This window comes from Silene latifolia, chromosome 7 (genome assembly GCF_048544455.1).
Source record: "Silene latifolia isolate original U9 population chromosome 7, ASM4854445v1, whole genome shotgun sequence".
In the NCBI taxonomy this organism is placed as follows: Eukaryota; Viridiplantae; Streptophyta; class Magnoliopsida; order Caryophyllales; family Caryophyllaceae; genus Silene; species Silene latifolia.
In genome coordinates this window covers 774,292-846,380 of record NC_133532.1, presented here as the reverse complement: position 1 = coordinate 846,380, position 72,089 = coordinate 774,292, and the positions used below count along the sequence as shown (strand labels likewise).

Genomic DNA, 72,089 nt, shown 5'->3' with positions numbered 1-72,089 from the left:
TCAAATACAAGGCAAAATAAAAAGCACATGAACAATTAAAAATATCCCTTTACAACTAACCTCTCTAGCCTGGGAAGCAAGTTCAGCAGCCTTTGTCACAAGAGAAGTCAGAATAGAAACCACTCTGGTAGACGACTCAAGAATACTAGCAGACAATAGCTGGCCGCTCATTTTTGCAGAAAACTCATCTATCCGTGCCCGGGCATCATCCATGTCATCAACCCTAGTAGGCACTTGCCTTATACTCCTGATTGGCTGAGCCTGGATAGGCTCTTTCTCTCCCTCCTCCTCTTCCAGGATAACATCTTCCCTCTTCCTTTTTTGAGCCTGGACGACCTCCGGTGACGCTATCCTGGGTGGATCTTGAGAAGGCTGGATATCAGAAACCAGGATATCAAGCGTTTTGTCACTCCCACTAGCCTCCTGACTCTTGGACTGTTCAGCAATCCTAGCCACCCCAGCCTTCAAATCCTTTACAAAAAAGCTGGCCAACCTAGCAGAAGACCTAAATACTGAATACATAAAAAATATATACGTAAGTATCAGACGAGAAATGACAAGAAGATAACAGTTAACATAAAGACATACAGAAGACGTACAGGAAAGAGCAGTAGAACTAGGCTTGCCTTTGGGTACTACGACCCCGATCGACTTGGTCTTCCTATACGGAGCAACAATTCCCGCCCAAACTAGCTGGCGGAGTCCTCTCTTCCTCGGGAATAGCAAGGAAAGCCTCTATCCCGGGAAACTTGACTTCCTCATCAAGAGAATCAAAGCTCCAATCAGGAGCTGCAAAAACCGTCACAATTACACAGGTAAAAATCAAAATCTATTAATTTCATGTAATGTATATTGCAAAATAAAAGTACAGGCAACCTACCACTCTCCAAGGGAGGATATCTCAGATAATCAAAGCCTGATCCCAAAGTCTCAGTCCGGACAAACAGGAAAGTCTTTGCCCAATTTTTATCATCTCCAGAGTCCAGGTTAGTAATTAATGGAGACATTTTCGATTTAATTCTCAAATTAAAACGACCATCAACAGGATTTTTCATATGATATATTGCCTTGATATCATTAATAGTAATTACAAGATTGTGTTTAGCACATAAATTTTCAATAGAATGGACAAGTTTCCAAACCATTAGCATAATCTGAAAAGGAGATACCTCCATAGCGCGAATGGTGTCAATCATTAAGGGAGTAAAAGGTAACTTACAGCCTGCTTTGAACGCCCATTCAAAAATACAGAACCAGCCAGGTGACACCCGATTAGCCCCGATCGGACAAGACTCGTGAATCCATACCTCGTTGACTCAGGAATTATTTTCTTCTCCCTTAGAATCTTGTCATAGTTTGTTTTTAGTAAGTTTTCCTCAGGAAAAGAAGAATCCAGAGATTGAAGGGCGGTGAAAACAGAATCCTGGTACTTAAAAGCCACAGCACGAGCAGGAGGTTCAACTTCCATCACCTCTTCCTCCTGAACATCTATGGGTTCAGGCTCAGCAACAGCAGCAGTTTTCTGGGATGAAGGACGTCTTTTGGCTCCCATATCTTTTATTGTTTGATTTATTGTGATGAAGTTAAATTATCGAAAATATATAAATTAGCAGAACAAGATTGCTGAGAAATAGGGGAGAATTTCAGAAGAAAACTTAGCAAAGAAAGTGGAGGAAAATTGGTGAAGAATAATCTCGCCCTAAATACCGTATTTATAGAGGATGTACAACGGCATGGAAACCCTAGGAATTGCAAAACTGTCAACATGACATCATTTAGCCGTTGCAGTGTTCAACGATAAATAGGAGTCTAAGAGTCACTGAATAAATATAATTCTTCTTATTGTTTAAACCCGGTAAAGTTGACATCTCACCCCTGGCCAGATCCAGTATGGGTAAAATGTCAAGGGGCAATTGTTAGGCCCAGTTTAGCCTGGTCTGACTCCAGCCTGGCCTGACCTTAATAGACTGACTGAAGTAACCCAGGACCTGACAAGTATGACTACTATTCAAGAATATTACAGTAAGAAGGCAACTAAACCCTAGAAGAAAAGCCTGGTGGTGAATACAGAGTAGCCTGGCACGACACCTAGGCAGGCTGGATTAAGAAGGAAAACAAGAAATACAATTATACCAACTATATGGCCACGTCCTATTCTCAAGGAATACCAAGTCCAACCACAAGACTACATCACTCCCATGAATCAAGACGTGATTAAGGAGAAAAGCTAAAAATAGTTAGAGAAGAACGGGTCAAACGGATTAATAGGAAATGTGCCCTATTAATCCGGAACTCCGACTATTGAGAGGAACGTTGGGATTAAATACAACGTTAATATTAGTAGAACTATATATAGATGATCGAGCATTTGTAAAGAGGAGGATTCATTAGTGATCAATTAATTTATCTCTTACTATTTCCTGTATACTCAATTACATATACGAGTTTATGCTCAGCTTATTAAATAAATACAAGTGATATCTTTTATACTTAGCCCTTCTTTGCTATTTTATTCATAATATTATTCCAAACTTATAGAACTAGATACCCTGATTACTCTATAATTAAGTCGGATCCTTTCAGGAAAATCCTGCTAAAACAAATGCCTTAAGTCAAATAGAAAGGGGTAGCCCCAGTGGGCGTCCTAACGGATGTGCGATATCCCCATAAGGCAAATGGTATCTTACTTGGCCAATATCGATAATTATCGATTATTTTCTTGAGGATTGTGACAACATTCTTGTTGGCTGCCTCCACTGCGCTATTAGTTTGTGGTCTTTACGGCGAGAAGTGGTGGTGCTTGATTTTGTACTTGGCTAGCACTTGTTCAGTCTCAGCATGGAAATGTAATTCGTTTTCACTAATGATCTCATGTGGGAAACCATATCGACAGATGATATTGGTTTGTATGAACTTTGCCATGTTTTTGGCTGTAAGACTAGTGTAAGATGCTGCCTCTACCCATTTGGTTAAATAGTCGATAGCCACCAAAATGAAACAGTGACCTCCTGTTCCAGCTGGAGTGTTCTTACCGATGATGTCGATTCCCCAGGCAGAAAATGGCCAAGGAGATGTCATTGTGTAGAGTAGTAAAGGAGGGACGTGTTGCACATTCCCGAAGATTTGGCAGTTATGACAATGTCTGACATATTTGATGCAATCAGATTCCATGGTGGTCCAGTAATATCCCAGGCGCGTGATTTCTTTGCCATCATTGGTCCACTCATGTGAGGGCCACATTCTCCATCATGGACCTCTTCCATCACCTTCTGTGCCTGTGAATGATCAAGGCAACGCAAAACTACACCAAGAGGTGTTCTTTTGTACAATTATCCTTGCATAAGGGCGTATTGAAAGGCGAGTAGGCATATAGCACATTGTCCTCTCTTATCCATATCCGACGGATAGGTGCCATTGAGCTTGAAGTTCAGAATGGCCTAAAACTAAGGCTCCCTTGGGTTTCCCTCTTCATCTGTGATTTGGTGCACATAGGCTGGTTCTGACCGTCGTTCGATGCATAAAGGCATTTCTACCATATCGTCTGGCATATTATTCAGATATAGAAGTTTTGTAAGAGCGTCTGCAAACTGATTTTCTTCTTGAGGTAGATGTAGGTAGGTCACTTGATCGAAGAATTGGGCAACTTGGTCTATCCTGGCCTGATAGGGTGCTAGACTTTCAGTAGGAATTTTCCAAGATCCCGTAATTTGGTTGATGATCAAGGATGAATCTCCGATAACTCGAAGATTCTTGTTGCCTAAGCCTACTGCTGCTTGTAGTCCAATGAGGCAAGCTTCGTATTCTGCTGCGTTATTTGTCACTTCGAAGTCGAGTTTGACAGAGAGTGGTGTATGCTCGCCTTCAAGAGAAATAAGCAATGTCCCTATTCCAAATCCTCTTAGGTTCGCTGCCCCATTAAAATAAAGGTCCCAAGAATCTACATCGGTTTTAAGTATATCTTCATCCATATCTACGAAAAACTCGGCGACGGCGCGCCCTTTTATAACATTCAGTGGTACGTATTTGAGATCGAACTCTGAAAGCATTAGGGTCCATCTTGCCAAGCGTCCATTGAGAACGGGTTTTTGGAAGAGGTATTTGACAGGATCCATTTTGGAGTATACTTTGACCGAATAGCTAAGCATGTAATGGCGTAGCTTCTTTGTTGCCCACATAAGAGCAAGGCATGTCTTTTCGAGCGGTGTGTACTTGCATTCATACTCCAAGAACTTCTTACTAAGGTAGTAGATAACTCTCTCTTCTATTCCGACGGTTTGCGCTAGCATAGGCCCCATGGTTGTTTCGGTCACTGTGTGATATAAACCAAGAGGTTGATCTCGTTGAGGAGGCATGAGCACTGGTGGTTTGGCTAGTATCTCCTTGATTTTGTCGAACGCCTTTTGACAGTCGTTATCCCATATGGTGTGATCTGTTTTCTTTAGCTTTTTGAAAATGGGTTCACAGATCATGGTGAGTTTTGATATGAATAGACTTATATATTGAACTTTGCCTAAAAATCCCCTAACCTCCTTCTCTGTCTAAGGTTTTGGCATTTCGACTAGAGCTTTGATTTTGGAAGGGTCAATTTCTATTCCTCGTTGACTGACGACATATCCTAGAAGCTTGCCTGACGTTACCCCAAATGCACATTTCTGAGGGTTGAGCCTCCTATTGTAATTTCATAGTCTTAAGAAGAATTTGCGAAGGTTATTAATGTGCCCCTCTCTATCCTTTGACTTGACGATCATATTATCTACATAAACCTCGACTTCTTTATGCATCATGTCATGTAGGAGCGTAGTTGCAGTGCGTTGATACGTAGCTCCAGCATTGATTTATCCGAATGCCATAACAATATAGCAATAGGTGCCCTATTAAGTAACAAAGGCGGTCTTGTGCATGTCCTCTATGGCCATCTTGATCTGATTATATCCCGCGTACCCGTCCATGAAGGATAACAACGCGTGATATGATGTATTGTCTACCAATATGTCGAAATGTGGTAGAGGAAAGTCGTCCTTGGGACTTGCTTTGTTCAAGTCTCTTAAATCAACACAAACACGGATTCTCCCATCCTTTTTGGGTACGGGTACAATGTTGGCTACCCAGTCTGAGTACTCGTATACTTTGATGAACCCAGCTTTGAATTGTTTATCGACTTCTTCTTTGATCTTAAGAGCCCATTCTGTCCTCATTGACGAAGCTTATGTTTAATAGGTTTGAAACTTGGTTTGATCGGAATTCTGTGTTCGGCAATATCCCTATCGATCCCCGGCATGTCTTTGTAGGACCAAGCAAAAATGTCTTGGAACTCGTGTAGGAGGTCTATGAAACTAGCCCTTTCGGTTGGGCTCAAGGTTGTCCCTATCCTAAGTTCTTAGGGTTCTAGTTCAGTTCCTAAGTTGATGGGTTCAATGTTCTCTATAACTGGTGCCCCTTCCCCCTCTTGTAATATTTCTTTGGCTATGTACTGAGGTAGTTCGATTGAGTCTGGGTCTGGATCATCCTCATTATCATCGTAAACAAAATTGCATTCAGAATAACACAGAAAGTAAGCGGAATCTGATTTATTCTTATTAAATTTTGAAAATAATTGAAACAAAGAAGCCATCTGTTCAGTAGTCAGTGGCGCCAAAGGGACAGCTGTTGGGACATTTCCCGAAATATTGTTACTACTTGATGCTAAGCTAGGAGAAACAAGGGGATTAGGAATGACGACAGGAGGAGACTTTCTAGGAACTTCTCTAGACTCCGACTCTGATTCCGACTCCGTATCCGACCCTGACTCGAATTCGTGGTCTTCTGGTTCTCCTTTGAACATCTATCTTTCTCCAGTGGTGAGCATGAAGAGTCTTCCTTGGTTGTTTGTCCATTTGATCGACTTTCTCCATCCTTTTTGCTGATTCGAACTGGTTTCAGTGATTAACGCAGTAAGGTTGAAGTCATCGTCCTAAAGTATCATGGTAATGATCTCGTCCTGCGCGGCTCTAACAAATCGATCTTCTCCAAATAGGAGGCTAACAGCCTGTGCGTCTAAGCAAGGTGCTTGACGAGTCTTGACGGTAGGAACCGTTTCTGAAGGAATGAAGTAGCAATCATGGAAGATGTCGATTCTAGCTAGTTTCCATCCTTTGTAGTGCCAAGGTTCGGGGAACCCATGAAAGTATTCTTAACTCCCTTCTCTAACAAAGTATCCATTTAGGGTAGGGAGGTAGGGTCGCAATTGGATTCCCACGTTCTTACGGTTTTGGAACTGTGTGAGCATCTCTAAAGCTTCTTCTTTCGTGGGTTTGTATCCCAATCCTAATGGTATCTTTTGAGAGTTTCCTTCTTTGTAAGGTGCAAAGGTATTTCTTCGGACATGATTCATTGGCATCCTCGAAAAGTATCCCTGAGATTTGAGTATGTGGTTGACCACTAAATTGGAGTAGGGATTAAAGTACAAGGGTGCCAGTTCACTCTGTACAAGGTTTATGCTATGGAAGCCCCCAAGCTCATATACTGGATCCGCAACTACTTGGTTGCTCGTCATTTTTTCTATTACTGCCTCAATAGGTGATGAAGTGATCGTCCCCACTTTGCCATCTAGTGGAATCTTGATTTTCTGGTGGAGGGTGGATGTTACCGCTTTGAAAGCGTGAATCCAAGGCCTTCCCAGAAGTATGTTGAATGATGCTTCGATGTCCACTATTTGAAAGTTAACCTTTCGCACAATCGGTCATGTGGATATGGTGAGATTGACTAGTCCTACCACTTTACCACGTGTACCGTCGTATGCTCGAACACCTTGATTGGTAGGGGTCCAATCTGACTCTTTTATGCCTAACTTATATGTTGTCTTCAATGGTATGACGTTGACGGTAGAGCCATCATCGACCAAAGTCATTGGCATGTTCTTCTTTAAACAAATGATAGTAATCTATAGAGCCAGGTTGTGACTACCGCCGAAAGGTGGCAAATCCTCATCCGAGAAAGTAACTGGGTTACTTAGCTTAGTTGAATCTTGGATGACCTAGTTGGCTACGTCATCAGGTGTAGAGTTGTGTGCCACATTTAACTTAGCCAAGGCATGCAGTAATGCTTGGCGATGAGGAAGTGAGCTTGCAACTAGTCGCCAGACTAAAAGATCAGCCTTTGTCTTCTGTAGTTGTTTTAGTAAGTGGTCAGTATATGTATCTTCGCCATCATTTGGCATGACGACGTTGGTGTTAGTAACTGGACCATTAGCTATGGGACCATTTTGAGAAATATTCTGATATGGACGCCCTGAACGAGTAAGGTGGTCTATATCTTGGTCTTCACTATTTTTGAATATGTCCTCACTAATCTTGACTAGGTAGTGCTCGGTGAGGTACTGGTCTTCATCATCATCGGCCCATGTTCCGTTAACGGTAGAAAGTTCTCTCAACCTTATGATTTCAGCTTCTAAATGGATGATTTGATCGATGAGGCCATCAACCACGATTATCACTGTTAGGATTCATTAATTCCATTTCTATAAATTTCATACAAATGTGATTATTTAGTCTTTAAATAATAACTAGATCTTATGCATGCAAACTAAAAACAAGATTTGAAAAGAAATCATCAATCTTACTTTGGGATTTCGGATCAAAAGGGCACCAACAAATTCACCTATTTGTTAGTTCTTGAGCTTCCTTATAATGGATGAACAAAGGTTCAAATTAGAACCTCTCCCAAAAGCTTATACCCAAGGTGTTACTCTTAATAATTAATAATATTATGAACTAGTAATATTTTTAATCTAGCTTAAAAATTTGACCCAAAATATTATTTTTGGTCTCTTGTTATTCGGCCAAGAGAGGAGAGAAATTGGAGTATTTTATTTCTTTAACTTCTCTAACTTTTTGTAGTGAATGAAAAATGAAAAAAAAAATACACTAGTGAAAAGTGTTGTAGGGTAGTGTAATTATAGAGCAAAACCCTTTGGCTTTCTCCTTTCTCTAAAACCGGGTGGGGTGGGTTTTTAGGGCCAATGCATGGTCTTTCCTTCTACCCATAAATTATAGGTATGTAAGACTAGGTTTTTAGTGTGATAATTGCTATTTCAAATAAAATATAAAGCACACTTCAAACCCTAAGACCACCCTATTTTTCGGTACATATCATGTAAAATGGAAAGTCCATTTTACACATTATTTTGTCAATTTGTCAAATGTCACATGTTACTTGTCATGTGAAATTGTAATGTATTTTTAACATATTAAAAATTAACATACTCATAAAATATGTCATATACAAAATCGACTAGTAATTCGTAATTACTTGTACCAAAATGGTTTATCATATTATAGATTATAACGTCTTGTATTTATAATAAATTATTCATTCAATTTCAATTGTTTCGTAAACAATAATTTAATCTAAGTAATGAAACAATTTGATTACTTAGACCGTATCTTATTTAATCGAATTACAATAAGACACGTGAGTTATACTGACAAAATCGTCCGTGAATTTTAAGCAATTTAATCAACCCGTATCGACATACGATTAATTAAATAATTAATTAAGAGCGTCACCCTTTAGGTATGACCTAAGGGGATCAACTGATCACCACCGTCGCACGACAGTAATGTCAAACTCTAGTCAGCCAATCATTACCGATATGTGTGGACCAGTTGACTGTAAAATATTACTTCCCACATGTATTCTTAAATATGAGATTTAAACATGTGATCATTATGATCGACAGTTGTGATCGCATTATTGTCGGAGAAAATTTATTCCAACAATCTCCCACTTGTCCTCGACAAGTGTGCGTCACCAATTCTCTTGTCCTATTACTATCTCCCACTCAATGCAAGGTGTCTTTCGGGTCGTACTTGCAAGTGATCATATCGAGAGTGGTTTCCTCGATCTGGAGAATAACTGATTGACCGGAATTATCTACCATAGATACCTTCAGAGCGTGGCCACGCATTTCCAGTTCATTACTCCTCGAGTGGCCCTGAGATATTATTTTAACCCTGAGAAGGGGTGGACAATTCCTATCGCACTATTCCCTTCGATTAGCCACAGCCATCATAACCGAAAATATGCCCATTTGACCCCATTTACGAAGGTCGTAGTAACATAAATCAAAGTTAATCTGAAACTGTGCCACCTTAGTCGAACAGTCTTTAGTCAAAGAATTGACTCATTAGAATACTATAGTAGCTCTCGCCACGACCAGGCTATATAAATTTGCCAGAACTCTATAAGCGGTCATTAGCCCGACAAAGTGTTCCTAACAGTCTGCCTATGTGATCGACTAGTCATCTCACATGACTCCATGGCACTTAAACTTGCCATCAATCGCATCATACTCTAGTCACTTCGAGACGTCACCTCATGTAAGTGACTATGGGCGAATACAATGTTAATCCGTGTTCACTTTAACGGGGTTCAATTGTCTCTACAACCAGTTTGGATGTAACAAAGTATAAGGTGAGTTAATAATAACTCAAACGACAAATGTGGACATCACATTCGGTTAGTCAATACCATATTACCACCTTGTGATGTATATTGTAAGTGTGTAAACACTAGTCATTTGCAACATGAGGTTAACACACCATGTGTCCATGTGTTCAAACTCTTGAATTGCATTTTCCTTTATTTTCATGTTTGTCTTACATAGCATGAATCTCACCAAGTACATATCTAGTTTCCCAAACTAGGTTTAAGTTCTTTATTTTGAGAGAACTTTCTTGTTGTTTATCACATAACAAACGAATTATGGCGGACGACATAACTTGCACTAGTCAAGTGTTCTTCCAACTCATAATGTACCAGGTATATGTTTTGTAGGATCTTGCAACAATTGTCAAGATGATTTGCCTAGCACTTCTCATAAGTCCTAGAAAATTTGAAAATACTAGTTTTGAGTAACTTCTTACTATAACCAAGTATCTTTTCAATCTTCTTATTTCTCCTTTTAGCTTAATTAGCTTAGGATTTTCATAAATCCTTACGCGTTTTCGAAACTTGAATATGTGCAACTTCTTGTCACATAATAGAGTGTTCTATCAAACACTAGAATAGCTCATTAGTTCTCCTCGAGAATTCATGACGATTCTTATATGGCTTACCAATGACTCATCATGCTCTTAAGCATATGATTCATTATAGGACATGTGCATGATTATTCTAATGGCGGAAACATGTGTAATCTTTAATCATGTAATCAACCATTCTTAGGTTCAATGAATGACCGTGACTGCTTATGGTGATTCCATTTTCATCGATATGAATAACCTACGTTTCTCGTTGATTTGATGTGCATATCTCAATGCCTATCTAACATCCCATGTTGTGATTGGATTCATCTTAGTCCATTTTCATCCAGAATTGAAAACTCAAATACTTTTTTGTGAAAGACCGTACTAGCTCGTCATTCTCAATGAGTAATGAGTTATAAATTTTACAAGATGATTGCTCCCACTAAATTTCATGTCTTCACATGATAATTTCAAACTCCCACTCAATTCCACATGTTTCGTATTTGACTACTCAATCGAAACATTTCAAGAATTGAAATCAATTTTGCTTTGCCAAGTTATTAAGATAAAACAATATATGTTTCCAACATATCTTCTCAAAATACCTATTTTGAAAAGGTTTCAATCTTAAACTTATGGAAAGAGATTTTAATCTCTAACTCATTCATTTTTATAATGATGCGTAGCAATGTCATTACTTAAATGTGAAATACCATTTAATACACGTCCTTCTCAAAATACCCTTTTCGGAAGGAGGTTTAACCATTTCATTTTCATAATGAGGTTAAGTAACGACACTAGCGTGGTTAACAATTAACTTAGCTTTTGTAGACATCGGCATATCTTTCTTTGCAACTTTTAATCATAAATCTCATTTATATTCAAGAATGCAACTTTGTTTCATTTAGGCTCTTAAGTAAATATCAATTTTGAAACTCTATTTATATCTAGGTCATAAACTAGCAAAATCTCTTGTTGAGACTTTTCTTTAGTCATTTTCTTTCAAGAACTTTCTTTTGGTCTCCTCGTGTAGTTATCTTCAGAACATATTCTATCGATTACTTCACTTGGTCTCTTTTGTTATGTAGATCTCATCTATTCATGTATACTATCTATTTTGGTATACAAATCATTCTTTCTTTCGTAGATCTCATTTACTCAAGCATACAAATTATTCTTTGTATTGTTTGTGTCTTCATTTTTCTCCCACTCTTTCTTTAGAATAAATACACTAGATATTCAAAGATAGCTTATGAGACACAAATAATGATTTTGAAGTAGAAGGTGGACTATCTCATAGATTGACTAATAGATTTTAGATTTGATGAGTGTACTTGGTAATTGACATTCCTTTAGGAGAGTTCATCAACTCAACATCACTTTATAATTGATCATATACAAGTTTGAAGCTTGTGGACATATAATGAATCCTATCATTATAATTGTATATTGGTTCACTTTAAGTAGATGTTCATACGTTTCTATGTGCAAGCATATAAAGACGAATTTTTGGAACAAACAAATACGATAAAAGGGGTGACTTGGGTTGCAAGCCAAGCCACCAAAATCCAAAATACAACCATTGTTTAAAAGCATCAGACATTTCCATGTCGAACACGGAAATCAAAATAGTTCTAAAATCCATAACATTAAAATAAAGACAATAATAAAAGCCAAGCTTCATTGGTAGCTACTCCTAGCTCCTTCATGATTTCTTAAGCTTGCTTCTCTTTTCCATTGTCTTTGCTTGGAGGAGGCCATATTTACAATAAAAAGGGGATACATTATAACAACTTATATCAAAATACCATAGTTGAATTAGAAACATAAACGAAAGGATAGTCATTTACCTACTGGAGTGATCTTTCCAGCTTTTATGTCACCAAGATACTTGGAACAATTCCTCTTCCAATGTGCAACACCATTACAAAAATGGCATTTAGCAAGAGGACCCTTCTTAGGTTTGGAAGTGCTAGCTTCAAAAGTCCTAGCCTTGGTGTTCATGGGAGCTTGCCTTTTACTCTTTTTCCCATTCTTCTTGAACTTCCCCTTGCTCTTAGTGCTTATATTTAGCACATCCTTAGGTGGGCTAACATTTAGCCCCATGTCTCTTTCGGCTTGCACAAGTAACTTGTGTAACTCCTCAAGAGACACGTCCTTGTCTTGCATATTGAAATTCATCCGGAATTGCACATATGCTTTGACTTTGGATAAGGAGTGAAGAATCATATCAACAATGAGCTCCTTGGCGATTTCAACCTTTTGAATTTTCAATGTCTCGACTAGCTCCAACAATTTGAGCACGTGAGGGCTAACCTTTTGGCCCTCCTTGAAATCGAGATCAAAGAATGCCGAGGCCGCCTCATATTGGACGATCCTCGGTGTTTGTGAGAACATGGTCACAAGTTTGGAATAAATTTCATAAGCGGTGCCCATTTTGAAAGCTCTCCTTTGGAGATCTGCCTCCATCGCAAAAACTAACACATTTTTAATTGCGGCAGATTCCTTATGGTAAGCTTCATAGGCTTCTCTTGTTGCGGCACTCGACCTAGCATTAGGTTCGGGTGGAGAGGCCTCCATAAGATAACGAACCTTATTGTCACCTTGGGAGGCTAGCTTGAGTTGGGCATCCCAATCGGAAAAGTTTGACCCATTCTTTTCAAGTTTACAACGATCCATGAAGGATCGGAGCCATGAAACATTAGTGAGAGCGTGAGCGTTGTTTGGTGCGGCCATTTGTTATGAGAAATAAAAGTGGTCTACAAAACAAAAATAGAAGGAATAAAACACTTGTCATTTTTAAAATAATAATAATACTCGTAAATTTTAATTTAAACAAGTTTTATTTCATTTATCTAGTGACCTCTACCCAACTTTGATAAATGATTCCAAGACCTAAATTCATATCAACTTGGGCACGCTTTGGCGATACATCCCTTTTCAATATAACTCGGTGGATTAACCCTTTAATCGGTTCTACTTTTAGAACTCTTGGTCGATAAAATTACATTAATTTTTATCTTTAGCCCAAAACACATCCGGCTATGGTCGAGAATACTTTTGTTGAGTACAGCCCAAATTTCGAATTAATGTGTCCATGATCCAAATTCACATTAACTTGGGCACGCTTTGGCGATACAACCCTCATCAACATGAATTCGGTGGATAGACATTTATCACCCACTTCCCCTACGTAACAAGGTTTGTACCCCGGTTTGACCGAGCGCTCTCCCTCACGAAATAGGTTTTCATGGTTTCTAATTTTTGGTAAGGCTAAGTCTCAATTGTTTATTTAGCGAGAGGTCATGTCAATTTATAATCTATTACGTTTTAAGTGAACTAAAGCGGTGAACTACGATAATTGTAATTGACACGGTCGAAAAACTCGATTTAAAAATGCATGTTTAGTTATGGCGATTTAGCGATGCATGCAACATATAAATAAAATGCAAAGCATAAAAATAAAATCCTAGTATGGCCTTTCTAAAATAGTAAATCTAATAAACTATTACAAATGCGGAAACAAACTCCTTTGGTCCCTTGAACTTCGGTCTTGGCACGCAAAACGAGGCAACACCGTCTTCTTCGGGAACTCCGGGAAATTACAAAATAAATTACATAATTTCCTATTATACATTTGTAATAAAAACTAAATAAATATTAAATTACAAATTGGTGATACGAGATCACAAAATTACAACCGAATCGATATTCCCATACATTTCGGGTAATATCGACTAAAAACTAAGGCCATACTATGTAAAATTACATAATTCAAAATTATATAAACCAAAATTCTGACAATCATAAATAAAATGCATCATTTATAATATGTATGAACATGCCAAATTTTAAGCTAAATCGCCTTTAAAGAGCCAATATCGTATATTAATCGGTTTTTACGGATTTGCGTGATTTACCTTATTAAATCACAATATGTTACATAAACTCATATTTATGTTCAAGTTAATCATCCTAACTCACTTATGACTCAAAATTAGTCTTCACTAACACTTTGACAATAATTCAACTTGATTTGATAATATTGTTCATTATGGACTTAAAATTACAATTTTATAACATAAACTTCAAATTAAATCAAAATAATTTCAATTAATTTCAAAATTTGAAATTCAAACTTATGAACATTCTGGAAAAATGCCATGACTCTCATAATGTTCAATACTTAGGCTAAATATTTCGAAAAATTATCGAGAAAAACAATGTTGCGGTTTATCGGTTTTAACAAATATGACCATTAAAATATGAGAAAATTTATTTTCATCAACTTTTCACTTTTATATCTGAAATATATGATAAAATGCAACATGGGACGTTTTTTTTAGTCATGAAGTATGTTGTAGCATTATAACTAATTATAGTCACTATTTATGTGATTTTTCATCAAAAATTCATAAATCATGCAAAAAGACTTCACTATAGCCAAAAATTTTACACACATCTTGTAAAGGTTTATGTGACAACATACTAAAATTTCATGATTTAATTCGAAATATAACTCATATTAACCTATTTACCCATTTAAATACGATTTTAACTTATAAAATTCATATTTCGAGCAAAACAACTTATTTTAACATGACAATTTACAGGCCATTAGTATGTATTACATGTGAAAATATATCCAAAAACCACTGGAAAATTCGTAGTTTAAGTAGTTTTCGTCCAAAAATGACATTTATATGTACAAAATCACATTTTTATGTCATAAATAAACAAAATGAACAATATAATCCATAAATGAACCAAAATATCCCAAATACATTTTAGGACCAGAAACTTTAACATACAAAGTGATTTCGTGATATATCATAATAAACACGAAATTACAAGTTTTGTTTGTTAATAAGATTAACTCAGAAAAACAATAAACCGATTTCCATGCAAACAACCTAAGGCTCATGATACCACTTGTTAGGATTCATTAATTCCATTTCTCTACATTTCATACAAATGTGATTATTTAGTCATAAAATAATAACTAGATCTTATGCATGCAAACTAAAAACAAGATTAGAGAAGAAATCGTCAATCTTACTTTGGGATTTCGGATCAAAAGGGCACCAACAAATTCACCTATTTGTTAGTTCTTTAGCTTCCTTATAATGGATTAACAAAGGTTCAAATTAGAACCTCTCCCAAAAGTTTATACCCAAGGTGTTACTCTTAATAAATAATAATATTATGAACTAGTAATATTATTAATCTAGCTTAACAATTTGACCCAAAATATTATTTTTGGTCTCTTGTTATTCGGCCAAGAGAGGAGAGAAATTTGAGGTTTTTCTTTCTTTAACTTCTCTAAGTTTTTGAAGTGAATGAAAAATGAAAAAAAATTACACTAGTGAAAAGTGTTGTAGTATAGTGTAATTTTAGAGCAAAACCCCTTGGCTTTCTCCTTTCTCTAAAACCGGGTGGGGTGGGTTTTTAGGGCCAATGCATGGCCTTTCCTTCTACCCATAAATTATAGGTATGTAAGACTAGGTTTTTAGTGTGATGATTGCTATTTTAAATAAAATATAAAGCACACTTCAAACCCTAAAACCACCCTATTTTTCGGTACATATCATGTAAAATGGAAAGTCCATTTTACACATTATTTTGTCAATTTGTCAAATGTCACATGTTACTTGTCATGTGAAATTGTCATGTATTTTTAACATATTAAAAATCAACGTACTCATAAAATATGTCATATACAAAATCGACTAGTAATTCGTAATTACTTGTACCAAAACGGTTTATCGTATTATAGATTACAACGTCTTGTATTTATAATAAATTATTCATTCAATTTCAATTGTTTCGTAAACAGTAATTTAATCTAAGTAATGAAACAATTTGATTACTTAGACCGTATCTTATTTAATCGAATTACAATAAGACACGTCAGTTATACTCACAAAATCGTCCGTCAATTTTAAGCAATTTAATCAACCCGTATCGACATACGATTAATTAAATAATCAATTAAGAGTGTCACCCTTTAGGTATGACCTAAGGGGATCAATTGATCACCACCGTCGCACGACAGTAATGTCAAACTCTAGTCAGCCAATCATTACCGATATGTGTGGACCATTTGACTGTAAAATATTACTTCCCACATGTATTCTTAAATTTGAGATTTAAACATGTGATCATTATGATCGACAGTTGTGATCGCATTATTGTCGGAGGACATTTATTCCAACAATCACTTCTTACATTGTAGAATTTCGAGACAGGTTTAGTGGTACACTTTCCTTAGGTGTAGTACTTGGATTACGGAGGGATGCCACTAATTTTCTAGTTCTGAGACTTGTCTATTCACACTTCTTGCCCATGCAATAAAATCAGTGATAGTAGGGGAAATGGTGGAGTAGCTCCCTTCATTTTCTAATGCATGGATCTCATCTTCGACTGAAGAAATGACGTGTGAACAATCTAAGGTAGATTCTTCATCTGTAATCACCAGAACTCCAAGAGGATTCTGAGTATTGTTAGGCTTACCTCCAGGTGGTATGGGTAGGCGACCGTCTTCGATCATGTCCTGAATGACATGTTTTAGCTTGTAACATTTCTCCGTATCGTGTCCCTTACCTCTATGATATTCAAAGTATGAATTTTCGTCCCAGAACTTGGACTTCTTTTCTGGATCAGGTGTAGGCCCTATGGGTTAGAGCTTACCCTGTTTCATCAACCTCTTCAAAGCATTGGAGTATGTATCGCCAATGTTTGTGAACTTTCTTTGTGGGCTATTCTTCTTTGATGATTCGAGAAGGTTAACCTCATTAGTCATGCTAGTAAAGCCGTAGGAACGACTTGTTGAGCCTTGATATCCACGACCTACCGTTTTGGACGAGAGTCCTTTACGGATGTCATCTTCAATTCTTGTCCCTAGTACACTCAGATCCTTGAAGGTCTTAATATTTTGGTACCTCAAGTAATTTGCATAAATGGGCCTTAAGTTGTCCACGAATTTTTCCACAAGGGTAGCTTCATCTGGACGTTCGACAAGTTGGGTACTAGTCTTCCTCCACCTACTTAAGAAGTCGGTTAATCCTTCTTTCTCATTTTGGGTAAGAACCTTTAGAGTGCGCATATTGACTTGGATTTCAGCATTATCCGCGTATTGTTTAGCGAACTCGATTGCGGCGTCGTTCCAGGTGGCAATCTTCTTGTGTTCTAGGGAGTAGAACCATTGCTTAGGAATGCTGTCGAGAGATGAAGAAAATATCCTTAAGAACATCTCGGGTTTGATGCCTTTAATAGACATGTAGTCTTTGAAAGCACGAATGTGGTTCAAGGAGTTTTCATGTCCCTTGAATTTCGAGATATCGGTCATGTTAAAGTTGGTTGGTAATTTGGCACTCACGGCCTCATACTTGCGATTTTTCTCCCTATAGATATCATCTCCTTTGAGGTACATCAATTGCTCCTCCAAGTATTGGAGTCGTTTCTCAGCTTCAGTAAGACCTACTGGAGGGTTGGTTTCTGGTTGTCCAACATAAGGTGGAAGGTTGTCATTCACACATTGGCTGGGAATGTTATCTTCTGTAGGAGGTAGTCTAGTTTCTACCGCGACAATTTGGTTCTCGATGGCATTAAGGCGTTCATAAGCTTGTTCTTGATTTGTTTGAAGACGAGCGAACACAGATAGGATTAGATCATTATCATTCGGTGGTTGTCCATTGACACTTGCGTGACTAGTTCCGGGCATCTTGGAAACTGGATAGGAGATTGAATCAAAACACGATCGACCATTCTAGAACACTTACTTAAAGAAAAGACTCGAACTGTGAAGTGGGAGTGTGCCACTTCTGTAAGTGAGGTTTGAAAATGACAATGTTTTGAAATGTTCATCCTAACCAACTGTAGTGTAGTTGTAGGAGTGTTGACTCGAAGTGAGGTTTTGAAATGGGCTTTTTGAGGCCCGATTTTTGACTCGATATTTGGACAGAGTTTCGGCTTATTTTGCGCTAATTTGGGCCTTTTTCGAAAATATTTACATTTTGAAAGGGTTTTTTGATTTTACAAAATTCGTCATGGTTTTGTTTAGAAAGTGGTGATCACATATGATACAAGCATTACAACAGGTATTATAACGGTATGCTGAGTGCATTTAAAAGGATTTTGGTTTAAAGGGTTGGTTGCCATACCAAAAAATCAAACCCGGAGTTTGTTGAGAGGCTCGTACCAAACAGGAGTAAGGTCGATTCCTAGTCTATTCCCTCGAGTACTGAAAGCCCTTGATACAAACAGGAGTAAGCATCATGGTATGGTTGACGTCAATCGCTATCCATCCTTAAGCCCAGATAAGAATTTGGACCGTCCAGATGGGACGATTGGTTGAATGGGTGGGGTTGGGCCTAGGAAGGCCGACTAAAACGATCTAGGAAGACCGAGTTATGAAAACCGACAACTGTCTCATATAAACTATTCCCTAACCTTGTTCATGTTTCACCCTTGGCAACACGTAAGTGTATTAGCCCCCAGCGGAGTCGCCAAACTGTGGCACGGGGTCGCTTGGGAAAACAAGTGTTTGCATTTGTGGAGTCTCCACCAATTTATTGTGGAAAATTGGAAATCGTTCGAATAATTCGCGTGATGTCAAGACACAAAGTAGAGACATAGACACCAAGAACTCGTTACCCCTAGCATTCTATGTCTGGAATGACTCTCGTGGATGCCAATGAACACGGATGTTCAAAGAGACATGGAGTAAGGGGTGAGGGTACGTATTATAAAGCTCTTTTTGTAATACTCCACATATTTTATGGTTATAGGACCCTTTGTTTGTGTCTAAAGTACAAGGTAGACTATGAAAGGTTAATAGGAAGCTTGCACAAATGTGCCAATTATGGAAATGTGATCACTTATTTTAGGGGTAATTTAAAACGGGAATATATAGTGTTTTGCAGCTTCTATGAGGGTGATTCGAATTTGAGGTGAAAGCTTATTGTCTTAGCTTTCCAACGCATGGTCACAAGCTTGATTCCGATGAGTAACGAAGAAATGCCAGGTGTTTGAAAATCAGTGCGCAAAGCTGAACTCGCTGAGTGATGTTACGCGCTAATTAGTTTCATAATTTCGCACCTTATTATAATATTCCTAATAATATAATATTATATCCCATTATTATTATTATTATTATGATTATGATTATGATTATTATTATTATTTTATTTATTTATTTTATTTGCCATAAATATTTTATTATAATATTATTCTATCTTACAACTTATAAACTTTCCTAAAACGATACTACCTTACTACTATATATACAATAGCAAACCACAAGTTTTATTCACTTTCACAAAACATAAAATATATATATAGAGAGAGAAGGAGACTAGAGAGATAAGGAGCTTGTTCATCTTTTTTCATCTTAAGGTTAATTGGTGACGCTTTTGTGAGACGGGTTTTGTTGCTTGGATTTATGTGCTTTGCTATTTGGATTTTGTTGAGCCGCTTTGCTATACAGGTAGGACAGCTACTCAATCACTTTAATGTTTACTTGAAGGGTATTATCTAATTTTACTGGTTGAATTATTTAGAATTGTGATGGATGATATATGATTGTTGGTTGGTTGCATTGAGATATATTCTTTAATGACTACCTCAACTTGTGACTGAAATGATTTGATTATTGACTACCTCAGCTCGTGACTGAGATGCTTATATTGATTTGGTTTCCCCAGCCTCATATCTGGGATGGTAAGTATATTGTTTGCATATCATATCATAAGCACTTGCATTGGTTTCCCCAAGCTGGTTCTGCAGGACTTGTCTCTGGGATGTTATTGAGATTACCCCGGCCAGGGATTGTCGGGATGAACGGGAGCGTCGGAGGATTGATCATGAGCATGCATTGCATTTGTATTTGATATTGTCTTGTATTCATTTATTGTTGTTGTTTAGCTATTCCTACTCAACCTCGTGGTTGACAGTGTATTCGTGAACACCTTTGGTGAACCATAATGGGGAGCAGATTTGACAGGTACTAAAGATTAGCTGACTTGGGAGCTATGGGATGCATGAGGACTTGACCAATCTACCTAGAAGTATAGACCACGTAGATTATGAGATCACTTTATTTATTTCCGCTGCGAGTTGTAAATTATTTTATATTAAGTTTTAGTTGATTAATTTGTAATTATTATGTATTCATTAAAGTTTTAATTTAAAGTACTTTGGTCAGTTGGACTTTGTTATTCACTAACTCGGGAAACCGAGATGGTAACAGTCTTATTTATTTGGGAATGTCTAGCTAAAGGCTCCTGAATAAATGGGGGTGTTACACTTTTGATCGAACACCTAATCCCGCCCGCCTCGATAGCGTCCTCTACTAATGATTAGGGAAATCATTTATACTCGATATGTTGTCGATTATATGCATGCAATGCAACCTCCAACGTTTTAATCTTAGCATGTGAAGGTTAACTAAGTCGGTAAACACGTAATTAAACATGCATTAGGGTCGAACTAGGGATTTATGGTTGATTACATGTGAAAACAAACACACGATAATAAAGACACAATAAAATATAATAATTAAAATTACAATAATTACAATGGTTAATGATTGATTTACGTCAAAAATACACTTAAAACGGATAACTTGAGAAAAGGAAGGGAAAATAAATTAAGGGTAGAAAACGAACAGATTAGTAATGATAATACGGGTAATAGTTGATTAATACGTAAGCTAATGAACTAGGTCAAAGCAGAAACGGAAGTTCAGAGGCAGAACTCAACCCGGAACAGGCGCAGCAGAGATGCGTCCTTTGGAAGAGGTGCAGTGATCAATGCGTCTGTTCCTGAGGTGAGTTCTAGCTATGAAGCCGGAACTGCATATCGTTAATATTCATTGGTAATTTAATGACCGATTAATGATATTTGACTCAAGTAGAACTGATTTAACAGATTAATTACATGCAAATTGGTCATAAAATCGATAAAGAACGGACTCAAATTAATTAGAACGTATTAATTACCAATTTTGGCTAACATAAATTAATTAGGTTTGCTAATACGACTTAATCAGGTTGATTTACACAAATACAATTAGATTAGGTTAGGTGATAATGTACAGACGAAAATATACAAAAGATGAATTTCAGAGACTTGATATGGACGAATCAAATCTCTAAAACCCGGATTTGATTTTAATGACGAAAACCTGCAAATATTGGTTATTTGGGATTTAAGTCGAAAATTAAAAGTGAGAAGTTAGTAATGATATGTGTTAGGCCTGGAAATCCGCAGAAGCCCCTGATCAATATCTCATCTCAACTTGACCATCAGGCTGTCAGGATGTCAGGCTATCAGGGCACACGAAGATAGGCGCCAGGCCATGGAGAGGACAACGGTAAAAATATCAGGACGATATTAGACCATAAACGCGTATTATAAAAGGATTATATACGTAGCATTGAATGAGAAGATCTCGCAGTAAATGCAGTAATTAAGGGAGGAATATTTAGCAATTATTACAGGCAATAATGGAGAATAATCCGCATTCAATACAGTATCAGGCAGCCGTTCAAGATTGGAGCTTATATAAGGCGCACTTTGAAGACATTGGAATCATCTCGTTCTTGCACAAGAAGAAGCATACGTTTACATACGCAATACTTAGAGAAATATAAGCATTGTCATTGTCATACAATAATTCTCCCAAATTACATAGTGAAATCCTCTCCAGGCTTGGTGCCTGTGGTTTTTTTCCCATTCAAGGGTTTTCCACGTACAAAATTCTTTGTCTCATTATTGTTATTGTTATTGTATTTACAGCTTTACGTTTGACCCTGACGACCTGACCAATAGACAATTTAGAGCTAGTTAACCTTACACAACTCTACCCTGACCTGATTTCGCCTTGCGCAAAATTCCAGACAAAATAATTGGCGCCCACCGTGGGGTATCTAGCTCTTTAAATCCTTTTTTCTTATCCTTCAAAAATTCAAAAATCCTACAAAAATGGCCCAACCTACCGTTGAACAACAATTGAATGCAACTCTATAGCAAATCGCTAAGTTGGAAAGCTTGAAAGAAAAATTAGCCCAAACTGAGGCAGAAATCCTGCAATTGAGAGAATTTGAGTTAGCTCTAAAACAAAAATTAGAAAAAAACTCAAGGAACAGGCTCCAGATTCCAACCAGGAACCCCATTTGCATCAATTATCAAAAATATCAATTTTTCCTGTTTTGGGAGCCCAAGTGTTTCTAAATCTATTGATGTTGATGGAGATGGTGAACCAAAGAATGGCAAGGAGAAACCAGATGAATCTGCAGCAGCCATCATGATAGCAATAGTTCAGGAGATCAAGAAACTCAATGAAAAATTCGATAAGATACCCGGAGTACCTGCCAGCATGGAAGAAGCTGCCCTTGATAGCTATGCTGATTTTCCTTTCATAGACGAAATAGCTAAAGTAGACCTACCAAATAAGTTCGTAGTTCCATCCATGAGGGTCTATGATGGAACCACAGATCCACAAAACCACGTGGCTCTTTATAAACAAAAAATGCTGGGTGCATCTATCCCCAGCGAATTTAGACAGGTTTGCATGTGTAAGAGATTTGGAACGGCCCTGACTGGCCCTGCTCTGCATTGGTACATCAACCAGCCAACTGGGAGCATCCATTCCTTCGCTAACCTGATCAACAGTTTCAACCAGCAGTTCGCAAGTAGCAGGGAGTTGGAGAAACGATCCAGTGACCTTTACCGAGTTACATAGAAGCCTGATGAAACTCTCAGGACATTCCTCGCAAGATTCAACAAGGAAAAAGTATCCATACCCAGGTGTGACGTTGGAACAGCAGTGGAGGCATTCAGGAAGGGGTTACTACCATATAGTGACTTATACAGCGAGCTCACTAAGTATCCCTGCCACACCTTCGAGGACGTTCAGGCTAAAACTCTTGCCTTTATCAGGCTAGAGGAAGATAAAAGCTATAAACTTGGATCACCCAGTAGACCAAAGGATCGTGAAAGGAGTAATAGGAAGAGCAACAAAGGAAACAACTATAGGCCTACTCCATATTCTAGGCCAGATCAGTCTGTAGTTAACCTGGCTCATTAGTATCAAGGTAAGGTTAAAGTTTATCCACCTATTTCCGAACATAACTTCAGTGTTGATATTGCAGGATTAATCCAGAGACTTTACAACATGGGATCAGCTGTCAGATGGCCCAGGAAGTCAGAGAATCCAAGTCCCAGGAGAGACAATTCTAAATGGTGTGAATTTCACATGGATATTGGACACACCACGGATGATTGTTTCACCCTGAGGAAAGAAGTGGCCTACCTGCTAAAATATGGATACTTAAAAGACCTGATAAAGACAAAAGGCAGGAACGCAAACCAGGGTAAAGAGAATCAGGAGCATAAGTAGGATCGTAGTCTCCCCCCACCACCACCAGTTTATGAAGTAAAATTCATATCTGGCGGTTCAGATATTTGCGGCATGACAAGTTCAGCGTCAAAGAAGATAACCAGGACACCAAGGACCATGTCACCCTGCAAGCCGGATCATATCGCAACAATCACTTTCAATGATTGTGGCCTGGTGGGCATCCCTGATGTTCATCATGATGGCCTGGTAATTTCTATGCAGATTGGAACCGTCACAGTAAGAAGGATCCTGGTAGACGGAGGCAGCTCAGTGAACTTGATCATGCTTGACGTACTGAAAACCATGAAGATCAACGAGGACCAAATCACCAAGAATTCCAGCGTCCTAATGGGATTCAGTGGTGAAACTAGGAGCACCCAAGGAGAAATCCACTTCCCAACCTACGTGGAAGGAGTCTCTTCTTATGAGAAATTTTGAGTCCTTGACTGCCTGTCATCCTACAACGCGATCTTGGGTAGGCCTTGGATTCATAATGTCAAGGCCGTACCGTCAACCTATCACCAGTGTATCAAGATACCAACAGACTGGGGCATAGCCACAATCAAAGGGGATCACAAGATAGCCCAGGAATGCTACACAACAGCATTGAAGCCTTCCAAGGCAGGTAAGTTCCTTACATAGCAATTACAGTACCCTGTTAGAAGCACTGATGTGGCACCTCCCAGAATGGAAACAGATCAGGTAATCCTAGACCCTGAGTACCCTGACAGGTATGTTTTAGTAGGATCTGAAGCACCAGATAGTGTCAGGCCTGAACTGGTAAAGTTCCTTAAAAATAAATCATCCTGGTTTTCTTGGTCACATTTTGATATGACTAGATTTAGCGCTGAATTAATTACACATAAACTCAATGTTTACCCATCTTTTAAGCCTGTACAACAGAAAAGACGGAAATTTGCAGCTGAAAGAAATACTATTATCAACGAGGAAGTAGAAAAACTCTTGGATATGGGAATGATCAGGGAAGTAATGTATCCTGAGTGGCTGGCTAACGTAGTTGTTGTGCAGAAAAAGAATGGAAAGTGGAGAGTCTGTGTAGACTACACTGACCTGAATAAAGCCTGTCCTAAAGATCTATTTCCCTTGCCACATATTGATGTCATGGTAGACGCCACAGCAGGCCATGAGATGATGACATTCATGGATGCTTCCAGTGGATTCAATCAAATAAAGATGCACTCTGCTGACCAGGAGAGTACTACATTCATTACATACCCAGGCTTATACTGTTACACTGCCATGCCTTTCGGCCTGAAGAATGCAGGGGCAACGTACCAGCGCCTGGTCAACATGATGTTTAAAGACCAAATAGATGACATCATGGAAGTATACATAGACGACATGGTGGTGAAATCCAAAAATGCAGAAGATCATGTGAAACATCTAGAAATAGCATTCGGGATATTGGAAAAATACAACATGAAGCTAAACCCTGCAAAATGCCACTTTGGAGTCTATGCAGGCAAATTCCTTGGATACATGGTCACAAAAAGGGGCATAGAAGCCAGCCCTGAACCGATAAAGGCTATCCTGGAGCTACAATCACCCAAGTCTGTCAAGGATATCCAGAAATTGACAGGCCGGGTGGCTGCCCTGAATCGTTTCATATCAAAATCCTTTGAGATATGCAAAACATTCTATAACCTCCTCAGGAAGAATAAACCGTTCCAATGGACGGATGAACACGAGAGAGCTTTTCAGGATCTAAAATCCTACCTATCATCTCCATCCTTACTGGCTAAGCCGGAGAAGGGAGAGCCTTTGTCAGTATACTTATCTGTCACTTACACAGCAGTCAACGCAGTCCTAGTGAAAGAACAGGATGGTCAGCAACATCCAGTCTACTATGTAAGTAAAAGCCTGCTAGATGCTGAGTTGAGGTATGGATTGTTTGAAAAATATGTCTTAGCTTTAATTATGTCATGTACTAAATTGCGACCTTATTTTGAAAGTCATCCCATTATAGTCAGGACTAATTTAACCATAAAATCTGTCCTACGTGAGCCTGAACTTTCAGGCAGGATGGCCAAATGGTCAGTACAGATTAGCACATACGACATCTCCTTTGAACCCAGAGCAGCGATTAAATCGCAGGCCCTAGCAGACTTTGTGGCTGACTTTTGCCCTAACTTGGAACCAGACCTGATAAAAGAGGTCAACCAACTGGAAAATAAAACCCCAGACCAAGAATGGACCCTATTCATAGATGGTGCATCCAACGCTAGGGGGACAAGGTTAGGATTAGTACTTAAATCACCACAGGGAGACGTGATGGCTCAGGCTATAAGCTGTGAGTTCAAAACTACCATCAATGAAGCAGAATATAAAACCCTGATAGCAGGCTTAAAGGTATGTTTAGACCTCGGTGTTCAAAACCTAAAGGTAAAAACTGATTCACTCCTAATTCCTAATCAAATAAAGGGAATTTATACGGCCAAGGATGCAAAAATGATTTCGTATTAAGAATATGCAAAAAATCTTACCGCTAAATTTCCTTTATTTGACATAGATCAAATATCAAGAGACCTGAACACCCTGGCTGATGCTCTGGCCAGCCTAGGTTCAAACTTTACCCCCACTGTCTTCGACAAAATACCAATTGTGCATTTACTAGAGCCAGCCATCAGCAAACCTGAACAAGTCAATCCTGTCAATCAGGACAATAACTCTTGGACTAAACCCTATTATAATTGGTTTCTCCAAGGAATACAGCCTTAGGGCAGAAATGAGGCAAGGGCTTTTAAAATTAGAGCTTAAACTTATGCTATCATCAATAACACTCTATTCAAGATATCGCGGGCTGGACCCTACCTGAGATGCTTGGAGCCTGACAAAGCCAAACTAGTACTTCAAGAAATACACGATGGACACTTTGGCAACCACAAAGGAGGAAAGAGCCTGGCAAGCAAAGTTCTCAGGACAGGCTACTACTGGCCTACACTGAGGGCTGACTGCCTGGAATACTCTTCAAAATGCGAGGCCTGCCAAATTCATGCACCAATCATACATCAGCCATCTGAACTCCTTTATTCAATTTCCGCACCCTGGCCGTTCATAAAGTAGGGCATGGATATTGTGGGAAAACTGCTCGTAGCTCCAGGACAAAAAGTATTCATGTTGGCCATGACTGATTACTTCTCCAAATGGATCGAGACTGACTCTTTCAAGCAAGTAACTGAAAAAGAAGTAATATCCTTCATCAGGACAAACATCATTTGCAGGTATGGAGTCCCATCGGATATAGTATGTGATAATGGAACTCAATTTGTGGGGAAAAGGACCCAAGCATTTTGCCAAGAATGGAATATCAACCTGTTAACATCAACCCCTGGATATCCAAAAGCCAATGGCCAGGCCGAATCAAGCATTAAGGTAGTCATAAGCTGCCTATTAAAGAAGCTAAAAAGAAGACGAGGCAGATGGGCTGAAGAGCTTCCTTTAGTACTATGGGCAGACATGACAACTCCAAAAACTGCAACAGGCCAAACACCTTACTCTCTGGTATATGGCTGTGAAGCTGTCATTCCTGCGGAAGTACGAGTACCAACATCCAGATACAGCCTGAACAATGTTGAGGCGAATAAAGACCTAATGCAAGATAACTTAGTTCTAACTGAAGAGTTATGAGACGCTGCCAAAATCAGGATGGCATCGTATCAACAAGCAGTCGCCAGGACTTACAACAAAAACGTCAGGATCAGAGTCTTTATAGAAGGAGACCTTGTCCTACGCAAGGTATTTCCAAATAAGATAGAAAAATCAGCAGGCAAACTGGCTCCCACTTGGGAAGGCCCTTACTTAATTGATTCAATTACTGGACAAGGAGCATACATGCTCCAAACGCTAGAAGGGGAAATGATCCCAAGATCCTGGAATGTAACTCATTTAAAATTATTCCATATGTAAAGATCAGATCAGGCTACAATCAAGTATAAATTCACTCATTACTCAACCTGACGTGCTACCTGATGAACTACATGCTTTACATACCTTGTCTGCAATTTACTTCTTGAATCCTGAACAATTATACATGATAAATAGTTATATGCATAAATATTCAGGATTGAGGGCTACTCTACCATATATTACTGAAACAAAATTTTGCACTTAATTGTGCCTGACGAGTTGGTAACCACCACCAGATACAGTAAATGTCAGGACCAATCAGGCATGAAATAATTGCCTGACCTGACTTGGTTTACTGCCTCGGATTACAACCGGCTGGACGCAGCAAGACAGGTGCAAGGGTGTTCTCTCCCAAACACTTAGTCTAAATGCCCTCCTGACATACCGAATACCAAGCCCTCCAGCTAGGCAGGGGACATAAGCCCTCCTGACAGGCCGGTTTTCCCACCCCTTCAACCATTATAGCAAAAAACTATACTTAGTTGAATTACTCATGAATAACAAGATAGAACAAAAATAATGTGCAAGTTATTCAAACAAAATGTTTGACAGGCCCGACAGGATGAAACTCACAAATCCAAGCAAAGTTAAAAGCAAAATCAGCCAAAAAAGGCCACCATGCCTATATTAATAAAAACTCTTACCTCCTGGGGCAAAGGCGCCAAAATATTCATGAAGGCCAGAGATAGTCTCCCTGACACAAGACAGAAAAAGAAAATAAAATATTGTTTGTCCAGGGACATCCCCCCTGGATGGGCCAAATACCAACTGAAGAAAACAAATTACTGCTTCTCCTCAGAAACAGTACCACTACTTCCACCCTTGGCCGGACCAGCATCAACGTCCTTCTCACCTGGAAAGTCCACCTCTTGTTCATTTCCCATATTGTGCAGGTCAGGATACTTTGAAGCAGCAAAGCCATCTCAGCTTCAGGATTCTATTTTGCCCTGGCCTCGATAGGCTCCGACATAGCAGCAACCCTTCCTTTAATATAGAAATAGAGGGAAGCATCATCTAACTTGAACTCCAGGTCATCCCTTTCCCGGGTGAGCTCCTCATTTCTGTCCAAAGCCTCCTGCAATAGTCGCTTGCTTGAATTGGCCTCAGCCTTGGCAGCATCTCTCTCAGCCTTCACCCTCACCAAGTCAGCAGCTTTAGCAGCCACGTCAGCTCGTGCCAAATCCAGCTCACACCTCAGCCTATCATAATCTGACCTCATCAGATCAATCCTGGCCACCAAAGAAGTTGCCTGATAGGCATTATGGAGACAGGTCGCAACATCCTGACCAAAAATAGAAAGAAAAGTATGAGTAATATACCCCAATAATAAAAATTACTCAAACAAAACACACATAAAAATTTTTCTAGCCTACCTCCCTTACAGCAGCCAAGGCACCTGCCAAGAGACTGACTGAATGATCCACCGAGGCAACTGTCTGAGTAGTAGTCTTAACAGGGTCAAGCTTGAGCATGACATCTGATCTAGAAGCAGCGTAGTCCCTGATATTCACCCTAGTAGCCTCCATATTGTCCACCCTGGCTTTCACTTCCCTGACCGGGGCAGAAATGTCAACATCTTCAATTTTCCTTTTTTGGGCTGCTGAACTTGTTTAAGTAGGGGCAGCAGGTACAGCAGTGACCTTGGCAGCATCGGACAAACATGTACCCAGCAGCCCAGCCTTTGTCATGGCACTAACAGCCCCAGAAGGTTTGGCCGCCCTGGCAGCACCGTCAGCCTTCAAACAGTGGGGAAGGTGACCAACCTCACAACAGAGAGGCCAAGACCTCTCCAAAGGAGGAATAGCAAGGAAAGCAGAAATATTGGCAGTAGGATACTCAGTTTCAGTAACCCAATACTACACACATGAGAGGTATGAATTATTATAAACTTCATTTTATTTTTCACTAACAAGTAAAACATGCAGGGCAAAGAGAAAAATTAAAAGACTCACCAGCAACGCAAGCCTCATGATTTAAATACGCCGGTCGGGACCCACAGTAATTGGTCCACGACAAACATGTACCAGAGCCTGACCTTTGTCATGGCCGCTGTCCAGGTTGCTCAAAAAAGGAGTAGTAGAAGCCCTGACCTTAAAAATTATACGGCCAGGACTATTGGTTTTAACGGCATAACAGGCCTTCAAATCGTCAACAGAAAAAGAAATATTATGCTTTTTACAGAGATTCTCAATGGAACACACAACCTTCCACACCAAGGCATCAACTGATAAGATGGAACACCAATCTCCTTAATAACCTCAACCATAAGAGAGGAAAAGGGAAGCTTACAATCTGCCCTGAAAGCCCAGTCATGGATACAGAACCAACCAGGACAAGCCCAGTTGGCCCTGATAGGAGAGTTCTCAGGGATCCAGACTTCAGTATCAGCAGGGATGATTCCCTTATCCTTCAGCACCTTCTCAAACTCAGGCTTCAAGCGGTTTGCAAGACACTGATCCTCATTTAAAGCCTTCGTAGGCTTGAATTGAAAGTCACCATGGAATATTGAGATCATCTCCAATGGAGAATCACTGGATTATTGATCGTGGAAGGTTGTGCAGCAGAAGAAGTAGGTAAATTCTTATAATAAGTCCCTTGAGTATTCTGGGAAGGAGGGGTTGTAGGAGTCGCTGCCCTGGAGGACTTCCTTTTTGCGGCCATTGTTGAAAAATTATGAAGAATTGATCGAAGATTGAAGAAACTGGTAATTAAGGGAACTAGAGAGAAAGATTAATAAGAGAGAAATAAGAAGAATTGCTTTGGTGAGTTCAACTTAATGAAGCACGTAGGTATTTATAGTAGAGAAGATTAGGGTTTCAACCGCAAAGGAAGTGGATAATCATTGAGGAGGTTGCAGTAAATCTTACACGCGTCATAAACTGCAGTAAAATAGTCGTTACAGGGAACTGACTAGGTATAACTTAACCGTTGGGTAATCTTCCTAAAAATAAAATTATCTCCTCATTTTTTCGTCCTGGCACACTGAAAATAAGGAGATAAGGGGCAATTGTTAGGCCTGGAAATCCGCAGAAGCCCCTGATCAATATCTCATCTCAACCTGACCATCAGTCTGTCAGGATGTCAGGCTATCAGGGCACACGAAGATAGGCACCAGGCCATGGAGAGGACAACGGTCAAAATATCAGGACGATATTAGACCATAAACGCGTATTATAAAAGGATTATATACGCAACATTGAATGAGAACATCTCGCAGTAAATGCAGTAATTAAGGGAGGAATATTTAGCAATTATTACAGGCAATAATGAAGAATAATCCGTATTCAAAACAGTATCAGGCAGCTGTTCAAGATTGGAGCTTATATAAGGAGCACTTTGAAGACAATGGAATCATCTCGTTCTTACACAAGACGAAGCATACGTTTACATACGCAATACTTAGAGAAATATAAGCATTGTCATTGTCATACAATAATTCTCCCAAATTACATAGTGAAATCCTCTCCTGGCTTGGTGCCCGTGGTTTTTTCCCATTCAAGGGTTTTCCACGTACAAAATTCTTTGTCTCATTATTGTTATTGTTATTGTATTTACAGCTTTACGTTTGACCCTGGCGACCTGGCCAATAGACCATTTAGAGGTAGTTAACCTTACACAACTCTACCCTGACCTGATTTCGCCTTGCGCAAAATCCACACAAAACAATATGTTAAAATTATTATACGAATGAATAATGAAGAAAAAAAATAAAGAAATCGAATAAAAAGACGAATCAACGAAGAACAAAGGAAGAAGAAGAAAAGCAGAAACAGCGGCAACCTCACGAAGAGGCACAACCGATGTTGCGACTCTTCGAAGAGGCGTAGCAGTTGCTGCGTTTCTTCTCGACGTCTGCCCTCCGTTAACCCGAAAAAAGGGTATAATAAAAGGTTTTATAAATCGATTTTAAATATGTTTTCGACATAAATCTTACAATAATTTATACAATGAAAAGGTATAATAATAAAAAATGGGATTTACACCCTCAGACTTACATGTTTGACGAAACGAGATTGACTAATTTAACGATTAGTGATTGCTCGATTCGAATGTACAACGAAAATGCCCTCTTAAGAGGAATTAAGCTAAATTTATTAAGTTGATTGAGTGGAGTTGGTCAAATTGGTCGGTCATGCAAAACGAGGCTGATACTCAGAAGGATCTTAGCTTACGTGGTTGAAAGTTCAAGCACGTAGACGCCAATAAGCAAGAGCACGGTCTTAGAATGCAAAGGGAGAAGAGAAGGGCGGACACTCGCGTGAGAAATATGTGGAACGAAGCTCCCTATTTATACTAATCACACGGAGGAACTAGGGTTTCGGTAAAACTTTGGAAACAAATCTCGAAAAGATCTTAAAATACGCAGAAATGAGCTGGGGAAGAGGCGTAGCATCCACTGCGGCTCTTGGAAGAGGCGCAACAGGTGCTGCGTCCTTTCCCCGGGAGTTTCCTTCTGCGGAAGAAAGATTTTCCGCGTTTCTGTTATGGAATTGCGGTAGATCTCAACTTCCTTATTGTTTGAAATAAAATTTCAGGATATATTTTGCCAAAAGATTAAAATATTGAAATATGGAATAGAACATTCCAGAACATTCCAGAACATTCTAACTCGGCATTTTAATGGTTTATTAAAAAATGAAGACGGTTTTTGACCCGGACACCAAATGAACTCTTAATACTGTCAAAACGACCGTAACGGCGCGTATATGACGACCAAGGGTTAGACACAAGTATTTGAGCTATCACTTGACGATAAACTTACGAATTCTCATAAATCATTCCGTGTCCCAAACATGCGGTGCAATCATCACCGGGTGGCTTGCGGGAGGTGCAGAAACGAGGTATCTACACGGTGATCGTTGTTACGCCTGAAGAGTCTAAATTCACCATGTCATTAAGTTCCGACACTCCAAATGAAAGAGACGACGACGAAGGATGGACCCTTGCGACTATGCGACGACCAAATGAGCAAAAATGTCAAGTGCCATTTTCCCAACATCGAACATCGACTCGTCCAAAAGTAAGAAGACCGTCATACAAGAAATATTCTAGAACCGACTTGAAGTCTCCGCCAAATGTGACATCGTCTGAGAAAGACAAGCCGAAGTTACGTCAAATTCTGACGTTAGGGGTCTATTTTCCCAAGTCCTACCTCCTCCAAGCTTCGGTGAACACCGTGTCTTTTGCTGTTGTCGAGGATGCTTCATCCCAATATATTGCGGCAGATCTGGCGGAAAGTGAAGGCGATAATACAAAAATGTTGCCACAAAGGTGTGTTTTTGATAGGCTTGGTCAATCAGCTTCTACTCTTCACTCTTCTATGTTTGACAGGCTGGGAGAAAGGGAAGAGAGCATCTAGGTGCAATTAGCGTCAGGTTCTGACCAACATAGGCCAAATACGTCAGTATTCACTCGCGTTGGAAGAAATGAGGTAAAGAAATCAGTCTTCAGTCGCATCGACAAATCAAAGGTGCAGAAGAGGCGTCAACGAAAGCAAAGAAGTCCTCGAAGGCAAAAGTTGTAGTCGATCTCAGCAAAGATACCCGTTGTGTAATTCCCTCTGGAATGAAACGTCATCTAGAAGTGGAAATAACTATGGGTAGGTCACTGGAAACAAAAGGGCATACCGTCATTCACGCGAATCCACAGAAAGAGTCGAGTCATAGGAAAATCGCTCGAGATATTGCCTTGTCCAACCGTGTGATGACACAAAAGTACCAAGATTCGGGTGATGAGATAGAAGTTGGCGAAACTCCAAAAACCCTCGAAGATAGTGTCCAAGCAACGTTAGGTTGATGACCTGAAGGAAATCAACCTAGGCACAAGTTGAGGTACCATCGACTTCCAACTCAAGAAAAAAATTCAAGGAGGTCTCTCATGACTGTTCATCCGCCAAGTCAGATAATGACAGGGTGACGTCAAAAAATAAAAACATTACCTTTACGACAAGTTTTGCTGTGTCTTGACTTCCAAGGCAAACATAAATTTATCCGCCAAGTCAGATAATGACAGGGTGACGTAAAAAAAAGAAGCTACTCCCTTTACGACAAAAAAGACGGATCATCCTTACGACACTTCCAAGTCAAGCCAAGTGGAGCTGTCTTCGAGACAAGTTAGGGCGCTCATCATCGACTTACAAGTTAAACCAAAATGGATCGGGACCCCGCCACGTTAAGACACTAGAAAAAGGTACACGTGACAAGGTCCCAAGGGGGCAATTAATTCCTATGCCTAAGTTGACGATTCTGCAATAAGCTCCTAAGCACGAGCCTAAACTACACACCCAAAAAAAAATGTTTTTCAAAAAAAGAAAAAAACCCGAAAAAAATTCACAAAAAAAAAACAAACAAAAAATCCCTTTAATGAACTACGTTGGCTTGATCCTGCGAAGTATTTTACTTTGTAGGTACGTAGGCAGCTTAAGTAAAATCCTTTTACTTTAGTCTAGCCACAAAAAGAAAAACATTTCACTCCTAACCCATAAGAGTGGCAAAATAAAATGAATATGCGAGATTGAGAAATAAAAAAAAAATAAAGCTCAACTTATTATTATTCATGTTTCAAAACAAAAACACGCACTCTCAAGTGTCCGAAAAAAAAATGTCTAAAAAAAAAAATACAACAAATGACATCACAGAGATCACTGCAAGTTCTTTAAAGCTTAAGATGCTTCAGTGAAGCTTCTGTAACCATGTTCAATCTTTCCAACTTATTGCTTTGCGGTCATCATACGTGATTTCAAAGAGGATTTCTCTTGAATCAAAGTCTTGACTACTGAGGCTTGATCGAGTTTCTTCTTAAGACCATCTGGTTGCTCACTAACAGAGACAAAACTTTAAAGACGCTCACTCGTATGTGGCCTAGGTCAGGAATAGGGAGAACAAATGTGCAGCGCCAACAAGAAAGGAAGGCTTCAAGATACGTTTGTCGTCTCCCTACCTCAGGAACGCCTAAAATAAGAAAGAAGTCATGAGTGGTCTCGTCCCATGGCGAAGGTTCTCCGTACGAAGAAAAATCTTGTCGAAGAATCAGAAAATATGCCTTGATGTGACCATAATTAGCGCATATTTAGCCCCCGAATTAGCCTTGTTCCCATGCTTTTTAGTGCATATTTAGGTCATTTATTGTCTTTAGTTCTTTGTTTTGCATATTCTTTGAGATTTTGATCCCTTGGTAGAAAAGGAGTGCAAATCTTGCATTTTCATGGCAAAACGAGACTAAATTGATTGAATTCAATGACCAAGCATCAAGGAGAGACAAGATTAGAAGGCCTATGTACATATTATAGTAGATGAGCAATGTCGAGGAAGGATCCTTGCATCCCCAAGGAAATCCCCAAGGATTTTATGAAGGAAAGGAAGAAAAGAAGAAAGAAATGAAGTTGTCCAGCAACCCGTGCGGATTGACTGGAAGACGCCCGTCCTCCACAGCACAATCCGTGCGTCTTCCTTCAAAGACGCCCGGATAGCAAGCCCAGAAGACGCCCGGATTCCCTTGAAGACGCCTGGGCAGAGGCTCCTGAATCCGCACGTCCCGTGCCTAAGACGCACGGATTCCAGTCCAGCACAAATCCGTTTCTTCAAGCTTCAAAGAAAGAAGCCCTTCCATCGAAAAATACCGGCGTCTCCCTACTCAATCTAAAAAGTGTAATTACTAGTTTAGCCCTTAGTACCCTAATGCATCCACCTAATTTCCACTATAAATACCTCATTAGTCTAATTAGAAGAGGATGTTCTTTTTATCAATTATTAGAGTAGTTAATATCAATCAAATCTCTCTTTAGTTTTGTAATCAACAATTAATCAAGTTTTAATACAAGTTTTATTTCCTTAATCTCTCTTTTGTTCATCCTTTATTTTGGGTAATTGAAGATTATTTGGGTTATTATTGGGAGATTGACAACCTCTGAATCAAGCATCAAGTACTTCTTTTATTCTTTGCTTTATTATTGGAATCATTAGTAGGTATAATTCTCTTAATCCCTTTTAATTATTGTTAATTACTTTCATTTATTCATCATGTTTCCTTTTGTTGGTATGATTGACAACCTTGCTAGCATGATCAACATGATAATGAGTGAGTAGTGACCTAGCTAGGGTTAATGGGTAATTAGGGGAAACCAACATGGGGAATGATTCATGCTTAAATTAATATGCTTTCATGGTTTATTTGCTTGCTTGTTTTGATCTCAACAAATGCTTATGTTATGTTTGATGAAATGTGAGCCTATGAATCTTTGCATTTTTTACCCATCACCTATCTTTTCAATGAGACTTGTAAGACATAAACCAACTCGAGTCTCATTAGACCATGCATGTTGTTGAGTAGGAAAGACTAAGTCGACTTGTAGGTGTTGTACAATCTAATCGATTCGGCTCCGGGACCCAAACTTTCCTAGGATTGTAAGATATAACCCAACTCAATCCATCACAACAATAATTTCTTGCTTATAATTTGAGAACATGTTTGTATGATCAATTCCCATGATTCCCCTATGACCCCATGATACCCTAGTGCTTTTTATCAATTGTTTACAACCCTTTCAATTCATCTTGCTTATTTACTTTCATTGCCATTTAGTTAGTGACCTTCTACATCAACCCAAATTGTGACACCCCTATGACACCACTAGTTTCAATAGAAATCTCATCTCAATTCCCGTCCCTTGGGATCCGACCTTTACTTGCCTCTTTACTAATTGTAGAGTTGTTTGTGAAGTTATAAATTGTGTTTTGGTCTAGGTGCTTCCAACGACAATTGTTCCGAAAAATAGAATATAGCTCCGAAATAGTCCCGACCAAAAATGGCGTCGTTGCCGAGGACGTTGTTAACTTGATTTAGATTTTCTTATATTGTTATTAGTTGTGTCTTTCTTTGCCTTGGGGAAGTAAAACTCCTCAAAGTTTGTTCTAATTGTTTTCAAGTTGTTTGATATTTTGCATGTCTAGAAGGTCACAAGGTGATTTGTTACCCTTTGATCGTGAAATTGAAAAAACTTTGACAAACAATAGAAGATTTGCTAGGAGGAATTTGAGAGGTATTAGTGAGGTTGTGGATATTGAACCAACTATTGAGTTCATCAACCCTTTTGCAAGAGAAGTTGAGGAGAACCCAACACAAAATACCACACAAAATCAACCCACAATGCCTAAGTTTTCATCACATTCCGTACCCACCGAGGAGAACCTACCCAATGGTACTCCCACACCACAACATTTGACCGGAAATTTTATTGCCAAATCCGCCTTTATCGAATTAGTCGAAAGGAGCCAATTTGGGGGGATGCCTAGTGAAGACCCTCATTCTCATATGGAAACCTTTTGTGACTATTGTGATGCGATTTCTCAAACTGGTGTAACTCAAGACCAAATTCGATGGGTCTTATTTCCTTTTTCTCTAATTGGCACCGCGAAACAATGGTTGAAGGGCCTTGATAAGGCCACTCTCGGAATTGATTCTTGGAAGAAGTTGGCTTTAGCTTTCTACAAAAAATGCTACCCACCGGAAAAGACTAACATGCTAAGAGCTCAAATTACGGGTTTTAAGCAAAGGGATGAAGAATCTTTGTATGAAGCTTGGGAGCGGTTCAAGGGAATTTGTCGCTCATGTCCTCACCATGGACTTAGCGAGTGGTTCTTGGTACAACAATTTTGGAACGATCTATATGAAGATTCAAGGAACATTCTCAACATGGGATCAAATGGAATGTTCACCGAAGTTGATGACAATTAAACATGGAACAAAATTGAGGAAATGGCGGTCCATAACTCACAATATAGTAGACCTCGCAAGGCTACTAGAGGAGGAAGGCATGAAGTGGACTCCGTTACTCAATTGGGTGCTCAACGTAGTGCTCACATTGACACAATCAATTTGAAGTTTGAAAAAGCTATGGCTAGACTTGAAGAAGCCTCAAAATCACCAAAGCATCATGTTAATGCCATGACGGCATCCTCATCAATCCCAAGTGGGATATGTGAGAATTGTGGAACTTTGGGATATGACCAAAGTGAATGTAGGGGAACAAATGAACAAGTGAATGCTTTTCAATCATACAAGAGTGGTACCCCTTATTCCAACTATTACAATGAAAACACCAAATTTTATTCAAATATCTCATACAAAAGCCAAAATGTACAAAACCCTCAAACAACATACACCCCACCTCCCATGAGAAACAAAAATCAAAGACCCTTTTACAACCAAAACCAAGGTTACCAAAATCAAAATCCATACAATCACCAAAATGACCAAGGTTTTGATGTTCAAAAAGCTGTCCTCCAAATGCAAAATAATCAACAAGAATTTTTCACTCAAATGCAAAAAGATAGTCAAGCAAAGGAAACCACCATCAACAACATTCTATCTCACACCAAGATGTTGGAAACCCAATTGACTCAACTAGCATCTTCAAGCTTACAAAAACAAAAGGGGCAATTACCACCTCAAAGTAATCCCCCAAGACATGAAACGGTTAGTGACATTCACTTGATAAGTGGTACAAGATATGAAGCACCGAAGAAGCAAGTTGAGGATGAAGTTGTGGAAGCTAGTGATAAGGAAGAAATTGTGCAAAACTCCAAAGATGGAGAATCATCAAAAGAAGAAATTTCAAAGAAAAATGAAGACAAGGTCAAGGAGAAGGAGCCCATTGTGATTAGACTTCCTTTTCCAAGTCGTCAAGCCAAGCCGAAATTTGATGACCAACTTGGAAAGTTTGTGGAAATTGTGAAGAATTTGGAAGTATCAATTCCTTTCACGGAATTAATCAATCACGTGCCGGCCTATGCGAAATACATGAAAGACATCCTCGCAAAGAAGAAGTCAATCCGGAAACTTGAGACTATCGCCTTCACTAAGGTGAGTAGTGCAATACTTCAAGGGAATTCACCTCCAAAGCTCAAGGATCCGGGAAGCTTCTCAAAACCGTGTACCATTGGCGACACCACGATCAACAAAGCCTTATGTGATCTAGGGGCTAGTGTGAGTGTTATGCCGTACTCGGTGAGTAAAAGGTTGGGGATGGGAGAGCTTAAATGCACCAATATCACATTCCAAATGGCCGATAGATCGACGAAGACACCATTAGGGATATGGGAAGATGTCCCCGTACGAATTGGGAAGTTTTTCATCCCGGTGGACTTTGTCATTGTTGATATGGAGGAAGATTCCAACATTCCAATCATTCTAGGAAGACCCTTCTTACACACCGCGGGTGCGGTGATTGATATGAAACATGGAGAGCTTACTCTAGAAGTGGGAGATGAGAGTATAACTTTCAATCTTGACAAGACTATGAGAGCTCCCCGTTTACATGAACCGTGTTTTATGATCGATCATTATAGTCGGAAGGATGAAAAGAAGGAGTCGGAACTCCAATGGAAGAAGAAAATTGAAGATGCTCCATTCAAAGAGCAAGTGAATTGTGACAAAGAGAGCTTGCAAAGCTCATCAAAATCAAGCAAAGAAGAAGAGGATGGCCTCATTGGCCAAGAAAAGGAAATGGTAAAGTTGTCTCCACTAAATCAAGAGATTTTCAAGGATCAACTTAATGAAGTTTGTGGTCTTTGGGACGACGAATTTGAAGGGATTTTTAATCCCTACATTGGTAATGCCATCGATCAAGACCGACAACAAGGGCCAAGGTCTATTGAAGACCTCTATCATGATAATGAACAAGCGTTTGATTACTTTTTTAAGGTGTTGAGCAACATCAACAACACCTTGAACATGCCCCCTTGACATCTCATCAAGAATGAGAGTTTGGTGGAGTCCTCCCTAAACCACCATTTGTAAATATCTCTAACTCCCTAACTTGCATTTCAATTCTTATATTGCATTTTTGTTATTTTTGGATTTTCATACTTTGATCAAGATAATTATCATGTTTGAGAGAAGTGAGGGAGGTACTAATAATTTCAATTAATGTGTAGTGCTTTAGCTTAGTGTGGGGATGGCAATTGCCTAGGCTATCCAAGCCTTAGTAGTGCCCCCACAATGAAGAACACGAGATATGAAGAAGAATGGAAAAATGACAAGGGATATGCAAAGTACACGGATGGAACTGAATCCGGGTACAATTGTACAAAGGAGTCGAATCCGAGCGGATTCGAGAGAATCCGCCCGTCTTCAGGCAATCCGGGCATATTGGGTAGAAGACGCCCGTCCAACATGAGCTGAATTTTTGAAATTTCTGACTGTCAACGAATCCGGGCGTCCTGCATTCAAATCCTCCTGTCCTGAAAGAAAGACGCCCGTCTTCTTGGCTGAGAAAAACAAGAAAAATCCCTGTAAAGGAATCCGCCCGTCTTCTCTGAAAGACGCCCGTCCCGTGTTTGAAAATCCGAGCGTCTTCACTGAAAGACGCCCGTCTTTAGGCGAGTTTTTCCCAGCCCAGAAAAGGCAGAATCCGGGCGTCCCGAGCAAAAACCGCCCGTCTTGCCTCTACTTTTCAAATTTTTCGGGTTTTATAAACCCCCTCCCACATTCATTTCTTCATTCCTTCATTCATAACACTACTTATAACTCCAAAACCCTCATCCTCTCCATCACAAAAACAAGATTCCTCACCAACCATTTCACCAAACTCGATTTTGTTCTTCTTGAGTCGGCTTTGAACATTTGAAGGGAATTCACCAAGCCTTTCAACTCTCTAAGGCTTTTGGTGGATAGATGGCTAAATATTGATTGTGGGAAGAAAGGCACTACCGTTATTGTGAATGGAGGCCTAGTCACTATCCTAGCTAAATACTTTGATCCAAACTTCAACAAAGATAACAAGTATGAGGCGAAAGAGGGTGGTCATCTCATTGATATTAATACTATGATATACAAGTACAAGTGGGTTACCCATAACCCTCTTGACACCAAGTATGGATGCCTCACTAGTGAGGCTAGATCCTTCACTTTACCTTCAAAGATTTGTCGATTGAGTGTCCACCGGACCAACTATCTACTTCCCCTTTCAAAAGAGGCCGAGTACATTATCCGACAACAAAAGGGTGAAATTGAAATGCCCCCCTCTTCCATTGTCACACCAACCTACCCTTTCGAGTACCAAGAGTTCAAGCCCGAAGGCGTTGAAGCAAGAAATGATTATTTGACTCTTCTCATGCAAGAGATGCACAAGCAAGCTTTCGAGGATCGGAAAAATGCTTACTTATCACAATATCCACCCCTCCTTCATTTAGCTAGGCAAGGACTACTTGACCCTTCATGTTCTTTGCCTAGTTGGGCGGATAGGGAAGTCTTCTTTCCGAGTGCATCTAGGGTTGTTCCGGGTGATAATGAGGTTGTCGGTAATGAAGAGGTTGATGATAACATTGATGAAGAAGCTAGTGAAGAAGGAGAAGAGGATGATGAGCAAGGTGAAGAAGAAAGTGGTGATGAGACCACTTCTAGTGAGGAAGGAGATGATAATGATGATATGATGGAAGATTAGCAAGCTTTGGAGGCTCCTACCCTCTTGAGGTTTGTCTATTTCTCTCTTTGTTCTATTTATTAATCTTGATCATTGTTGGAGTAGTCCTAGCACCATTGAGGTGTTCTCATTTTATTGTTCCCACCTTTCAACATCCAAAATGACAAAATTAGTTCCATGCATTGAAAAGTGTGTGAATGAACTACACCCAACCTTAGGACATTAGCAATAATGTCTAGATCGGTTTGGGGAAGTTAATGCATATACAACGGGAGGTAATCTAAATTATCCTCTCCGTCATAAACAAAAAAACCATGCATCATGTAGTGTAGATTAGTGTAGCTTGCATTTAGTGTAGAAATCATGCATCATGTTTGCATAATTTCCCATCATTTTGGCCATTGAGGACATTGTCCATATTAGTGTGGGGATGGGGAATTCTAACTTAACTTTTATTCAAAAATCCAAAAAATTGAAAATTTTCGAAAAACCATAAAAATTTGAAAATTGAAAAATCCAAAAACATGTTTATTTTCTTTTGTAGTGTAGTTATGTATATATTGTATATATTGTTTGTTCTATCCTTGTTCACATTGATGGACTACGCCACATCCGAGACATGAAGATCATGAAGACCGCATGGTATGATCTTTCCAATCTCCTTTTTCCTCTTTATGTTAATGACTATGTGGCTTTATTTTGATTGATGCGGTATAACAATGTGAACTTAGGACTTGCATTTAGTTTATATGTCATATTAGTTGGTAGAATCACTTGCATTAGGATGTATATATAATAGTTGCAGCATGGCATATAGTTGCATTTAGATAAAATATTTTGAAAAGTGCCTAATTGAGAACTTTGACAAGAGCAACTAAGCCATTACAAATACTTTTTCAACTTAAGACTTTGCCTACTAGAATGGTTTTAAAACACCCTAGATTGTGTCATACTAGTGTCTTTTGACCCATGACCCAAAGCCTAGTCAAGGGTTTGCATGTGAGTCACTTATTCCAACCCCGTGATGCGATGTGGACTTGGTTAACTTGTCTGGGTGACCTTGATTGACCTTGTGATAAGGCAACCCAAAAATAATTTCTATCAATAAAGTTTGAAGTGCTCATTTCGAAAATTTTGTTATGTGGAAGTAATTTATTGCTAAGGAAACCTCAAATGTTATGAAATGTTGAAATATTGAGAAATTTTAGTTGTTTTGATGGAGGCGTACCACTTCGATGTGCTTTGGAGAGGGATCCATTGAAATGGGCCCCCACACGGTTGTGAATTCAACCGCCCAGAGACAGAGCGACTATCACCCCGAAAAGCTATTGTCTAGAGGTTAACCGGTTGTCTAATAAGCGATTGGCGAAAGCAAAGGACACTAGCCCGGAAGGGACAAACCCCATCTCTAATTTTTTGTGAAAGTTAAATGAGGTAAAATTTTGAATACTAGTCATATCCACCCTTTGTTTATAACGATTTGAGCATTTCATTCCCAAAAATCCTTTTTGTCAAGCCACTTTGTCGAGCTTGGGACGATCCATGACCTTTACTTTGTAGAGAATTTGAGACTTGTCATGTCATATGCTACTAGCATCATAGGGATCATCATTCCACCACCATCTGATCGCTCTTGACGAAAGCATTTGGAAATTGAGGACGAAAGTAGTCTAGTTTAACACCATTTGGAGGTGATTTAGTGCCATCCTCTTAGCCTTAGTAATTTGTTGAACTAGTATTTGTGAAGGATTATATGCTCTTAAATTTGTTCTCTCTTAGTTGCCTCCGCCACTTGATGAGGAAGTGGCTATTCCTTTTGTAGATGCATCCATTATTTGATTTTGTGTGCTTAATGTTTGGATGTGTCGCCATTTTGGCAAGACTCACCTTGCCTTGCAAGAAGGCATCCTACCTCATGGTTGTCTTGTTGTGAGTTGAAGGGGCGGAGTGAGACCCGCTAATTGTCTCATATCGGCTATGTTATTAGGTTAGTTTAAATAATGGTCCTAGTCTTTGTCACCTCTTTACTCGGGACGAGCAAAGGTTCGGTTTGGGGATATTTGATGTGACCATAATTAGCGCATATTTAGCCCCCGAATTAGCCTTGTTCCCATGCTTTTTAGTGCATATTTGGGTCATTTATTGTCTTTAGTTCTTTGTTTTGCATATTCTTTGAGATTTTGATCCCTTGGTAGGAAAGGAGTGCAAATCTTGCATTTTCATGGCAAAATGAGACTAAATTGATTGAATTCAATGACCAAGCATCAAGGAGAGACAAGATTAGAAGGCCTTTGTACATATTATAGTAGATGAGCAATGTTGAGGAAGGATCATTGCATCCCCAAGGAAATCCCCAAGGATTTTATGAAGGAAAGGAAGAAAAGAAGAAAGAAATGAAGCTTTCCAGCAACCCGTGCGGATTGACTGGAAGACGCCCGTCCTCCACAGCACAATCCGTGCGTCTTCCTTCAAAGACGCCCGGACAGCAAGCCCAGAAGACGCCCGGATTCCCTTGAAGACGCCCGGGCAGAGGCTCCTGAATCCGCCCGTCCCGTGCCTAAGACGCACGGATTCCAGTCCAGCACAAATTCGTTTCATCAAGCTTCAAAGAAAGAAGCCCTTCCTTCGAAAAATACCGTCGTCTCCCTGCTCAATCTAAAAAGTGTAATTACTAGTTTAGCCCTTAGTTAACCCTAATGCATCCACCTAATTTCAACTATAAATACCCCATTAGTCTAATTAGAAGAGGATGTTCTTCTTATCAATTATTAGAGTAGTTAATATCAATCAAATCTCTCTTTAGTTTTGTAATCAACAATTCATCATGTTTTAATACAAGTTTTATTTCCTTAATCTCTCTTTTGTTCATCCTTTATTTTGGATAATTGAAGATTATTTGGGTTATTATTGGGAGATTGACAACCTCTCAATCAAGCATCAAGTACTTCTTTTATTTTTTGCTTTATTATTGGAATCATTAGTAGGTATAATTCTCTTAATCCCTTTTTAATTATTGTTAATTACTTTCATGTATTCATCATGTTTCCTTTTGTTGGTATGATTGACAACCTTGCTAGCATGATCAACATGATAATGAGTGAGTAGTGACCTAGCTAGGGTTAATGGGTAATTAGGGGAAACCAACATGGGGAATGATTCATGCTTAAATTAATATGCTTTCATGGTTTATTTGCTTGCTTGTTTTGATCTCAACTCATGCACATGTTATATTTGATGAAATGTGAGCCTATGAATCCTTGAATTTTTTACCCATCACCTATCTTTTCAATGAGACTTATAAGACATAAACCAACTCGAGTCTCATTATACCATGCATGTTGTTGAGCAGGAAAGACTAAGTCGACTTGTAGGTGTTGTACAATCTAATCGATTCGGCTCCGGGACCCAAACTTTCCTAGGATTGTAAGATATAACCCAACTCAATCCATCACAACAATAATTGCTTGCTTATAATTTGAGAACATGTTTGTATGCTCAATTCCCATGATTCCCCTATGACCCCATGATACCCTAGTGCTTTTTATCAATTGTTTACAACCCTTTCAATTCATCTTGCTTATTTACTTTCATTGTTATTTAGTTAGTGACCTTCTACATCAACCCAAATTGTGACACCCCTAAGACACCACTAGTTTCAATAGAAATCTCATCTCAATTCCCGTCCCTTGGGATCCGACCTTTACTTGCCTCTTTACTAATTGTAGAGTTGTTTGTGAAGTTATAAATTTTGTTTTGGTCTAGGTGCTTCCAACGACAATTGTTCCGAAAAATAGAATATAGCTCCGAAATAGTCTCGACCATGGCTTCTATGACGCATTTGACGAAGGAAAAATACTTGGAGGTGCCTTTATACCAAAAGTGACACCGGTCTTCAAAGGGTACTTTGCCGTTTTTCTTCGCCGAAAGAGAAATCCGGTGAAACGTAGAAAATAAATACTTGCAGCTTGGGGCATATAAGGTCGGTCGTTCTCATCGAAGCCTTGGATTTCTTAAACTGAAGGCACTACTTCATCATAAAATGAGCCCGTTAGAGGTAGTCCGGTGATAGAGCAAATATCCCAAAGGCTGATTAAAATTTCTCCCGCTGTTGTCAATAAAGTGTTAGTCTGTGGGCACCAAAAATCGCAAAATGACTCAACTAGTTGACTACTGCGCCGATAGAGGAAAAGTGAGGCATAAACTGCTTCATAAATGTAGACGGATCTCAGACTGTTGCGGTACTCGCAAAGAACGTCTTCTAACCATTCCCAGTAGCGCGGAATGTAAGGAAATTCATATCCAAAGTGAAAATTTGGTGTTTCGTTGAACTTCGCCTCTGGAGCATCGAGAGTGTAACAACTTTGAAAAGGACGCCATGTCGGCAATTTCTCGGTGATGTGACGAAAGGAGCACCAGCAAAGGTTTTTCACGTTTTTGCCACCAACAATCCAGGCTTGGCGGATATGTCAGCGGCAACCACAACTCAGCAAAGGAACCCGTCATAGAAGGAAAGATGGTGTGTTTTAACTCCATTATTTGCTTCATCGTCAACGCCATCGACCGTCACTAAGTACTTGCCAGCCGTCTTAGATTCACTCGTCTTGATGTGCACCTTATCGTCTCACAAGACAAAAAGACATACCAAGTTATTTCTTTTTCAAAAAAAAGAAGAAAAAAAATTAAAGAAGTGGGGTGCGTTGTGGTGTAACCCACATGTTCCAAAAAAAGGGGGTTAAATACTAACTGCAACAACAGCCATCGTCCAAACTACAATAATAAAATGTGTCCAGTAGCTTTCGAATCAAAGGGGAAGATGAAATCAGTTCCACTAAAATAAAGTGTATCCCAAATCAATTGTTCAGCATCGTCCTTCAAGTTTAGTCCATTTTCTATTGTCACCAAGGTCCCCTGCCGGAGTTCTCATGATGGAGATCACACACGCCACCAAATTTTGTTGTTTCCGATGTTGTCATCCCGGTGATAGGTTCCCTTCATCAAGCATATAGCCGTCCAGAATAAGCAAGGATCCAATGGTGACAAGCAGATAATGATTCATGCCGGCAACAAGCGGAGAAGTCGGCGGATATATAAAGATGACGCCGTCCGTGTCAGCCGCCGTAAAGGAACCAGACACGGGCCGAGTTTCATTCCAGCAGAGATGGGGTGGGACCGAGTTTTCTTTTGGAGACTCAGTGGTCTCACATCGACTTTTTTGGTTCCTGTGGGTGCGGTCTCTACCATTGTTGTGCATCGTGTCATTAATTGGTGGGGCAGGCACGGTCAATGAGGTATGCTTAATATAAATCTCACCGCCAAACTCAACGACTACCCCAATTTTGCAGTTCATACGCCAAAAGAGAGGTAAATTTTAAACTTTGAGATTCGTGGACCGCGTCGAGTTAGCGATGAGCAGTGAGCACGCGTCGAGGACAAATCAGGAATTGAAGGACGGGTTGCCGGTAAAACAAGGTATTATCAGTGCCGTTTTGTCATAGTTTTAGTCCGTTGTGAGGAAAGAGATCGCTTGTGGCGTCGGAGAAACAACATACTGCAGACATAAAAATAAAATTGGTTAGAAAATTTCAAGTATTTGCCCACCTGTAAATCCGAAGCTTTGGCTTGACGCAATATGTGAAAGGCTTCACTGGCTCGTCTCAGAACTCGATGAAGACGCCTAGTGAGTAGGGACTTCGTAGTCCGGGACTCGGGTTTCTCGTCGTCGGAAGTTGAGGCAGACTCGAGCTCTTACGTTACCAATGGTATAGAATTATGGAGCCCTTCTCCTCCTTTTATACTTAAACAAAAGACAGAGTTATGGAAACGGGATATCATCAGGGCAATAATATGGAAATTCATTTTTTTTTTTTTTGGTGTTGACCAGGTGTATCCCCTACCGACAGTTGGGGCAATCTCCTACGGGGTACTGAAGGCAATTTAATGGGTTGACCCCTCCCAAGTTTGGCTTTTTCATTCGCAAGAGTCAGGAATCGAACCCCTGACCACTTGTTTAAGAGATGAGAGCCCTTACCACTCATTCATGACAAAAGAGAATGAGGAAGAGAAATCCAGAAAAGGGAAACTTGCCAAAGAAGAATGGGAAAGCAAGGATGGATTGAATAAAATAATAAATTCTACTTTGATTAAATTCAATTCTTGCGAACAATGAGTTTGACGTACAAGAGATTTTGTGGGCTAATGCATAGCCTCATACAACCGACGCAAACTTGCAAGAAGCCTGTATTAGAATATGATCACACGATTCAAATTCAGACGGACTAGTGGTCAGGAAAATTTACTAATTCGAGACCCGATCATGCTTAAACATTAAAGTTGTGTGCATGACCAAGTCTCAAGGGGGCAATTTGTAGATACGTAAAAATTATATATGTGCCACGTCGGAAGTCAAAGGTCAAAATGTTGACCCGTGAAATGAAATGTAAACTAATATAATTAATTTGGACAAAATTTAATTAAGTTAGTCCAATTTGATTACTTTTAGTCGGTCTAACTCTTTAAAGTGATAAAATTCGCCAAATGGGTCAAACTCACTAAATGGGTCAAATACATTCAAATGGGCTGAAATGACGACCAAGTCCATTACAAGAATGCTAAGACTACCAATTCCATCTTGGGTGGAAACCAAACCCTTCAATTTTCTATAAATACAACCATTAGCTCTCGTTTTGAGACTAATCAGAAAAATAAGAAAATCACAAAGAAAATCACATTACAAACAAAACCTCTCTCCAAAAACCCTTTCTACAAAAATCCTCTTCCAAGAGAAAGCTAGAGAAAAAGAAAACTACTCTTCGATCCGACATCAAGCGTTCATCGCCGTCAACTGAAGAGACACAAATCAAACTCATACAAGGAGAATCAAGTCTTCAAATCAAGGCCCTCCTATTCATCCAAGTGCGGAAATCGAATCGGTAGAACAACTAGAAGATTGTACCCGAAATCTTTAAATTAATAAAATTATTATTTTGTTGCATTCGTTTGTGTTTTATCTTCTTGTTTGCAGCTCTAGACAAATTTGTTGCTACAATTTTGCAATTTGTAAACCATAAAAATTTATGAACCTCCAATAGTGAAGATAGAGGAACAAAAATAATATGGAGAGCAAGAGTTTTATTATTAAAAGATTGAAGGTTACAATTTCCGTAACTCTCTTGATTCCATCTTTAAAGGTTTTAGGGTTTTGATAGTGCTACGTGGGTCTTATCGACTTTATCTCGTAGGGAGATGATGCGGTCGTTTTGTGACTTATTCCATCCTACCTACAATTTGGTAGTAGGAAGACGGGGTCGTTTATCTGACTTAATCCATCTGCTCCCCCTCTAAACCTAAAGACGTGGTTAATTTATAGTTGTAGCTGGCTTAGAGGGCAAGATAAAGATTTCTAAAATATCTAAGATATTATCACAATATTTATTGATAATTATCTATAAATACTATAGATTTTATTAAAATAAATTGATAACAAAATATAAAATTGCGGTGTCTATAAATGCCCCCTCAACACTGGTTGTAGAGACTTTGGTGTCGGTTACAACTTAGTCTCGAATCTACTACTGAATTTGACCCTTGGAGAATGGAGATGAAGAGCGAAAATCGTCCCACCGGGCGTGCCAATTTGTAAACCATAAAAATTTACGAACCTGCAATAGTGAATAAAGAGGAACCAAAATAATACGGAAAACAACAGTTCTATTATTAAAAGATTGAAGGTTACAATTTCCGTAACTTTCTTGATTCCATCTCTTAGGGATTTATGGTTTTGATAGTGCTACGGGGGTCTTATCGACTTAATCCCGTAGGCAGATGATGGGGTCGTTTCGTGAGTTATTCCAACCTACCTACAATTTGGTAGTAGGAAGACGAGGTCGTTTATTTGACTTAATCTATCCGCCCTCCCTCTAAATCTAAACACGGGGTTGTATTTATAGTTGTAGCTGGCTTACAGGGAAAGATAAAGATTTCTAAAATATCAAAGATATTATCACAATATTTATTGATAATTATCTCTGAATACTAAAGATTTTATTAAAATAAATAGATACCAAAATATAAAATTTCGGTGTCTACACATGGGTCGGCCCATAAGATTTAATATATTTTTTTAATGAAAATTTATATATAATTGATATATTTTTAATACTTTTCGTTTAATAAATGATGATTAATGGTTTAAATTCGCGAAAGTGACAATTTTTCACCTGAACTCTGTTCAATGGTGAAATTAGGCCCCTTAAGTTTTGATTGTAGCAATCAAGCCCCTTAACTTTAACAAAAAGTGAAATTCAACCCTGATTTTTATTTTTCAATTAAATCTCAACAAAAATCATTTTATATTATATTATACAACTAATAATACATATAAATTACTAATTTTAACTTTATTAACCTATATAAATTTAATTATTCATCTAAGAATAAGTTTACATTCATCTATAATAAACAAAATAAAAATATGATAAATTTCTATGGATTATTCTTACATTTATAATAAATTGTCTAAAAATTGTAAAATTATAAAAAATACTCGTTATTAAAAATATATATTGTATAAAAGTTATAAGGTTATGAAAGTAAATTTTTTATTTGATTAATTGGATTATAAAAATTAATTTCGGTGGAATTTTATGAAAAATCAAATAATGAGGTTTAATTTCACATTTAGCTAAAGTTAAGGGGCTTAATTGCTACAATTGAAATTAAAGGGCCTAATTTCACCATTAAACAAAGTTAAGGGAGCAAATTGCCACTTTCGCGGGTTTCAATATATATTTTATTAAATATTAATGTACTTGATTACTTGTACATGATTAAGTTAAATAATTAAGAAACGATATTAAAAAAAAAAAGATTTTTAACTAAATAATTAAGAAATGATGAAAAAAAAAAATTAATTAAACGATTCAGAAACGATATTAAAAAAAATACCTCAATCTTTTATTAAAAAAGGATGAATCGATCTTACTACAATTTTATCTAATTAAAAAATGATGAAACGATGATAATCTAATTTACTAAAATAATAAATAAGAAAAATTATATAACACAAGTTTATTTAATAAAACATGCAACTATGGATTTGACTTGGTGCTTGTTTGGTCGGAATCACACTTGCTTTCATGATCGACCTCTTCTTGTTGTCGATACTCGGCATCCATCCAATCCATATAGCACACCAAAATTTTAAGTATATTGGATCTTAGACGAGTTCGTTTTTCATCCAATACCCTTTTTGCTCCACTAAAGCAACTTTCAAATGCAACAGAAGACACTTGAATGCTTAAGAAATCCCTTGCTTTTGTCGACATCACCGGAAGCGACCTTATTTTATTTCGCCATCATTGCAAAAGGTGAAGGTTGTTGACCTCTTCTTCGGATATACCTTGAAAATAATCGTAGCTAATGTACATTTGATACTCGACCAAATTGGATGTTGGAGTAGATTGTTGTCGATTCGGTCTTACCCGACTCATCAAACCTTTAAGAGTGGCCAAGCTTGTTCCTCGAATGGCACCACCACTACTACCTGCACTAGAAGAAGGACGGGAAGAAACATGACTGAAGTTACCAATAACAAACTCGTAATGGTTATATACAACAAAAAATTTACATTTTCTCTATATTGATCTTCGTTAAAAGGTAAACATAATAGACTCTTAGAAGCACCAACTAACTGTATAGTTTCCTCTAATTTCTACGTAGGGTCTAAAATTATACGACAAATGTAAACAACGGGAATATCGAACCAATACTCGAGCCACTTAGTCTCCATTTTTGGAAGAAACCCGCTAAAGATTTCATTATTACGATAATCGTAAAAAAGTTGTGCAATAGGAATAACATTACCAATAAAATGAGGAGCGGTGGGTTTATATACATGTGAAAAGGAGACTTGCATTATTAAAAGCACCTAATAAATCAACATACAATGAAATTTTTTACCAATCCTCTTCTAATAGGTAATTATCTGGAAAGGCTCGGTTCCAAAAAACAGTAAGTGGTTGTTTATAAGGTATTATAGCATTCAACATAGTGTACATAGAATTCCACCTAGTGTTATTTTTCTCGGGAAAGTTTATGTAATCATATCCGTTGCCTTTACAAAAATAACGTCGTTGTTGACGTCTCCACCTTGTCGTATTAAAATGCATAACAATATGATTAAATTTTGCATGATAATCTTTAATGCCCGCCCGACCATCTTTAACACATATGTTTAAAACATGACATGCACATCTAACATGCAACAAATCACCAACTAAAAGAACACCATGTAAAATAGTTTTTAACAAGTTAGCAACGACAGTCATAGTAGATGCATTATCAAAAGTACAAGTTAAAATTTTAGATGCAAGTCCAGATTCATTAATACCGTTCATGATAATTACATGTGTATTTTCGGCGTTATGAGGGTATTCTAATTTAGCAAAGTCAACGATTCGTTTTTGCAAATTCCAGTTGTCATCTATCCAATGAGCGGTAATGCACATATACGAATACTCGGTGCCAGAATCCCATCCATCAGAAGCTACACTAAATCTACATTTAGTCTTTTCAAACACATAAATGAGTTTTTGTCGAGCCGTCAGAAATTGTACCATACTATTATTTCTAACGACCCTCGTACTTGTTTCTTTGTGGCTAGATTGGTTTTTTTTAACATATTCATTAAAAGCACGATGTTCAGCTATTGCAAACGGTTTTTCCGTTTGAATAATCATTTCAGACAATTCGGTAGAACATTCATCATAATTATAATTGTACGATTGGTTATCGGGGTGAGTCACGAATTGGTTCATTGAAGGTTGCCCACGTTCGGGATGTTTTGACAACCGTTCGTTCCAGAGTCGATATAGATGACCGGTACCCCCCGTACTAGCGCAACTAAGTATGCCATCACAATATATACATTTGCAAATTGGTTTATTTTTACACTTAATAAAATATTTCCACGATTCACTAGTGCGACCCTTATTACGTATTGTCTCCAATTTTTGTTTGGTCATCCATACTTCTACTACGAGTTGTTCGGGTTGTGTATGGGGTGGCCTTGATTCGGTAGATGACCCATCCCCGCATGAGCCATGTTCGGGCTGTGGTCTTATCCCCCATCACAAAAGGTGGTTGATTAGGCATAACAGTATTGTATTAGGTCCTCCAAAAGGTGGTTTTTTTTTTAGGCGAATGAGAGAGAAAGTAGAGAGATAAACGCTCTCTAATTCTTAGGGTTTTCTTACTGCGTAAGCAATGGCACGCAATCGGAAAAACCACAAAAATTCGCTGAATTCTTCACAATCAATTCACAAAAACACAAAAACTAAACAAAAACATGTTGATTTACAGTTACAATAGAACAATAAAGGAAAATCGCACCAACGGCAATTGGATTTCTCGTCTCAGGAGTTTGAAGATGACCTAGAAGTAATCTTGGAGGAGGAGGAGCTTGAACAAGAGGCACCTACGATGGAATGTCCAGAACCTCTGCCGTCAATTAAAATTACACCGGAGGATGTGGCGGGTGAGATTAAATTCTGGTCTTCGTCTGTGTTTTGTTATGTTCTTGGCGCAAATCCCCCAAGCTCTGTTCTTACAGGGTTTGTTAAGAGAGTTTGGCAAGCTCAGGGGGTGGATAAAATTTCTTTCCTACCCAATGGGATTTTTCTAGTCAGATTCAAAACCATGGAACAACAATAATTTGTTTTACAGAATGGGCATCTGCTCTTTGATAACAAACCTGTGATTGTCAATGAGTGGACCCCTCAATTTGAGTTGATTAAGCATGATGTTAAACGTATTCCTTTGTGGATGAAATTGTTTGGCCTGGATGTTAAATTCTGGGGAAACGATTGTCTTAAAAAATTGAGTAGTGCAGTGGGGACGTTCATACGCTGTGATGAGAACACATTGCATAGGAATTTCTTTGGTTTTGCACGTATCTTGGTGGAGGTGGAAATTGGACAGGAATTTCCTACTCAGATTTGTTTTGTGGATGACCAAGGAAAGACCCAGAAACTGAAAGTGGCTTATGACTGGTTACCATTGATGTGTAGCAACTGTAAAGGGATGGGCCACCTTGCTGAGAATTGTAGGAATGGTGGTCCTAAACCTATGCCTAGAAAGGTATGGAAGCCCAAAGTGGTGGCTCAGAAACCTGTCCCAAAGGCTAGCCGCCCCCCCAAAGGTGGATGCACCCCCCACAAGGAAACCAGTTGTTCCAAACACTCCTGTGGTAGTCCAAACTCCTGCTAGTGTGGTGGTTCAAACTCCTGTGATTGTTCCATGTACTCCACTGGTATAGAGTTCTCTGCCCAGAAGGTTTTTGACTAGAATGATGAGGCATGATAATGGAGAGAAGAGGACCTTCACACCTCGTGGGCTCTCTTTCATGGAATCTCTAACGCAATCCTTGCAGAAAACTAGGCTGGGGATTATGGACCAGAGAGTTGTGGAGAAAGGGGAGACTAGCAAGGCTCAATTTCAATATGGGTAGTTGTTGCTTATGGAACATTAGAGGAATGAATAACCCTAGCAAGAAAAAAGAAATAAAACGTTTGTTAGGGCAGAATAATGTAGGACTGTGTGGTCTTTTAGAGACAAAAATAAATGTGAATAATGGGAATAATGTAAGGCTCAATATTTGTGATGGATGGTCTGTCTGTACAAACTCTAGTTTACACAAGGGAGGGAGAATCTGGCTTATGTGGGACCCTTCTTCCTATGATGTTACTATTTTTGATATTCAAGTTCAGAGTATTCATACAAAGGTGGTTGATAAGACGAGGATAAAGGAGTTCTGGTTCACTGTGGTGTATGGCATGAATAAACTGGCTGATAGAGAACCCCTATGGGACAGTTTGAGGAAATATCACAGTGGCCTCAATGGCCCTTGGCTTGTTGGAGGTGACTTCAATGCTATTATAGCTAGTAATGAGAGGATTGGTGGGGCACCAACTACTAATGCTGAGATGAGACCTTTAGCTCAGTTGGCTGATGATTGTCAGCTGACTGATTTAAGTGCTAAGGGTTCATTCTACACTTGGAACAACAAGCATGAGTGTGGGACAAAAGTGTATAGCAGATTGGATAGAACTCTTATCAATGCTGATTGGTTATGTTGCTTTCCTGATAGCTTCACTCATTTCCTACCTGAGGGGGTTTTTGACCACTGCCCTGGCATTGTCAACTTTGAAATACAAAGTCAGAGGAGGGGGCAACATTTCAAGTACTTCAACATGTGGTCATTAGCTCCTGGGTATAAGGAAATTGTGCAAACTGGTTGTGATAAGATGTATCATGGCTCCCCTATGTTTAGTGTGGTGAAGAAGTTGAAGGCTCTGAAGTGTGGCCTAAAACAGCTTAATCGTGAACAGTTTGGGGACATTGAGAATCTCACACATGTTGCTGAGATATCTCTGGGTAAATTCAAGGAAATGCTTGTCCTGGATCCTCTGAACCCTGAGATATGTCAGGCGGAAAAGGATTGTGCAAAGGAACTGGGGGAACTTAGACAGGCTAGGGAACAATTTCTGAGACAAAAAGCAAAGATGGAGTGGTTGAAGTTGGGAGATGATAATACAACTTTCTTTCATGCTAGTATTAAGAGTAGAAGGGCTAGAAATAGGGTGTTCCAGGTGAAGGATATGGCTGGACAGTTATGTACTACCTCTGAGACAATCCAACAAGCTTTTGAAAACTACTACATTTCTCTACTGGGAAACTCTAAAGCTGTGAGTCCTATTAATAGGAGAATTGTTCAGTATGGAAATTGTCTTAGTGTTGAGCATTGTGAGACTTTGCTTACTCCTGTAACTGGTGAGGAAATTAGAGCTGCTATGTTCTCTATTCCTGGAAACAAAGCCCCAGGCCCTGATGGGTATAGTAGCCAATTTTTCAAGGATAACTGGGAGTTGGTTGGAGGGGATATCATTGAAGCTATTAAGACTTTCTTTTGTTATGGGAAACTTCTTAAGCAGTGTAATGCCACTACAATTTCTCTGGTGCCTAAAGTGAATGCTCCTGAAACTGTAAAGCAATTTAGACCTATTGCTTGCTGTAATACAGTGTATAAATACATTTCAAAGGTCCTTTGCAATAGAATTAGTCTTGTTCTGCCTGACATTATTTGTCCTTCCCAGGGAGCTTTCATCAAAGGGAGGGACATTGTTGGCAATATTTTAATTTGTCAGGATCTGATCAAATTGTATAAGAGAAAGAGCTGTTCTCCTAGAGCCATGATGAAAATTGACCTACAAAAAGCTTACGACTCTATTGAATGGGAATTTGTGGGTCATATGTTGGAAGCCTTGGGGTTTCCTGAAAAGATATACAGCTTGGTGATGCAGTGCATCACTACCCCCTCTTACTCTATTTCTCTGAATGGGGAGTCTTTTGGGTTTTTCAGAGGAAGAAAGGGTCTCAGACAGGGGGATCCCCTCTCCCCCCTCCTGTTCACTGTGTGCCTTGAGTATTTGAGTAGGGTGCTTATGGTGGTGCAAAAGCATATAAGATTTAATTACCATCCTTTGTGCCAGAGGATCAAGCTATCTCACTTATGCTTTGCGGATGATCTTATTCTCTTCGGCAAAGCTGATAGGGATTCTGTTAAATAGATGATGAAAGCTTTTGCTCTTTTCTCTAGGGCTACTGGGCTAGTGATGAATACTGGTAAGTCTAGCCTGTATTGCAATGGTGTTGACAATCTGGTGCTCAGGGATTTGGAGTTTATAAGTGGGATGAAGAGAGGACATGTTCCCTTCACTTACCTTGGGGTCACTGTTTCTCCTAAGCGTTTGTCTGTTATGGGCTGTAATAGCCTTGTGGATAATGTTGTGGATAGAATTCGGGGGCTTGGCTCTAGGAAACTATCTTATGCTGGGAGGACTATCCTGATTCAGTGTGTGTTGTGCACTCTCCACAGTTACTGGGCCAGGATCTTTATACTTCCTAAGACTGTGATTTCTAAAATTAAAGCAATTTGTAGTTCATACCTGTGGCATGGCAATGATTCAAAAGAAAACCATGCCCTTGTTTCCTGGGAAAATGCTTGCAAACCCATCAGACAGGGAGGATTAGGGTTTAAAAATCTTCATCTCTGGAATGTTGCAGCTGTAGGGAAGTATGTATGGTGGGTTGCCCAAAAAGCTGACCACTTGTGGGTGCGGTGGGTTCATGCTATTTACATCAAAAATGGTAATTGGATGGACTATGAACCTGGCAGTGGCAGCAGCTGGGCCTGGCGGAAAATTTGCCAAGTCAAGCATCTTATGAAACCTTATTTATTATCTATCACTGATTTGAAGCATTATACAATTAAAGCAGGGTACCAATGGCTTAAACCAGATGTGAATTTGGTGTCATGGTACCCCTGGATGCTGAATAAGTGGCTTATCCCTAGACAATCTTTTATCATTTGGTTGATTTCTCATCAGAAGCTTCTGACTCAAGTCAGGTTGGTCAGGATGCAGATCATTTCTGAAAACAATTGTTTCTTATGTGGGATGCAGGAGGAGAATTTAAACCATCTTTTTCTTGATTGCCCATTCAGTAGGAAATGTAGTGGCCTGTATCTGAATGGTGTTGCCTGATTTTCCCCTTGCAGCACCTTATCAGTTGGTGGATTGATTAGAGGCAAGCATGTGTTGTAAAAAGAAAATTAGTGCTATGATTCTTGCTAGTCTGTTGTACCATATCTGGCATAGCAGGAATTGCAGCAGAATTGATGGTTATGTCCTTAGACCTCAGGTTGGTGCAGCTCGGGTGAAGAATGATGTTCAAAGTCATTTAGCACAATGTAATATTCGAAGTAAAAATGCTTCAGTACTAGAATGGGTGGATTATATTCGTTGTAATTGATTCTGCTTTATGAAAGACTCGAAAAATGGCTTGTATGGGACTATTGATTTGATTTAATGAGAACTTACATTTTCCCAAAAAAAAAACATGCTTTGAAATTGTGACGGAGTAAAACCAATAAATTGGTTCATGTTAAATGGTACGGTCGTCGGGATTTGTGGTTCGGGGTTTCATGTAGGTGGTGAATCAGACTCACTAATTAAAAGATGTGACCTATTAGATAAGTTTTGTGAGTCCATAATTATAATTTATTTTTAAAAGACAATTATTAAAATGTAAGTAAAACTAATTAACTAAATTTAACTCAAACAAAAATAAAAACAATATCGGAATTCGGAATATCGGAATGAAGAATTGAAGCCTTGCTTGAACCCGATTCAACAACTTGATTATTATAAAACCTGATTCAACAAAACCCAAATAACTAATTACTAATTAACTAACTATTTTATATAACTTTTTTATATATCACAATAATTTATATTGTAAGATTGTAATTTGTAAGAATTAAAATAAGTAGAAGAGAATAAGAGGGATTGAATTATGAAAAAATTAATTGAGTTAAGGTGGTATTTATAGAGTTTGGATTAAAAAAAATAACAAAAACAGGTGAAACAGCCACTAACGGCTAAAATTACGAGTTACAACAGCCATAAACGGCTATTTCCTTCATTTCTTGGCAACGACTACAAATTCCACCATGTTTTTGTCGGGTCGTGCCATGTCAGGCCCACTGTACCTGGTGCCTGCCATGCCACCTCGTGCCTGGGCACGAAAATTAGGGAAATCCGTGTCGTAGCCCATGTCAGTACGCCCGTGCCTTGGACGTGCTTACTCAAAAATCACGCCTTGCCGTGCTGGCCCCGGAACTGTGCCGCCCACCAGCCCGCGAACCTTTATGCCAACTCTAGTAGTATGTACAGGTTCTGGTAGCAGATTGTCTTTAATGTGACTATGTCTATATGGAAATATGCTTTTCTTAAAAATCACATCTCTGCTAGTAAAAAAACATGCTTGTATAGATCATATAGTTTATAGCCCTTCTTTCCATAAGGATACCCTAGAAAAATGCATTTTCTAGCTTTATAACCTAGCTTGTATCTTAACTTTGCAGGTACGAAAACAAAGCATATAGATCCAAAAACTCTCAAATTCTCATAATATGGATTAATTTCTCCAAATAGCATTTCATGTGGATATTTCCATTGTAGAAGTAAAGCACGCAACATGCATTTTATTGATCGAGTAGGTGGCAGTGAGCAAGCATTCCCTCCGAAATTTTAAAGGTAGTTTGACTGAATTTTTAAAGCTCTTGTTGTATCTATAAGTGCCCATGTTTTTGTGACACCCTGCGAAAATGCGGAAAATATAACTAATAAATTTAAGCGAAAATTATGAAATTTTAAAAACTTTTTTATAACTAGTTAAAGTTTAACATGCATGAGTCACTAACAAAATAAAACAAGTGCAATGATAAGCAAACTTAGGTTATTACAAACCAAGTCTTGAAAGTGAAGGGGGGGGGGAGATATCCCACGAATACAAGTCTAAAACGTGAGTCTAAGCATAACGATAGACAAAAAGACAACGGTCAAGGTACTCGCTAGCTCACGCATGTCTTCACCCCATAAATGCACCAACTAATACCTGTCATTCATGTAAACATGAACGCCACAGTCAGTGGGGAGTAACTCAAGGTTCTCCCAACCACATTATATCAAAATGAACATAAGAAAGAACTCAATTAAGGCAAGGCACAATAAACACGGGATATAATTCACTTGAACAAACAAGCATGGGATCATTCATGTTAGAATAATAAGAGAAAGTATGATAGAATAGCAAATGAGCATGTCATAGGCATATTTAAATAAGTGAAGTAAAGGAAAGAACATATATACGGTTAGTTCATCACAAGCACGAATTCCAGTGAAATGTGACATATGCGACTGTCCAAATTACATAAAACTAGTATTTAAGTCATGTGAGATATATAAACGAGTAGTCAATCATTGCAATACATATAGTTGAAAATTATAGCCATTACTTTGGAAATATTCTAACAAACATTGCACAGGACGTGGCTATTAACGTCACATGCACACTCATGGCTGCATCTCACCATAAGAACATATGGGAGCATCAATCTCGGCAATCATATCGTAACTAGAAGGCTTGCATCTCACCTCTACTGTCCGATTGGACCAAGACTCTTACATTCAACCACATAAGATGTAAAGTCTCGTGTACAAAGACATATGCCAGTGACCATAACCAAGCAAGATATTTACTACTCTTAAACTAACTTTTTCTCGGGTAGGGCTACGATAATAATATGGTCCTAGTCTAAACCTGGCCAGATTCTCGGGAGGTCACAATTACCCGATTTGACATGCGTCAGAACAACCCACATCCAAGACTCGATGACAGAACAAAAATCGAGTACCCCAATCGCCGGAATCAGCACAAAAGTGACGGAAAAGACTAAGATACAACTCACTTTCCAGAACAGCACAAGTGGGCCAAACCCGTACTTGCTACAATCAGCACAAATAGGGTGTAAATATAAGTCATGCAAGAAGGCATAACATTATGACATTTTCACAAGAATACGACCCATTACCAGTAGTTAAATAGAATAAATCACCCATACTTGAAATATGATGAAAACGTGAAAAGGAGCCAGTAATAACCCATAAGTAAAATATACTAAGTCATTTCATACTTGTATAACATGGCTAAACATTTTATTTCATATTTACAAGTTACTTGATCTTAAAATAGAACAAGTGATAACAAATGAATTAAGTGATACAAAATACGAGGCAAAACGTAAACAAACAAATGAGAACTCAAATATGAAGTATATAGCATCATTTAATACTTTTCTAACATGAATAAACATTATACTCCATATTTACATTTTAATTAAACATAGTATAAACAAACGATAATAAATGAATTAAGTAATACGAAACACTAGGTAAAATGTAAACAAACCCAAACTGAACCGCATTTAACCTTAACAACCAAAACCGATGTTTAACATGTGAATTAGATATAAGCAAGGGGTTCCAACTATAAAAAGTGTCAATACATCATACACAAGTATTAGAACCAAGGTTAAGATGCATACCCAACAAGAAACATAAAACCCAATTTATAACAACAAGTTTAGTACTCGACTACAACAAGGGTCAAGGTAAAATGGTCATAACTAGAGTTATAGACATGAGAATGAGGTGAAACTAATTGGAGTGATAGCTTATCCTCTTACGGTTCTAACGGTGGGTCATAAGCCCAAAACAAATACGTAACAAAGGCGTTATGGCCATTTTACCAACACTGGTCAGGCTGAAACCGCGGCTTCGGGCTGCTTCCCACGACACATACAAACTACATCTTTATCCCCAAATAAATCTTATCTTATCATTACAATCCAATTGAATAATAACATGTAATTAACTAGGAATTTCATACGTATACTTGGGACGGAAATCAATAGTTTACATATTCAAGGAACCAACTTTATCCAATTGTTCTCAACTCAATAGTTTACAAAATAACAATTTCATGACATAACCAAACATAAATATTAAGCATGAACAAGATGGTTTACTCACTAATTCATGCATGTAAATAATCCAATTCTTCCATGTAAACACTCATGTAACCAAAAGACTAGAAACTTCTCAAACAACCATAAGGTGTCAGATACAAACTTATTCAACTATAAACATGTAAAACATGTAAAGATTAAAAATTAACACATATGAGTATACTACAACATATAAACACACAAAATGGACATAATGTTGAGTAACCTATCACCGTTTGATACAAATATGATGGGCTCAAGTGTTAAATGTCAAGGTAAAGAAACAGTGGCTGCGACTGCTGCGTTTGATGGCTTTTGGAAACAGTCTCAGCAACTGTTACATTTCCTATTTGGGTTCGAATTCAAGCAAGAGCATGAGTATACTAGTAATCCGATTATGCTAGGTTCGACTGAAGCTCACTTGGATGGAGACTTGGTAAAGCTAGGCACGGATACCAATACTAGGACCGTAGCAGCCATGGTAAACGGCTATTCCAGCTCAAAGAATTTGTGTGTTTAATCCTATATTTGGATTAAATGCTTACCTATTTATTAGTAGTTATTTCCATGTTTAGTTTCTAATTATGTTTGCTTTCAATTGGTAGTAATAGCTGGTGTTAATGGCAGCACTTAACACCCCTTTTGAATGTTTATTTCGGTTACAACTCTATAGGTAAATGCCCTCTTAATTGCTTTTAATTGCTTTTAATTGCTCTTAATTGCTCTTTATTGGCTTTCTCCAGGCCTTAGGCGTGTGGAAGGCTATATATATGCCTGGTTGTGAGTTGTAATTTTTATGAAACATTTTCTAAACAAACAATAAGATAAACACTTGTGTTTTCTCTCCAAATTTGTGTGTGTCGTTTTCATACCAAGCTTTTAGTTAGTGTTCGACGCGACTTGAGTGTAGCTAAGATTATTTCTCAATAAGTCTTGAGTACAATCAACCCCATTGGCAAATTATAGGTCTAGTTTGTCAAATATCCTTGCAAATTAGAACGGGTCGTACCTAGTACATTCGGATCTTGTTTGTTCTTTCTTGATTCACGTCCAAAAACTATTGATATAGTTTCCAGAGTCTGAAATCGAACAGTCCAACAGACTTTTCAGTTCGTTAGATTTCGTTGCACTCTTGCGAGTTTTATTTGTTCGAATCACACTTGTATCATTTGTGGTACCAGAGCTTCGGCTCCTGATCCTATTCGGTTGAAGATGGATTTTGATGACCCAAATTTATTGGAGAACTTGCGTGACGACCTACGCAATGTCCAAGAAGGAGGACCTCGTTGGCAGCCTATGCGTTTTGATAACATTAGGGGTATTGATGAATTCAAGGTGACTGAACTTCCGGAGTTTGTGGGAGGCACGGATCCTGAAGTTTAATTAGAATGGGAGCGTAAAATCGATCGTATGTTCGATTTCAAAGACCTTGATGATGAGAAGAGATGTAAGTATGCAATTCTGAAATTGAGCAAAGGGGCTTCACTTTGGTTCGAAGGATTGAAATCACAAAGGGCACGGGATGGTAAGGCCAAGATCACATCATGGGAGTCCTTGAAATGAAAGTTAAGGAAAAGGTATGTCCCCACAATGCATAGGCTTACTTTATATCGAAAAATTGCTAATTTGGTACAAGGTAAGATGAGTGTGACTGAGTATATTGAGGAATTTGAGAATTTCTGTTTGATGGGGGAATTGGAGGAAAACGAGGAGCAAAAGATGTCTCGGTTTTTACGTGGGTTGAATCGACACATTGCTAATTCGGTTGAATTATACTCTTATGCTGATTTTGCCACCTTGTGTGGATTGTGCATGAAAATTGAGGCACAAGGGAATTCGAGATAAGGGGGATCAAACGTGGAGGGTAGTAAGTCTAAGCCTGATTTTGTGTCGGACCTAGGAGCATCGGGTAGTAGTTATGCCGTCGGAAGTACCCCTGTTCCAAATCCTAATTCCAAAACATCAAACACCCCAAAGGAGACGAGTTTGTCAAAGGTACGATATTTTAAGTGTCAAGGATTTGGACATTATCAAAGTGCTTGTCCAAATAAACGAATCGTAACCTTAAGAGAGGCTATTGAAGTGCGTGAGGATTTGTTGGTTGGGGATGAATAGTCAGGGGTTGTGTTTAATCTAGAGGGTTACGAGGATGAGGAGGATAAAGATACTGTAGAAACCTATATAATCCCTACCTATGATTGTGCCCTAGTTCTTCGTACTTTACAGGTTTAATCATCACCAATTGATTTGGAGAAACGTGACCAACTATTCTACACTAAGTGTCAAGTGCAAGATAAATGGTGTAGTGTGATAATTGACGTTGGGAGTTATACAAATGCAGCTTCAAGTGAGATAGTTTCAAAGTTAGCATTACAAACCATTACTCACCTAAATCCCTATGCTTTACATTGGTTGGAAGATGACAAGAAGGTGCACGTTTCAAAGAAGGTTCGTGTTTGTTTTGCTATGGGATCTTATGAAGACGAGGTTGTATGTGAAGTGGTTCCTATGGATGCTTGTCACATTCTCTTGGGTCGACCTTGGCAATATGATAGAGACGTGATGGATAGAGGGCGAAGCAACGAGTATCAACTGGTTTTTAAAGGTAAGAAGGTCGTTCTTAAGCCCATGTCTTCCAAAGCAATCTAAGCTATACGTTGAGGTTTCAAGAAAAGGATGAGTGTCACAATGATAGCCATAGATGAAGAATTTGAAACTGATTTAGGTAAGGCGGCGCTAGATTGCAGCAACATAAATTGGTCGGTCAATTTTAATCGTCCACCTATCTTTGATGATTATGACGATGGGGAAGCGCGTGTTGCTTGTGTCAAAGAACCGTGTAATACATTCAATTCTGGCCAGAAATTCAAAGTTGTTGTTGAGCCAATAACGTTAACCATCGATGATAACATGTTCCTGGTTCCTAGATTTTGTGATTTGTTTGAATTTCAGGTACGAAGGGTTGCTGCATTTATGACAATTTTGGTTTGTTTAATAAGCTTTATCGGCAACATGGTTAGGGAGGTGGTGTCTATGCTTGTACACAGAGGGAGGTGGGGGAAGTCGGCACAAGGGTGCTCTGAAATTGAGGTCATTTCACTTCGGGGGGGAGGGAGGGATGATACAAAGTGGTGAACTCAAGTATTAAATGTCAAGGTAACGAAAAAGTGGCTGCGACTGTTGCGTTTGATGGCTCTAGGAAACAGTCTCGGCAACTATTACATTTGCAATTTGGGTTCGAATTCAAGCAAGAAAACGAGTATACAAGTAATCCAATTATGCTAGGTTCGAGTGAAGCTCACTTGGATGTAGACTTGGTAAAGCTAGGCAAGGATACCAATGCAAGGACCGTAGCAGCCATGGTAAACGGCTACAGCTCAAAGAATTTGTGTGTTTAATCCTATATTTGCATTAAATGCTTACCTATTTATTAATTAGTAGTTATTTCCATGTTATTTTCTAATTATGTTTACTTTGAATTGGTAGTAATACCTGGTGTTAATGGCAGCACTTAACACCCCTTTTGAATGTAGACTCTATGGGTAAATGCCCTCTTAATTGCTTTTAGTTGCTCTTAATTGCTCTTTTTTGGCTTTGACCGAGCCTTAGGTGTGTGGAAGGCTATATATATGTCGGTTCTGAGTTGTAATTTTTATGAAGCATTTTCTAAACAAATAATAAGATAAACACTTGTGTTTTCTCTCCAAATTTGTGTGTGTCGTTTGCATACCAAGTTTTTATTTAGTGTTCCACGCGACTCGAGTCTAGCTAAGATTGTTTCTCAATAGGTCTTGAGTACAATCAACCCCATTTGAAAATTATAGGTCTAATTTGTCAAATATCCTTGCAAATCAGATCGAGTCGTACCTAGTACGTTCAGATCGAGTCGTACCTAGTCCAACAGACTGTTTAGTTCGTTAGATTCCGCTGCACTCTTGCGATTTTTATTCCTTCGAATACAACTTGAATCACCGTTATCCTATTAAGCCTTTAATCTCTAATGAAATCATCTAACTTATAAGAATCCACTTCCGGTCAACTAATCCTTCTCCTAAATATATGAAAACACAAATTAAGACTAAGAATCGAAATTAGAAAATGCGTACCGTGTAGAATAGGGCTCGGCAGCCCCTATGGGTGAATAAAGTTGTTTCCTTTCTTACCTAGAATTACGGAGGACGGGGAGAGGAAGCGATAGGCGCGGAAATCGTTGAAAACCGATAAGAAACGAAGATTTAATGATCGTCTTAAGGTTAAATGTTTGAGATGTGTAAAAATTGAGGTTTTGAGGTGTTAGGTGGTGAATAGTGTGCCGAGAAATGAGGGACGAAGATGAGATTTTAGGGTTTTGTTATGGGCTTTGGGTGGAGGGAAAAGAGTAATGCGGAAGCCAATAAATTTACTCGGCCTAAAAGAGTCGATAAGCATTAAAACACGTCTCATGATCTACTACATACTTGAGACGGATATTTTTATCAACATTAAAGTTGGTATTGTTGGAGCTTGTGTCCTCCACAAATTAGTGTGATAACATTTGTAAATCTCTTACAGGTTCACAAGGGTATACTTCGTATATTTAATCAGTTGATTAACGTTTACCTAGTAACGGTTGGCTAGCTAGAAAGTTTGACGTTATTATCATACAGATGGCGGTGATCAACTGGTCTCTAAAGGTCACACCTATAGGATGTGTTTGAGAAATGTGGTTATAAAAATATAGCCATATTGATGCCCAATATGACTAAATAGTTAGTCAATGTGTTGATGAGATAATTATTTAATGAAAATTAAATAATATTAGGTTAGACGAATTAACTGTCAATTCGTAATTTAAATATAATAAGTTATATTTAATTAAATATATGTAATGTTAGCTTGGACGAATTAATCTGTTAATTCGTAATTAAATATAATCAGTTATATTTAATATCAACAAGATGAATGTGTCATAGTGGTAACAGTGAGGGTACACATACCAAGAGGTCATGGGTTCGATCCTCACTAGATGACAATTCAACACATTTTATATAATTTTGGAAAGACCAAAAATAAGGAGCATATACTCCTTATTTCGGTCAGTTGGGCCGAAATTAGGAAAGATTTATTCTTTCCTAATTAACTCCATAATTCGGTCAGTATAAGAAAGAAAGGGAGAGAATTATTCTACCCTAATTCTTTTTCTTGACCTAGCCTCCTCTCTCATCAGAAAAAAAAACACAAAAACCCTAATATTTACAGAAAATTGGGGATCTCATTCTAGCAATTTTGAGGGGTATTTCTCGGAGCATCTTGGGTGCAACTGATAGGAGAATATCATTGTGATATTGTTCATAGGCCGAATTAGCTAGGACCTAAGGTTATTTCTAATTCTCTTTACCCTTTTGTTTATGTAATTTAATTTTATGACTAGCATTCATCATGATATATTCCTTATAGTCCTTAAATTCAAAGGGATGCATACAGATAAATCCCACAGGTATACATGTAAAGCCACATTTTTATTAAAAAAACGGATTTAAAATACAAATAAAATAATAAAATGACTAATTAAATTATAAATGCCAAAACGAAAAATTCGCGTGTGTTACAGTTTTCTTTCTACTCTTGCATTTTGTTAAGGAACTCCTCCTATACTAGTCTAGTGTATTATACCTCTTTCACCAAGCATTAATTTGCAGGGTTCTTGAATGAACTTTGTTCCATTGTCAATACTAACTGTCTTAATCCTACCACTAAACTAGTTTTCCACATGTAATAAAAATCCTTAATGATATGAGGTACCTGTTGCTTATTTTGAATGAGGTAAGTCCAAGTTGAGATCACAATTGCGTCAATCATCGTAAGAACGATCATGATGGAGAAGGATCATCAACCTGGCTCTGTTATCATATGAAATGATGATCTCCATGGATGAACATAAGTTAGCATAAGAAGAAACCAAGAGTAAATAAATGTCGTTTGTTATTATGATCAAAAGTTGGTTACAAACTTGTGTACCTATCAGTTATATATGTATATATATATATATATAGAAATTGAATCATGTGAGGCACCCTTCTTAGGGTGAGGCGGCTGAACCATTTACTCACCATTGGATCTAATTATTACAGATGCACCAGATGTTGACACGTGTCCCCCTATATACTCCCCAACTAACTCACTTTCCCTCATTTACAATCTCACTTCCCCTCATTTATTTCTCTCTCTTCCTTCATCTACTTTTCCGCCATTATCACCATTATCACCGAGCTTCTACGAGCTCATCTATTCCGCCATTTCCCTTCATCCTCAATCATTTACTCCATCACATTTACTCCGTTCACTCTCTCTCTTCAGCTCGTCTTCAGCTGAGCTCCGTCTTCGCCATTCGCTGAACTCCGTCACATTTGTTCCGCCATTGAAGTCGATTTGTCCTCTTATTCGTATGTTCCTTTCCGTTTTTTTACTAAATTTATTTAATTAGTATAATTACTCAGTTTTCTCTTATTTTTCTATTTTCCTTCACTCGACTTAGTTTGATTTCTATGCATTTCGTTTCTGCTCGATTATGCTCGCAATTGAAGTTTCATTGTTATTGTTCACTGTTGGTTATGACCAATTTCAGTTTATTCAATAGTTTTCATTTCAATTATTTCGTAACTTTCATTCCGTCTTCTCTATTTCATCTTGTTTTCGGTATTATCAGTGCACTTTCATTACTTATTAATTTGTTTCTCTCCTTCTTTGTAAGGTCCTTCCCCTTTCTTACCTTAATAAATTACTTTACTCACTGAGTTTTTCCCTTAAATTCAGTTAATTTATGTACCTTCAGTTAATTTAAACCTTTTTATTTTCCCTACTTTTGTGATTCCTTGATCTAATTCACCAAATAAAGAAAAGAGCAAAATAGATGACTTTAACCACTTATAATGACCAAGTTTCACAAAACAAGCCCTTAGATTCACTGAACTAGGTCTGAGATTCACAAAACAGGTCTGAGATTTCACCAAACAAAGAACAGAGCAAAATAGATGATTTTAACCACTTATAATGACTTGGCTTCACAAAACAAGCCCTTAGATTCACTGAATAAGGTCTGAGATTCACAAAACAAGGTCTGTGAATTCACCAAATAAAGAAAAGAGCAAAATAAATGATTTTAACCACTTATAATGACCAAGTTTCACAAAACAAGCCCTTAGATTCACTGAACAAGGTCTGAGATTCACAAAACAAGGTCCTAGAATCTAAACCTTTTTATTTTCCCTACTTTTGTGATTCCTAGATCTAATTTTGTGACACTCGGAAGTTAATTTGTGAAACAAGCATCTGACCTTGTCAATGCTAGTTGTGATCCTTGTACTCAATACTAGTTCTCTTTCTCTTAATAATATCTCTTCCTGGTAGTGTAAATCCTGGAACTTCTTTTGTGAAACTGGGAGACGATATTGCGAAACTAGACTCTTTATACTTTCAAATTTGGCATGAATGCTTGGCCTTGTTTTCTTACGAGTATTTAGTGCTTCGTGATTTCTTGAGCATCTATTCTGCCGGTACGTGCGTATCTTGTAAAATTTAGTCATGTATGCAACATGAAACTGGAATGTGCTTTTATGCAACATGAATTTCTATGTCTGAAATTGTTTAGTTCAAATGTTTTCCCTACCATGGTGAATAACAATGTTCACTCGACGAGGCTACCTCTAGTATGAAGCGAGCTAGCATGAAGCAACAATAGCTTGATTCAGTGTTCAGATTGTACTCTTTTTACTGTTAATTAAGCTTGTGCTGGTGTATATTGCAAACATAACAACTTACAGTTAATTAGTCAAAGTACTTGTTGCTTGTTTTTTTAGTGCGAGAATGCATTAAAAGAGTAAACGATCAAGTTTGAAGCAATCTATGAGCTTGTTCTGAGTTTCTATTTCTGCTTTTTTGTTTTACTAATAGTTTTATTTCACTTGTTTCATAGACAAGTATGACAACTTGGTGCAATGGTTGTGTTGTTAATCTTCTTGACCAAGATCAAGTGTCATTTCGCGAACTTTATGTCACTGAAAAACAAACAGCTATGGATTTCTCTTTTTCGCCATTACAGGAAGTTATAGTGCCTGATCGTCACTATCAAGCATATCATTCTGTTTTTAATAATCAAGATCTTATGCAAACAAATCTTCTCTAAAATTGATCATTACGAAGATAAAGCACATATGGCGCTCGTATGTCGAAATTGGGCTCAACTATTTCTGATACACAAAAGTGCACCTGGGGTCAGCATGGCATATTGGCTTTCTGTATACATAAATGATGTGAATGGTGTTCGGACAATTCGTAGGGGTCCTAGAATAGTCTTTCAAACATGCAAATGTTTCATGGCGGAGGATATGACTGCCAAATTCTTACTGCATTATCACCAAGCAAAAATTCCATCTCAGAGTACTCATCTTAATGCTCTTGATGATGTTACACGCAGTCATATTAATGAGTTATTGCATGCTTTAGCTACGCCGAGTTAAGAATGAGATATAGTTATTGGCATTGCTGTTGACTTACTAGTCACTCGTAGAAATATATCTTTTCTTGACTTACCTTTGATGATGTATATATAGCCTAGAGTTGTCCCTTGTTTGTAATGTACTATCTGTGTAACTGGGGCTTCGCACTTTAAGGTTTTAACTTTGCCCTTTTGTTATTTTGTATAATTTCGTAGTAGTGTCAACATTCTATATAATTATGTACGTCTTAGTTTAACATTTTGGATAACATAAATTATCATGTAATTTTGTACTTTGTTTTAAATATTTGCATGGATCACTTTTCTATGTATAATGCAATGTTCCTTACTTCTGATTTTTCATATAATTTTGTATTTGTTTTCTTACATATTGTTCCATGCAATGAACAAGGGAAAGGGTTCACTCGGTTTTTCTGGTGTTCGAATTCAATGAACAAGGGATACCCGACCCCTCTAGTTAAATCCCGTTCCCTCGAAAAGGGTTCACCCGACCTCTCTAGGGTGTCTTTCGGTCTTCCGCCGTTCGAATTAGTTGAGCAAGGGAAAGGGTTAGGGTTGGATTAGGCGGATCCGCGGTAGCGGTCCGCCTAATCCAACCCTAAACCTTTTCCCGTCCCGTTTTAGGATACCCGACCCCTCTAGTTAGACCCCGTCCCCCCAAAAAGGGTTCACCCGGCCCCTCTATGGTGTCTTTTGGGCTTCCGCCATTCGAATTAGTTGAGCAAGGGAAAGGGTTTAGGGTTGGATTAGGCGGATCCGCGGTAGCGGTCCGCCTAATCCAACCCTAAACCCTTTCCCGTCACGTTTTAGGATACTCGACCCCTCTAGTTAGATCCCGTCCCCTAAAAAGGGTGCCCCCGACCCCTCTAGGATGTCTTCTGGTCTTCCGCCGTTCGAATTAGTTGAGCAAGGGAAAGGGTTTCGGGTTGGATTAGGCGGATCCGCGGTAGCGGTCCACCTAATCCAACCCTAAATCCTTTCCCGTCTCGTTTTAGAATACCCGGCCGCTCTAGTTAGATCCCATCCCCGAAAAAGGGTTCACCCGACCCCTCTAAGGTGTCTTTTGGTCTTCCGCCGTTCGAATTAGTTGAGCAAGGGAAAGGGTTTAGGGGTGAACTAGGCGGATCCGTGGTAGCGGTATGCCTAATACAAACCTAAACCCTTTCCCGTCCCGTTTTAGGACACCCGGCCCCCTACTTTAAATCCCGTCCCCAAAAAAAGGGTGCACAGTCCCCTTGTAGGGTGTCTTTTGGTCTTCCTGCCCCTGAAATGAGTAGCAAGGAAAAGGGTTTAGGGTTGGATTAAGCGGATCCGCGGTAGAAGTCCGCTTAATCCAACCCTAAACACTTTCCCGTTCCATTTTAGGACACCTGGCCCCCTACTTTAAATCCTGTCCCCCCAAAAAAAGGGTTTACCCGTCCCCCTGTAAGGTGTCTTTTGGTCTTCTTGCCCCTCGAATGTGTAGCAGGGGAAAGGGTATAGGGTTGGATTAGGCGGATCCGCGGTAGCGGTCCGCCTAATCCAACCCTAAACCCTTTCCCGTCCCGTTTTAGGACACCCGGCCCCCTACTTCAAATCCTGGAACTTATTTTGTGAATCCTAGAACTTATTTTGTGAACTTGTTTTGTGAATCGTGGAACTTATTTTGTGAATCGTGGAACTTATTATGTGAATCCTGGAACTTATTTTTGTGAACTTATTTTGTGAATCCTGGAACTTATTATGTGATTGCTGGAACTTATTTTGTGAATGCTGGTACTTAATTTGTGAACCTTGGTACTTATTTTGTGAACCTTGGAACTTATTTTGTGAATCTTGACCATAACATACTGAATCTTGTAACTGAATTGTTGTATACTTTCCTTAGTTTGCATTTCCTTATTAATGAAGTTTTCTATATTAATTTAAATAATAAACAAACTAAATATAGTGAAGTTTTCTTTATTTTGTGAACTTATTTCCCTTGCTTTGTGAATAGTAGGCTTTACTGAGCAGTAGGAAGCAAGCAAAGCCAGGATGAAGCGACGTGTTGAACCACTCACGATTCTCTTTGAAACACCTACGAAGCTACTTGAACTACTCTCTCGAGCCACTATGAAAAAGAAAAGAATTTACAAAGACAGACACTGTTTTGTGTTGAGGACTAGGATGTCTCCTTCTGGTTTTTACAATTTTATCAACCATGAGACGAGTCCACCTTCTGAAAACCAGATAGAAGCCATCAAACAAATGGGCTTTGGCGGCCTCTTACACCTTAAAACCAATCTTGTTCCTGGAAACTTAGCTTATTGGCTAGTTTCAAATTATGAACTCTTAAAAGGATCGTTGTTTGATGGGAAACTTCCTGTTTTAGGGGAAGATATACATCTTTGCATGGGAATACAAGTGGATCCACAAGTTGTTGGTGAAGCAAAAGTGGGAGATAAGTGCCCTGAATATCTGTCTCTTTTGGAAAAATTCAAAATTCAATATGCAAAAGATGCAATTGAGGTGAAAGACATCCTGATCAAGCTGCAATCACAAAGAGATGGTGGTGATGATTTCAAGCGAAACTTCATCATCTATATATTCTTTGCTCTTCTAGGTGGTGTCGTAGGCAATAAGGCAAGCCTAAGACTTCTTAAAAGTTTGTCAAACCCTGATTGCATCCCCGAGTTTAACTGGTGCACTTTCATCAAAAGAAAATTGGCTGACAGTGTTCAGTCTTGGAAGAAAGAGGAGTTCGAGACCAAGAAGCTGAACGAAAATTGGTTTGGTGGACCAATTATCGTCTTTATTTTCATTTACCTAGATCGCTGAGTATTTAAATCACGGCTAGTGAGTCGACAGTTTCCAACACTGTCGACTTGGACAAAAGAAGCAATATCCATGCGCATAAAGGAGGAATTGAATGTCAAACATGGCGATGAAAAATCTTTCGGTCGGGGTTCTTTTGAGCCTACAATGGTGATCAACCAAGATATTCCACATCATTCACAGTTGTGTCCTCCTACTCTAAATATTAAGCTTGGCCAGTCTTCCAAGTAAACAATTCAAGATAAATCATCTGAAGCTGAAGCTGTCATTTTACCTCTACTTGGGAATAAAAATGCAGGCACTAGTGAGTTTATCCATAAACTTGTGCATTCTGCAAAGGAAATGGCTCAAGCTTTTGTGGACTACAAATCACTTGCTAGTCAAGCTCCCTCCAAACTGCCTTCAACAACAATAGTGAAGAAACTAGTTGCAGTTGTAGACGGTATGGTAAAAGGTTTTAAGTCATCTGAACAAGAGGCTGATGCTGAAAATGTGGAGGATGTGAAGAATGAGGGAAAGGTCTCGGACATTGTGGATGAGAATATCGTTGAGAAAGTGGTTGACGATATTCATGAGAATGT

The 72,089-nt window shown here is 38.7% G+C and overlaps 1 protein-coding gene and 1 non-coding gene across 2 annotated transcripts; one reads left to right on the top strand and one right to left on the bottom strand.

Moving 5' to 3' along the window:
- Nucleotides 1-36,849: 36,849 nt before the first annotated feature.
- LOC141593464 (small nucleolar RNA R71) lies at nt 36,850-36,956 on the bottom strand. The gene has a single exon (XR_012521545.1). It is a non-coding gene; the product is annotated as a small nucleolar RNA R71 (small nucleolar RNA).
- An 18,421-nt stretch (nt 36,957-55,377) lies between these two features.
- Nucleotides 55,378-56,352, top strand: LOC141593145 (uncharacterized). Its single transcript, XM_074414099.1, has one exon. The coding sequence runs from the start codon at nt 55,378-55,380 to the stop codon at nt 56,350-56,352; it is 975 nt and encodes a 324-aa protein (XP_074270200.1).
- Nucleotides 56,353-72,089: the final 15,737 nt, after the last annotated feature.

Coding starts and splice junctions, on each gene's coding strand:
- LOC141593145 (XM_074414099.1), top strand. CDS start 55,378: ATGATGAAAGCTTTTGCTCTTTTCTCTAGGGCTACTGGGCTAGTGATG.